At 36.3% G+C, this 72,089-nt stretch overlaps 4 protein-coding genes, 2 long non-coding RNA genes and 1 pseudogene across 7 annotated transcripts; 3 read left to right on the forward strand and 4 right to left on the reverse strand.

Moving 5' to 3' along the window:
* Window positions 1-6,458: 6,458 nt before the first annotated feature.
* On the reverse strand, window positions 6,459-13,530 carry LOC121234123 (putative disease resistance protein At4g19050). 2 transcript variants are annotated; one of them, XM_041129944.1, is made up of 2 exons: window positions 13,369-13,530; window positions 6,459-10,485 (listed from the first exon to the last, which is right to left on the reverse strand). In XM_041129944.1, exon 2 carries the CDS (start codon window positions 10,481-10,483, stop codon window positions 6,737-6,739), a length of 3,747 nt encoding a protein of 1,248 aa, XP_040985878.1. In that variant the 5' UTR covers window positions 10,484-10,485; window positions 13,369-13,530; the 3' UTR covers window positions 6,459-6,736. The 2 variants fall into 2 exon arrangements, with proteins under 2 accessions (XP_040985878.1, XP_040985877.1); XM_041129943.1 differs by having other exon boundaries at window positions 6,459-10,494.
* A 1,890-nt stretch (window positions 13,531-15,420) lies between these two features.
* On the reverse strand, window positions 15,421-15,945 carry LOC121235082 (annotated as a pseudogene).
* Window positions 15,946-28,315: 12,370 nt separating this feature from the next.
* On the forward strand, window positions 28,316-28,726 carry LOC121236232. The gene is made up of 2 exons (XR_005934674.1): window positions 28,316-28,404; window positions 28,563-28,726. It is a non-coding gene; the product is annotated as an uncharacterized LOC121236232 (long non-coding RNA).
* Window positions 28,727-28,992: 266 nt separating this feature from the next.
* LOC121236231 lies at window positions 28,993-31,136 on the reverse strand. The gene is made up of 3 exons (XR_005934673.1): window positions 30,743-31,136; window positions 30,288-30,329; window positions 28,993-29,639 (listed from the first exon to the last, which is right to left on the reverse strand). It is a non-coding gene; the product is annotated as an uncharacterized LOC121236231 (long non-coding RNA).
* A 6,112-nt stretch (window positions 31,137-37,248) lies between these two features.
* LOC121235311 (disease resistance RPP13-like protein 4) lies at window positions 37,249-39,905 on the reverse strand. The gene has a single exon (XM_041131648.1). The coding sequence runs from the start codon at window positions 39,773-39,775 to the stop codon at window positions 37,451-37,453; it is 2,325 nt and encodes a 774-aa protein (XP_040987582.1). The 5' UTR covers window positions 39,776-39,905; the 3' UTR covers window positions 37,249-37,450.
* A 4,200-nt stretch (window positions 39,906-44,105) lies between these two features.
* Window positions 44,106-45,554, forward strand: LOC121235426. Its single transcript, XM_041131770.1, has 2 exons — window positions 44,106-44,229; window positions 45,064-45,554. The coding sequence occupies exons 1-2, from the start codon at window positions 44,106-44,108 to the stop codon at window positions 45,552-45,554; spliced, it is 615 nt and encodes a 204-aa protein (XP_040987704.1).
* A 294-nt stretch (window positions 45,555-45,848) lies between these two features.
* On the forward strand, window positions 45,849-46,862 carry LOC121235427. Its single transcript, XM_041131771.1, has 2 exons — window positions 45,849-46,142; window positions 46,263-46,862. The coding sequence occupies exons 1-2, from the start codon at window positions 45,849-45,851 to the stop codon at window positions 46,860-46,862; spliced, it is 894 nt and encodes a 297-aa protein (XP_040987705.1).
* The last annotated feature ends 25,227 nt before the right edge of the window (window positions 46,863-72,089 follow it).

A 72,089-nucleotide genomic window follows, 5' to 3' on the forward strand; every position in this document is an offset into this window, starting at 1 on the left:
ATTATCATTTTACCCCTAACTTAAGGATTTCACATCCTAATTCCAAAACTTGTCAAAATTTACATTCCTCATGTAAATGTTATCCTAAATCCAAATATCTAATTAGAAAAAATTAAATGCAGGAACTTCAACTCATGGTTTGCACATTGTTGTTGCTAGTTTCAGTGTGCAAAAAATCATCTCAACGAGGTATGTTAATCGGTTTGATTCCATCTTTGATTTCTTGGAGGTTATGGCAATGGCGATGTACATCAAAAATGCAGGGAAGGTATAATACGTTGGATACAATTTGAGGTCGATTAAATTTTGGTTGTAGACTTTTTCTACTAAATTGTTGAAGGTTAGCTCTCTTTCTCACATGGATTGATGTGTGCTTGCGGAATTGGAAATTCCTGTGCGGGATACTATAGTAAAGACGTCGAAGTTAGTTGTATGGGCTAAACCAAGGGATGGTTGGGTGAAATTAAATGTGGATGGATCTTGTAGGGGTAATCCAGGTAGTTGTGGAGGGGGTGGGGTTGTAAGGGATGATAGAGGAAAATTTTTGGCAGCTTTTTCTGCTAAGTTCGAATTTGGGACTAATAATGAAGCAAAACTTAGGGTGCTCATTTGTGGGTTATCGCTTTGTAGGGAGTTGGGGTTGCAGAATATTATGATTGAATGTGATTCAGCTTTGGTGATTCATTGGATTAGAAAGAAGTCCTGCACAGTTTGATATTTATGGGATTATTGGAATGAATTTGTGCTGGTGATTTTTGGGTTTAATTACACAGTGGCTCATCAATTTAGGGAGGGAAATAAAGTGGCAGATTTTTTAACCTTTTTAGTAAGACAGGGAGAGAAGGGGGTTAAACTATATATATAGGAACTTTGATGACTTGCCCTTTCATGTTAAAGGTTTGCTTCGTGTGGACTTTCTTGGTTTGCCTAGCTTTAGGCCATGACTTTGGTAAAGCTCTAGTTTTTTTAGCTTATTTGTTTATTTGGTTAAGTTATTGTATAGCTTCAGGTCTATTAAGCTCTTGATACATGGGATAGTTTTTTTCTGATTATTTGTAAATCTCAAGTGTCCTATTTGTAATCACGGTTTCCCTCCGCCATAAACTAGGGTAATCAATAAAATTGGAGTACGTTCTCTTCTTAAAAAAAATAGAAAATATTAAAATACATCACAACTAGGTGAATCATGCCTAGGCCAAATCTCTTGATTTTTGTTGCAATTCTATCAAACTTCATTTCTCATGCTCAAACCGAAATATTGCAACATACAAAATCATATCCTATGTTCAAATAGTATACTAGAAAATCCAAAAATCACAAATCTCTTCAATACAAAACTTCAAGTTTTTAATCTTAAGCAATTTCCTTCGTTTTCAAGGTTTTTTCGCTTTTCAAAACAACTCAAATAGTTCAATAACATACTTCCAATACATTCATAACACAATCCTAAGAACTATCATGCTTTGAATCATCAAGCCAAAACCACAAAAATACAAAAATCTAACTTAAAGCATTCAACCTTCAAGCTTTCACCAAAACTGAAATCTATGTGGTTTGGTTTTGTTCAAACCATTAGATCTGAAATAATTCTTGAAATAAATCACAAATCAACAACATCATATGGTAGAATATCAAGTCATTTAATAGATGTCAGCATCAAACTTAAGATCACATGGCAAAATTTGAATCGAAACATAGATCTACCCAAAAGCCTCAAACATAAGACCTATCTGAACTCTTTCATGCATAAAAATTCATATCCTTAAAACCAAAAGCATAAATCTACAAAATAACATCCTAACATGTAAATCAAAGTCCTAGGAACATCATAGGTGAATCTTAAAGCCATTGGAGCATGCTTTCTCAACAAAAAATTCAAGCTTATTCAAAACAAAATCTGTTTTCAACCTCCCAGTTTTTAACTTGTTAGATCTTTGAAAAACTCTCATTAAAAACTTATAACATGCAATAAATCTTTATCAAACTTATCTATTAGCATATTAAATATAAACATAAAAAATAGACTAAAATCTTACCAATAACTTGGTCAAAATTATCAAAATATCACACAAAGTTCAAACTATTGTCCAAAATGACCTCTTCATACTTAAACCAATTGTCGACCCATCAGATGACCATGAAACTAGAATCAAAGAGGAACAACTTATGTGAAAGGTAATTTGTGAGAAAACACTTATAATAGCTTCAAAAAAGTAGAGCAAGGTAAGCCAGAAAAATTGTCCGAGAGCTCCACTGATTTTCTTTCCAAGAAAAGGTTTCAAAACTGGCCAAATGCAAGAGGAATGGACAAGGATGACACTTAAGCATCTGGAGGGGTGATCGGAGATGAGTGAAAGACACTTTGGATGATGGGGTGTCAACCAAAACTATGGGTAATATCATGTGCTATATGCCTATGGTTTTCTACCAGTAGTTGTCATGTTAGAGGGAGGGGTGAGGTGGCTCTTGGCCTCCCATCAACCATTATTTGGAGCTGACTTGGTTATGCAAAGGACTACCATGGCAGCGCGAAACTTCCTCCACAAGCCTTGTCTTGGTGGTTCAATTTCATGGGCCTTAACCAAATGGACTTCCATTTAGGACTTCAATGGGGTTTGGATTGCTATCAAGCTCAAACTCAATTTTTCTTGTCCCAATAAAATTATCAAGGTTTGTAAGAATAATTAAGGATATAATAACATGAATTTGAGTGGTTAATAGCATGTAGAAGTGGTTTAATCAAGTGATTAAATACTAAGCTAAAATCGAGTTAAATTAGGGTTTGGAAACAAACTTTGGGGTTTGGGAAAACCATTTGGTTTTTCAGTTTTCACCAAGTTTTTGGGGTCACAATTGGATTCCAAGTACTTAAGATTTCTCTTGGGTTGAAACTTTCTTTGGTTTGGTACAAATTGGATGGTTAGATGGAAAAGGGTTTTGCTTAGATAGTATGATCACAAAACTTGATTTCCTTCACATTTTCCTCATGGTTCCTCTTGGTGCCAAGTGTCCAATACTATTCACCAAGTGTGGCTAAAATCTTGTCAAGTATCCAAATAAAGCTTCTCTAACCTAATTTGGATATTTTATACTGTGGTTTTAAAAACACTGATCTAGGTGCTAACACTGAGGCTACTATTCGCTTCGAAAAAGTAAAAAATAAATTTTACACTATAAAATCCTAAATAATCATACTAACCTCAAAGTGCAAATCATTTATTAAAATTCAACTTCGAAGTGCATCGAAATAATTAAAACATGTTTTCGAACAAGCATTATTACATAAATCGAAAATTGTTTTATTGCGCCATAAAATCATAAACATGAATATCTGAGGCCAATGGCGTAGACCGTTTATCATTCTAACACTTTTAGATACCTCAAGTAAATAAAAATCATGTTTCTAACACCATAGTGAGTGGTAACACTAACCATGCCGACAAATTAAAACATGTGCGATTGATCGATTCGTAAAAACTTTCAAGATTTCACAAGACTCTTAAAGCCTAAAGAAATTCCTCCATTGAATTTCTGGCAGGTTGTTACAGGTTGGGCACATTTTGGCAGTCCACCTTCTATTCGTTTTGGTTTTTAATCTTTTAAATATTAATACAATATTATATATATTTATATATATATATATAACAAGTTAAATTTAAAATAAAGGCTTATTTTCGTTTGACAAATGAAAGAGACTTTAAATCCTAGCACAATGAATGATTAGTAGTAGCATGGAGTAGATTGAATTAGAAATAGAATAAAAGAAGACAGGTAATGGAATGAGAAATTGAATAGATAAAGCGGGAGGGATTTGGGGACTTGTAAGAAGGGCAAGTGAGATGAGATGAAATGATTTTAAATGAACTGAATAAAATATTATTAGAATATTATTTTGAGATTTAAAAAATTTGAATTGTTTATTATGTTTTGTGTGAAAATTTAAAAAAATTGTAATAATGAGATCGTTTCTCTATCCAAACAAGCCCTGAAGGAGTGATACGGGGATAGGGAGGACGTACAGTAAATGAGAGCAGCGACCATGGCTTGTAGGTCAAGAAACTCGTACTTGGGGCTCTCATGAACGCCATATTGCTATATATTGCTCGCTCTTTCTTTCGAATTTGATCTTTATTTTCTACTTCCACTTTAGTGTTATTGTATTGAATCTGGATACGATGATGCACGTCTTTTACCTTTTTATTCCAGCAAAAAGAAAGAATAAATGCCCATTTTGTGATTAATGCAAGTGTGCTATATTATTATTAATGCAATGGGTATTACAATTCCTTCACATTTATAAAAATTTCGTCCTTGAGATTTAAATAACAAGGGCAATAACCTGATGTTAACATCGGTGTTACTTGGTTGATCGACTAAGTATAGATAATTCTTCCGTAGTTCATTTTCTAATTCCTTGGATGCTTCTTAATTAAATTGCTTGGTTTCTCCACAATACCTTGACTCTCAATAAATTTGGGGGTAAGACTATTCGGTAGGCTAATATCCCAACCTTTTTCCAATATTTTCAATGGTCTTTTTAAACTTTGGCTTAGTCATTGGTGCTATCTTGATATGTTTCTTTGGGGGGTAGGGACGTGTGAGTTTGCATGGAGGGTCAGTCCTCTAATAAATGATACTTGGGATGTTTATTTGTTGGATAATGGAGGAAGGGAACTTTGAGTATGTTTTCGATTTAAGGGGAAAGCTAGACAATAGTATGTTATATTTCAGTTTGGGTATTGAAGGAAGGTGAACCTCATTGTTCTCTTTGTAGTAATCGAGTCATTTTAGAGATTTGTTGTAGAATGCTCTTAGATGTATCTAAGTGTGACAGTGTGTTATACCGTGTGATGCTAAGAAGATAATAATGACTTTGAGATTATGAGTTTCAGTTTAATCCATGGAGGGAACTCGAAATATATCTTAATGAACAAAAGTGGACCTTTGTGAATGCTTTGGTTTTGAAGATATTATTAACCTTTGATGATGATCACTTTCAGCTAAGAATGTGTTTTGAATAGGGTTTGAGTCATGATTTCCTAAAGAACAATTTTGAATGTGAGATTAGAGGCCCTCGGTTCAATATATACATGAGAACCGATTTCTATGTGAAATTGGATTCTAAGTTGATTGTGTGATGTGTGATGGTTTTACAAAACTAAAAATGTGTTGGAATTCGAAGAAAGGTGTGGTCGGAAGAGTATAGGTTTTTAGTTTGAACCATAGCTTGACTGGGGATCTAATGAAACTAGATTCAAGTTCATATTTTTAAGTTGTTCAAAATGAGATTCTTGTGCTAGAAATTGGTGTATCTCGGCCAAAGAGGTGATTTCAAGGGCTAAGAATACAATCTTGAGCATTTGAATTAGGGTTGTGACAAGCATTCATTAAAGATGTGGACTAAGTTTGAACTCGAAGTATTTGACCAAGTGTCCTAGAGTGCCCAAAATTATGGGGCATGCTTTGCAAGGAATGCTTCCAAGAGAATGGAGACTTAAAACAGGGAATTATCCAGGAACAGTTAAGGGAGTGTGTCTCAGCCTAGAAACATAGTTTTGGAGCTTTAGTTGTGGACCAAGACAAGTTAAATATTGGATCTTTAAAATTAATGGAAATGAAAGCAAAAGAGCTTTAGTTTGAGGAGTGTTGTGAATATTGAAGTAAGACTATTCATTCAGGCTGGATTTTTTTCCGAACCGGTTCGGAACCCAGATAATCGGATTCCAGTTACGAGTTCCGACCCAATACCTGTATAAAAAAAACCCAAATACACCCATCTGGGTACCCTGGACTTTTTTTTAAAAACAACCCCCAAGGTAAAAAATGATGCCATTTTTTAAACTGAGGGTTAAAACTCTTCAGCAGCCTAACACTTCATAATCTCTCTCTCTCTCTCTCTCTCTCTCTCTCTCTCTCGTGTCTAAACCCTAGCTCCCAGCCTCCTGCCGCTCATTCTCTCTTGCATTGAAAACCCTAGCTCCTCTCGTCAGCTTTCTTTTTTTTCGCCTCACTCTCTCTCTCGTCTAAACCCTTCCCTAGCTCCCATCGAAACCACCCTCCTTCTATCCATCTTCTTGTTCTGTTCCTCCTCCTCCTCACCTTTCTAGCTTTCTTCTTGTTCTTGTTCTCTTCCTATCGACTCTCACATGTTTGGTCGTCCGTCTCTTTATGATATCCTCGATGGGTGGCCTTCAAGAACCACCATGGCCATAGCAAGACGTGGCTTTGAGTTGTTCTTTGAAATAACTATGATTAATATGGAGGTATATATCTTCCTTTGTTTTTGTTTTTTTGTTCTAGATCCGCTCTTAGATCTGATCTCATAATTTGCATTTTTTTTTTCCTATTTACTTGTAGATCTTAGAATCCTTGATGTGTTTTGATATCTGGATCTACGATATTTGTGATATTTGCATATTCCGGTGTCTCCATAACCCATCAAATCACTAATGAAGGAGTTGAACAAATCAGCCACATACAACGTTATAATTCTAATCATAGTACGAAGTACAAGTACAAGTCTTCGACAGATAACACATGCAAACAAATCAAGAAGGCATAAGAAAATGAACTCGGACAGTTCAAAAACAGACACAGAGGAAAGCAAGAACACAATATAACATACACGTTTCTTTCAAAAATGGACGTGATAACGCTCATTAGAGACATTCGCGAATCGCAGCAGCAGCCTGCTCTTCTAACTTTCAGCACTTCGCCCGCTTCAGCCACTAACACATCAAACATCAATTTCCCCCATATTTTCTACAGATCCACCAACCTCTAGAATTTCTTCTAACCTCTCCAGTTTTGGACATTCCTTGACTTTAATTTTTTCCACAGATGGAAATATCTCCTTAATATACCTTGACATTGGCAACTCGATAGTAGTCAACTCCGGCAATCCCACCAGATGCAGTTTCTCTAAATTCCGCAGTTGATGCCCTTCTAAGTTTCTGTCAAACAGTGTTTCCAATCCATCACAGAATTTGATTTGTAGGATCTTAAGCTTGTCCGGAAGCTGGGAAGAGCGGAAAACATATTTAAGCTTTGGGCAACAATCTAGATATATTTCCACAAGATTTGTAAAGCCTTCAGTGCAGAGACTCTCCAATCTCGGGAGGTAAGATGCCCAAAGAATCTCTAGATTTCCCCTCATTCCGGCTTCTGCTGCTTCATCACAAAATATAGTCTTCACTTCTGTGCACCTCTCCAGCCAACAACCTTTCATTGCCTTCACAGTGCACACACCTAAATCTGACAAGCATTTGATGAATTTATTTCCAATCAAAGAAACATATTCAGCTTTCATGAGTGCATCCTCCACACCAGCAGGAAAACTATGAAATCCAAGCATTTCGAGATATTGGCCACCATCCTTGGGAGGAAAAGAAATAGTCTTGAAGTAAATTTTTCTGAAGAAGGGGTCAACTCTCTGCCAATAGATATCTCCAGATCTGTCTTGCTCTTTAAAAGAGAGAACTTTTATGGGAAATCCTTCAATGCATGTCGCACAATACTCAGGCTGTCTCTTCAACTCTTTAAAAATTAGGTCACCCCTAAACAACCTGCAAGTCCTGTTTTCACTGTGCTCAAAGATACCACATTCATCCGAGTTTAGATCCTCTGGTAAGGACTTTATTATGTCTTTCCATTCAATTTCTTGAATACCCTTGGGCAGATCAAGGTGCTTTAAAAGAGGCAATTTGGAGATCTCATAAGGAAATTCTTGGATTCCAGTCCCCCACAAATCAAGAACCCCCAAAAGATTCAATGATTCCAGATGCTGCAGCTGCTTTAAACTAGGATTATCTCTTAACTTCAGCTCCCGGAGGTTTACAAGATTGTCAACTGATGGCAGAGAACTAATGCCTGTCTTTGAAAGATCCAGAACCTTCAGCTTTGTAAAATTTCCACAATTTGGCTCTGGTTCTGAGAGAGAACAACCTCGAAGCAAAAGCTGAGTGAGGTTGGAGAGGTTCGCAAGGTTGGAAATGGGAGGAACCACAAGTTGTGTTCCTGATAGGTTCAGAACTTGAAGGTGATTCATATGCTTCAAGAATTCCGCTTCCGTCTCTTTCAAAGACTCCACTGAAGGTTCTTCAGAAGATTGGGATGAACAATCTTCTATTACTCTTAAACCAATGCAATCTGAAAGATCGAGCACCTCAAGTCTTTTAAGTCCTTCCATTTTTGGCAATTTTCTTAATGAGCAGCGACTCAGAAAGAGCTGACGGAGGGATCCCATTTTTTCGAAGGCATTATCTGGGATTTCAACCAACTTATTGGCATTAGAAAGATCAAGCAATTCAAGATTTGGAAGGTTCCCAAAATTGGAAGGTAAACCCGCGATTCCAGTATTTGATAAATTAAGGATTTTGAGGCTGTCCATGTTCTCTGAAAAGTTCTCTTTGAGTTCTTTAAACTCCTCAGAATTTGAAAGGTCAATACATCGGAGAGCGGATAAGGATGTAAGGATGGGAAGTCTAGTCAACTGAGAGTTGCACAAAATGAGTTGAGTGAGATATTTAAGGTCGCGAAGGATTGGCAATCGTTTAATCTGGGTATGGGAGAAGTCAATCAACTGAAGTTTCTGCAGTGGTGAGAAAATTTTGTCCTTAATTGTTTGCAAAGAGGAAGCACCAGAAAGATCCAGCACCTCAAGATTTTCAAGTGCTTTTAGTTTTGGCAGTTCTTTAAGAGAAGAGCACTCCCTAAGGATGAGCCAACGCAGTTTAGACAGGTTAGAAAGAGAGGGTAGTGATTCGATGGGAACTGCTCGCAAGCTAAGACTTTGAAGATTAGTCATTTGCTCGAAAACAACACATGGAATTTCTTTCAAGAAGCTAGCACCAGATATCTCCAGAACTGTCAATGATTTTAGGTTTTGGATCTGATCAATTTCCTGCAACTGATCACAACCTCGGAGTACCAGCATCTGAAGCTTGTCCATTTCAGGCAGTGACAAAGGCAATGACTTGAACCTGGGATTCAAAATGGCAAGATGGTGGAGTCCCTTCATTGGCTGGAAGAATGTACGGGGGTCTTGCCTACAGAGCCAACTTCCATCAATGAGAAGAGTAGAAACCTTATTCTGTCTTCCAGAACTGGATGGTGTCTTTATCATCTCTTTTGCGGGAGTAATTATCCCAAAACCTTGCCCAATGCCATTCCCAAGCACTCTAGCCAATCCCAGAAGTGATGTCTGTTCATATCCAACACAGCGACAATCACATACCATAAGTGCCAATTTTTCAATGATAACAAGACCATCTTCTTGCATTTTCAGCAAGCCCAGATCTACAAGCTTCATCATAACACGATGCCCCTCTGTATATGCCTCCTCAACATGATTAACAGAAACAAAATACCCTTCTAATATCCAGCTCAAGATCAATTCACTGTGATGAATTGAACCATGTTTGTTAAAGAATTCCCAACTATGCCAATAGCAGTTGACCAAAGCCATATTTTTTGCATCTTTTCCAGGGGGCAAGGACATATCACTACCATGCAACATGTCAATCCCATATCGCACTAGTCGCCTTATGCATTGATCTACTTCCGTGTATGCTTCTACTTCCGTGAGTGCTTCTTGTAGAGGACTTTTCTTCAAATCCCCCAAACCATGTGCTCCGGACTGCTTTAAGGCTGCTGCTACCAGTTTGATTATGGCAGCTGGTAGACCCCCGCAGTTTTGGGCAATATTCTCAATCCTTGCTTTAAAATCTTCCGAGTTGGAAACTGATGCAAATAATTTCCCTGACTCACCCTCAGACAATTTAATCTCGAATACTTCCACCCCTTCATCCATCTCTCCCTCTCCCTCCAATGAGGTTTTGATCTCTTCCCTTATCTCTGTCTCCTCCTTTTGCTCGGATGAAACCTCATTCTCAGTATCTTTTGCCATCCCCTTGCTGCTCAATCTGTCTGTTCTAGTGATTATAACTTTTAATGAACTTTCTGGTTCCCTAGGCAGCAGGGCTTTTAACTTTGACAAAACTATCACTTCATCCTTCTTGCTGCGAACATCATCCAGAATAGTGAGAAGAAATACCTTGGAATTGAGCTTTGCAGAACGCATTTCATTAAGCTTTGTGTTCTGCATTTCATTAAGCTTTGCGTACTGCATTGCACGCTTTTCAGAACTCATTTGAGTAAGCTTTGCTTGTATCTGCATTTTCACATTCTCCTTCTCTGGTCTTGTCTCATCAGTTCTGGCATCATCTTCATACTCCTCAGTACTGGAACGCACAGACAGCTGACAGGCAATATTTCCATAAAAGGAACTGTCGTCATATTTATTCATAGATATCCAAAGAGTACCATAACACAACTCCTTGTTGATATCATCTCTGATCTGCCTAGCCATCTCTGTTTTCCCTACCCCTGGACCACCAACAAGAACAATGGTTGTCACTTCTTTGTCAAGCAGGTCTAGTATTTTTTGCTTTTGTTGCTGTCCGTCCATAGTCCTTGAGGCCATATCTGACGCAACTATAATGAAAATATATATCATAATAATTCCCAGGAAACAGAGAGGACAAGAAAGACAATCCATTTTCTGACATTATATGTAAAACTAAAAGGTGGGGCAGGGGTAGAGAGAGAGCTGATTTCTTATGGAATAAAAGATTAACAAAAAGGATTGGCCCAAGTAGTGAAGGTCTTGGTCTTAGGATATCACTCCCTTCAAAGTCCAAGGTTCAACAACTGATGGGTACAAACAATCCTTTGGAGGCCACACCCCTTGGTGAAAAGCCAGCAATTTAACCAGTTCTGTGTAGGGAAACTTATGAGGGTGCGGTGCACGGTACCAGGGCTTACTCTGTAGGGGTAGGTCTGAAGGGCCCTGCCTTGGAGAGGTTCCCAAAAAATAAAATAAAATAAAATAAAATAAAAAAATAAAACACCTATGCCAAAGGCAAATATTGATATCATGAGCCACTAAATTTTCTGTAAGAATGCTTCATCATTTTATCATCAAAACCAACATAATAGCATTAACTCAACCATTATTTCTTCATTTGATGACCTTTATGTTAGCTACATAATTTTCCAGATAAAAGAAAAGCAATTAATATGTTTGCTTTCAAATTTATACAAGACATGCGTTTATATACATGCAGGCGTCCAAGTGTAGCAAAAGCAAGGCAATCATGCAAAATCTTACAGGTTTATTAGACATATGATCAAGTATTCTGGATAATATGATTTACCTGAGATGGCTAGGCAGAGATATCAAGTGCACAGGCCCTAGGTTTATTAGACATGATTTACTTATCAAAAAAAAAAAATAGACATATGATCAAGAATCCTTATCATTTTGTTTTGTTTTTATTTTTTCAAGGTACGTGATCATTCTATTCTACCAGGTAGAAAGCATTCCAATATCTCTAATTCCCTTGTTCTATAACCACAGGTATACTGCTTTATTGACAAGAATATAAGTGATGAAGAAAAATAAAATTGCTCCATACTCAAATAAGCTAAAAAAATCATAGTAGACCATATCTGAACAAATGATGAGAAACCTAGAAAATGAGAAGGTTCAAAGTCATATGGTCAAACCATTGGGCTGACTACTGGCCAACCACAAGTAGACATAACGCCATAAGTAATAGAATATCAATATATACCCTTTTTCAATGTATATATACCTCCACTTTAGGCCTATATTACAAATTTAAGTTGAGAAAGAAAAATAATATGAATGGAATTAATTTTGGATGTTCTAATTAATAAATGCAGTGTTTTGCTTTCTATTTCTGGAGCTGCAGGCCTTCCATGTTTTAGGCCTGGACTTCAATACCAATGTCCTCTACCTTAAAATGCATTGGATTCAATACCTTTAAGATGTAGTCTTCTAGCTAAATGGGTACTTGTTTCATTTTGGAAAAGTCGTAATTATTCTGTCTAACTGATTGAAAATCTATTTTAATTATTTGGGTAAAATAACTCCTAGGGGTTGGCTCAAGTGGTAAAGGCCTTGGGCTTTGGGGTATGCTCCCCCTAGGTCTAAGGCTCAAATCCCCTTGGGGAACTTTCCCCTTGAATTACCCGAAGTGCACTTGCAGGAAACTCCTTGCCGAGGGCGTGTGCCACTCCAGGATTAGTTGAGACGCTGTTCTTGGACACCCGGTGCCAATCAAAAAAAATTATTTGGTTAAACTACATGCAATGGTTAGATAGTTTTGCCTGTTAGTTATTGGCATGTGAGTTATTGACCCTTCATGTCTAGTAACCATATTTTGCTTCTAAAGTTAGAAATTTGGGGAAGGAAATTGTATAGGGAATATTCAGTACATAACATATATATATATTTTTTTTTATAAGCTATTCGGTACATAATATTGAGGAACTAGGGGAAAACTTCTGTGGTGATTTGAATATCTTCATTTGAGGCTGAGCATCTGTAACTTTTTTTGGATTCTTCAAATGGTGAAAAAGTTAAATTTATTTTTTTTACGTAAAAAAAATAACAATTCAAATATATCAATGAAAAAATAAGAGCTTGTGAACTTTAGTCGAGGCCATGACCCTTAACAATTTATTCAAGCACTGAGTTGATAACTCAATCAATTTGACCAGTTAATCCATGAGTTGTTACACGCTGGTTTATAAGTGCGTTTCTAGCTTTTTATGTGGACATGTAATTGAACATCACCTCTTTTTTATTTTTCCAACATCCACTAATTAAATTACAATAACAAACTTGATCTTCTCTATTTATCGGATCTCCAACTGAGATTATAGGCCTAACATGTGCGGTCGGCTCCCTCACATAATTAAGTTTCCTATTTCTCTTCAAGAGTTCAAAACCACCAAGGCTTTTGATAACTTGATAACAAGAAATACCCAAGAAAAGGGCTTTTGGACAATAAAAGAAATATAGACTTACTTATATAAAAAATAAATAAATAATTTAAAAAAAAAAAGAGTAATATAGACTTTCCATATCTTTCTAACAGATAAAAGTTCATTTCCAACAGAGCCAACAAAAAAGAGGAACAGAAAATCCCAGCAAGACTGGATCAGAAAAAAATGAAAAACCATTTTTATTCTTAAAACACGATCTGAAATCCAAAAGCTATCTTCATTTCCTACAAAACTGGTCCTCTGAGAGAGAGAGAGAGAGAGAGAGTTAGCATCTACAACCAAACACAGTTCTTAGTTAGTAAATCTCAATTAATTCTACATTATCTGATTCCAAGAACCAACACACAATGATTTAAGAAAACCAATCCAAACATCCCATAGAATACAGAATCAAAGCCCACAAAAAATAACTACGCTGATACGGCGGGGTATACAATTCAATCAAGCAGAGGAACAACGACGAGCAAGAGGTAGAAAGAGGATAAATCGTACCTTTCGGCTCAATCTTAAAGCGAAGCGGCTGCGAACATTCAAGAATGAAGCAGGGTTTTGCAACTGGCAAGCACTCTCACCAGTCACATGCAAATAGACTAGTCATTCTCAAGTCTTGGTCAACTCTATGCCTTTATCTTTTGTGTGCAGTCTCGTGCGTACAGCCGCTTTTTTGGAGGAGGCTTTGCGCGTGATTACTCGGAAAGAATATTTTATGGCCGAAACAAAAATACGAGCGGTCCCACTCTGCCGCTTAGGTCTGATTTGTATTTGTAAGTTATTTTAATTCATTTTAACTCATCTTAATTTATCTTATTATTATTTATTATAATTTATTAACTTTAACTCATAAATTTCATTACTATTCACAATTCATCTCACTACTATTCGTAATTCATCTCAACTCATCTTCAAATCTAAACGATATCTTAGTCTTAGGTTATATTTATATGTTAAATTGATTTGAGTTAAAATAATAAAATATTATTTTTTAATATTATTATTATTTTAAAATTTAAAATTATTAAATTATTTATTATATTTTATATTAAAATTTAAAAAAATTATAACGATGAGTTGAGATAAATTTAGCTAAATTGATATAGATGTATTTTAAACAAATTAGTTAAATTTTAGCTAAATTTTGATTTTGCCTAACTCACTACTAATGCTTTGATACATCTTTTTATCACCGTCCCATTACACCACTTCCGTTTAAAATCGTTAAAAATAAGAAAATGATAGTATGACTATCAATATGCCTATCAAATGTATTAACTTATATTTTTTATTTTTTTATTTGTTTAACAGTTAAAAAAGTTATTATTAGTAATTTTTTTCTTAATAATTAATGATGTTTAAAAACTTATTAAGCAAAAATAAAAAATAAAAATTTATTTGTACTGATGCACTATTTGGTGGATATATTTGGTAGTCGTCTTAGTATTATCCTTAAAAATATTAAAACCTTAAAACTCTTAAAAAAATCTTAATTGTGAATTATTTTTAAGATAATTTCTTAAAAAAATCTTAATTGTGAATTATTTTTAAGATAATTTCTACGAATTTTGTTGATTAGGTTCTGTTTTTATTTGATGGGGGAAAAAGGAGGAAAATTATGGAGTTAATTGTTGTTTCGGCGTGGCCCAACTCAATCGTATGTGTTTCATTGGTGGAAAAAAATGGGATGGACACGTAAGTCGTACATGTCGAATTTTTCTTTGCGGTTTTGTTTGGCCTCCAAGTTAGCACGTGAAAAAGTAGGCAAGTGATAGGATCCCGCTCCAGTTCTCTCTTTTTTTTAATTTTTTATTTAATAATTAAGAAAATATTATTTAATAATATTATAATTTTTTTAAATATTTAAAAGTGTTAAAAAATGATATTAAAAAAAAAACTTGAGTTTTTTTCATATCATTTTTAGCACATTTAAATATTTAAAAAAATTCACAATATTATTAAACAATACTATTTTAATCACTAAGTGAAAAAGAAAACTAAAAAAAATAGAATAGGAGCTCCAGCAAAATTCCTAGCATTACCCTAGTAAGTATGTAATTCTGTTTTGGGAAAATTACTTTGTTTTAAAAAAACTTTAGTGATTCATGTCATCTTTAATAAAGAGCAAGCCATACAAATTTGTAGTATTCTTTTGAGAAGAAGAGGGACAGGAGATAAAATAACCTGGGGATACATAAACAGTTCTTCTATATGTAACCGGCGTGGGTAACGATTGGGAAATCGGCTGATATATTATTATACACGTCAGTCGATATATTATTAAAAAAAAAATTGATATCCCACGACCGACTGGTTCTCTCTTTCCACAATTAGACCCACGAAGAAGAAGAAGACGACCAACTAGTTCTCTCTTCCCACAATCAAACCCACGAAGAAAGAAGAAGTTGCTGTCCCACGACCAGCTGGTTCTCTCTTCCCACAATCAGAAGAAGAAGAAGAAGAAAAGGAAGTTGTTGTCCCTCTCTCTTCCCAAATCTGGTTCCATTCTCTCGTGCTCTTCAAGCTTCTCTTCCCATTCCTCATTTTTCTTCCTCAACTTACAACACTTTTAAGGATAACTATCAAAAAAGGTAAAAATTCAACAAGGTCATCACTCAAGTCTTAAACTGCCTAACTGAATAGAAGACAACAAACTACTAGAATAATCTAATCAAACAAGTTGAATCCCATGTCCTCGTCCTCGCTTTCTTCCTTTGGCTCTTCCTTCTTCTTTCCTTCAACTGCAAAGGCGACGGCATGAGCGGCACCAGCAGTAGGAGCAGACAAAGCTACTGGAGCAGCACCGCCACCAGCAGCACCAGCATTCAGAACGAGGTCCTCAATGTTCCTCTTCTTTGCAAGCTTTGCAAAAAGGCTAGGCTAGTAAGACTCAACAGAGACGCCTGTTGCTTTTACCAAAGTCGTAATCTTCTCTGCGGTGATTGCGATCCCATCGTCGTGGAGAATCAAATAGACGTAAGTACAAGCAAGCTCACTGGAAGACATTGTAGCACCACTGAGATTCAATCACAACCTTTAGTCTATACAGAGGCGATTGTCTCCTTTTTCTTCTTCCTCCACTCTTTCCAACTACCCCTTAAATACCTGATGCTGCTGCTGAAATCCAAACACCACTGAAGTTGTTGCCCCGGCATGGTCAACGCCCTCTCCGGCATGGGTGGTGGTGGCCGAGTCGACCCCACCGTAGCTAACAACGCCAATACCGATCAAATACGAGCCTTCTAATTCGTTCCTCCTCCACGGACTCGAAGGCTTGTTCCTCGACCACGACACCATTCCTCCTTTGTTTGTGTCGGTGATTCCGCCTAAGAGTTGCTCGAACTTTGCTTCAGGTTTGATCTTGGATCTACGGAGTTGGGAAGACGAAGGGGGCTCTGTGATTTGGGGGGATACGAAGGAATTTCACTTGTTTTTTATTTTGGGCAGGGGGAATGAAAACGGTGCGTTTCCTTTTTTTTCCACGTGGGACGCGGTTACGCCGCGGTTCCTTCGCACGGTTGTGTCTAGCATTTTTCATACATAAAAGATAGGAAATTTTATATAAGAAGTGCATATCACTTAGGACAAAAAAAAAGGATAAAATAAAACAAGGGGAATCATCTAGAAAAGATGCACAGAAACATATTTGGAGGAGGAATATTCCTGGTGCAGTGACGCACTTCCTAATTTGGAAAGCATTAAGTTATATTCTTCCTATTAGACTAATATTATTTCGAAGGAAGATTTTAGATGATGCCATTTATCCAATCTGTTACAGGGAAGAGGAAACCGTCATCCATGTACTATAGTCCTGTCCTACGGCAAGTGATGTGTGGGCAGAGAAGTAAAGTTCGGTCCAAAAGCGGTCCAGCAGAGAAGAGGATTTCAATCATCTGTGGGAAAAGATGCATCATAGCTTCCAACAAGAAAAATTGGAGGAATTAGCCATCATCCTCAAAGGGATCCGGACTAGAAGAAATCAGGCTATATTTGAGGATATGTTTGACAGCCCCAGTAAAGTAACACAAGTTGCTTTAGGACATTTGGATGTTGAGGCAATTTGAAATGATCTTTGAATAGTAGTGCTTTCGGGTCACAGTGAGATGTATTTGAATGTATAAAATAGGTTGAGATATCATATGAAGTAGGTTGAGATGTGTTTAACTTTTTATGAAAAATTAAAAAAGTAATGGATTTCATCAATGATTAGTTTGAGATGAGTTGAGGTGATCTTAACATCTAAACATAACCTCAGGCCCTCAACCAACTTAAAAAGAGTATCAAGCAACACAATCTTTAAAAGCATGGCAACATAAAGGAGAAAGTTTGTGCAGAAGAGGAACCAAATGGAATCCACCAATGGAAGGCTTCACAAGGATTAATTTTGATGCTGCGCTGGACATTAAAAGTCAGAAAATGGGGATAGGGGCAATTGAAAGAGATAGTAAAGGAAAAATCTTGGAATCTCTTTGCACTTCAAAGATCTTTTTAGGGCAACCAATTCTTGCTTAATGTTGTGCATTATGGAGGGCAATGGAGCTGGGTAGAGAACTTGATCAGAACAATGTCATCTTTGAAGGAGACGCTCAAACCTTGATCAAAGCCTTAAAGGAAGGCAGCTATTGGAAGATATTAAGCAATTTTTTTAGCAAAGACCATGAAGGGGATAAAAATAGCAGGCCCAAATATATCAGACCCAACCCATCAAAGGGTCATCATCAGGAGGCAAGTGGGAAGATGAAGAGATGGGACAAGACAAAAGAGAAAAGCGCGATGTCGAGAAAAAGATAGAACTAATGAGAAAAAAGAGAATGCTGAGGAAGGGAAGCCAAACACGCAAGATGCTAAAGTTGTCATTCCTCAATAAAAGGGGATTCATAGAAAAATGGAGATAATCCTGAACCGGATGAAGAGATAATCCAAGGAGAACTCTAGAGATATTATCTTCTCCAAGTAAATGGGTCTTCGGCCTCTATTGTACAGAGAGAAATGAAAGACCATGAGAGAGTGTAAAATACTCATATTATAGTAGATTTTCCCTCCAAAAGACCAGTGTAGTTCTTGTGCCGAATCACGTAAATCTGTGTGTCTACACCTTTATTTATATTTTCAGTATTCTTTTTCTATTTCTTGTTATGGATGTACGTATGGGCATTGTATCGACACCCCGAACTACCACCATGGGCTTCATACCACTTTGTCCAAATCACCTCCGTGGCCTAAGGATGACTTTTTCCTTCGTTCTGACCTGTTGTACGATTTTTTACTTTAATAGTTGACACATTCTGTAAGATAGATTTATTTTCTATACTGGAAGTGGGAGAATGAGGATTCTCTGGCTTTTGAAATTATCTCCAAATAAGCAGATAAGATTCCACTCACTTTTTTGTCTGTCATTACTTTTAGGTTATTGCTTTGGATAACATTGTTACAAAAAAAAAAATGAGCGAGAGAACCTTTCCTTGCCCGTACAGGTAGTGCACTGTGACACATGCACTCAACGTTTCACGCCACAATGAAATTCTGGGCCCATGCAGTTAAGTGTTTTGTACACTTAAGTGTAGTGTGCATGTCGGACATGCACCGCTGTGCACGAGGCAAGGGCTGAACTCGTTACACAGCATGACACTGTGTACGTAAGTGCATTGTGCACGTATAACTTACACGCACTCTACATGGCATGCACAATGCCATGCATAGTGCCACGATGGGCGCACTCCCACTATTCACCCTGGACACTCGTGAAGGCGAGTGCTACCTGCCTCCCATCATGAGCGACTCCATCTATCTTTGGCCCCTCCTCTGGGCGACCTAACAGAGCCGACAAAGGTCGTCCCCTAGGTCACATCGTACTGCTTCCTCGGGTCAATAAAAATCTTTCACCCACCAGTAGTGTGCCCTTCGAGGGTGTTGGCGGCCACCACTTGGATCACAGGCGCTTTATGTTGCCATTGAAGTGGCCCCCTCCACGGAGGCAGTGCACACAATACGCATTGCCTGCAAAGGGTACGCTCAAGGTCGATAACCACTTCACCGGCTACCCACAACCTACTAAGGCTGCCAACAACTATAATTTGACACACCAACATTTTCTGTCACCATCATGATGGTCCCCGCCAATAGAAAGTGTCAATGGGACTTTACCTACAGATCATGCGACTCAGACATGCCAAAACAAGGGCACGGAAGCTCCTAGCTGGAAACTCAATGATGGACATCTGAGCCAACAGCGAACAAGCCTTTGCCCACCCTGACCAAATGCGCAAGCAAAATAAAAAGCCCGATGGGACCTTTCCTATTAGTCTCATGGTAGCGGAAAATAGTCCAACTCTTCAGATACAAGTTCCTCGACCACCTTCCTTGCCCACTGTCAAAGCTACTCAACCATGACTTGCTCGACCACCACATTTCCTCAACTACTAAGAGTCAACTTGGTGCACGGTGCACTTGGACACAACTTCTAGCTACAAAGAGTCGCCAACCACAACTTGCTCGACCAACCAAGTTCCTCGGCCACATACAGAAAGTGGCTTGACCAACCGAGTCCCTCAGCCATGTATAGAAACTGGCTCGACCAACTGAGTTGCTTGTCTTGGAGATTCTCCACCACAACCACTACAGAGTATTGCATGTGCTCAGCCACACATTGCACATCCCATGCAATGTTCCATATTTTTACTTGCTCACAATGATGATCAATGGTCATGTGCTCCTCGGCCTACAACAAGTGCTGAGCTGATCACGAACAACCAGGAGTCTCGATTCATGCAAATAAAGCACAGAGGATATGCAAAAAACAAAAAACAAGGGCAAAACAAATTTCCACCAGGCGAAAATCCTTCAACAGCAAACAATCATAGTTGGAAAAAATTGAAAACAGCGACTAAATTTCTATGGTTTGTCTGTCTCAAACATGCTATTTAAATTTCAATTAAATTTCTATGGTTTGTCTGTCTCAAACATGCTATTTAAATTTCATTTTTACTAAAAAATTTGGTTTCTAGAGGTTCCGCAAGAATCCCAGTGTCTGCACACCCCGAGAACATACTTTGTTGGAAATCACACCCATGGTGCGAAATACTGACTGCAAAGCCCCTCCCAGACACCGTTCGAGCATTTTAAATTTGTTTCCATCAGAATAGACCACATGGTACCGTGGGCACTCCAGATCTTTATCCTTGCCAAAGCATGGCCTCCCGTGGGCTTCACTAGTGCACCTCATGCCTTTGCCACACTTTAGTGAAATGGCTCAAGTTTACAAACCTCAAACTTATAATTTGGATTATCTACATTGACCTGGTTGGTTTTCATGGAAAACCCCTAGCACGATCAAGCCCTATCTCCCACCATAGAAGCAAGGTCGAGCATCTCCTTTAGTAAAGTCGAGTCCCTTGACTTACCGCGAACAACAGGCGGTGACAGTCCCTTGACTACCTAATCCTAGCGCAAACCAAAGATGAATCCCTTGACTCACTATGAACAATGGGTAATGACAGTCTCTTGATTTCCTAGCCCTCACGCAAACAAAATTTGAGTCCATCGACTCATTGCGAAATACGGGCGGTGACAGTCCTATGACTCCCCCCATTGCATAAATAAAAGTTGAGTTCCTTGACTCACAGTGAACTACGGGCAATGAAAATTCCTTGCTGTTGGGCCTCGCACACAAAGTCAAGCCCCTTGACTTATTGCGAACTATGGGTGGTGACGTTCCCTTGACTATCCAACCCTCACGCACAAAGTTGAGTCAATTGACTGGCTGCAAATAATGGTGGTAACAATCTCTTGACTGCCCGAGCCTCATGCAAACAAATGTTGACTCCCTTAACTCGCCACGAACTACGGGTGGTGACAAGTCCTTGAAAGCCCAGCCCTCGCTCACAAAGTCGAGTCCTTTGACTCACCGCGAACTATGGGCGGTGACAGTCCCTTAACTACCCAACCCTTGCGCACAAAGATGAGTCTATTGACTCGCCAAGAACAATGGATTATGACAATCCCTTGACTGACCAGCCCTCGCACACGAAGTCAAATTCTTTGACTTGTGACGAACTATGGATGATAATAGTCGCTTGACTACTTCGACCCTCTCCCTATAGAGCCATGTGCCTTTGCGCTCGCACCTGGAAAACAACACTAGCACAATATCTTCTCCAACAAATGCATATTGTTTACACTAGTGCCACAACTGCTGCCTGCGAGTTACCTCCAGGAACGAGTCTTCAATCTCCACAACCGATTAGCCTACCTTTTCTTTGGGAACAAGTCAACTTGCTCGGCAACTGCCTGAGATGGACCTAGGTTGTTGATGGGCTCCCTAACCACTTAGTGCGAGTACTACAAGAAAATTCTAATGTCAACACCAAAATGGATACATCAAACAACAATTCACTTCAATGGGAAAAAATCTACTGATGCCATAAAAAATAAAATGATCGGAGGAATACAAACTCTTCGCTGATAAGAAACAGTCTCATGCAACCTATAAGGCAAACGTTCATAAAAACAAACTCTAAGACAAGCCTTCTGCTGACTTGAAGATTCTCAACAGGATCATGGTTCAAGGGGACCCGTTGTGGATTCCTCTTAGATATGAGAAACTTCCATGCATTTGCTTCATTTTTGGCTGAATCACTCATGGGATTCAGGGTTGCCAAGGAAATATGGCATCTGATGGTTCAGATCAATATGGGTGATGGTTGTGTGTAGAGCTAAGTCCTAGAAGGAGAAGTTATAATCGAAATATGCATAGGTGTGGCGCCCCTAGCTCTTGCTTGGGATTGGATGATGATTGAAACGCTGGGACATGCAACACACGGCTACATACCCCTCGCACATGACAGATAAGATGCAATACACCTATGTATACTAGAAGTATGCAATAAATCGTTGGGGAATAAGTCATTTAAATGTTGAATCCAAAATAAACTAATATCTCAGCTTCTTCATTCATGACTTTAAATCACACTTCTTAGCAATGGACCATCAAACACCTTGTTTACACTTTAACATAACAAGTATTGTCTAAAAATGCATTAACAAAGAAATCATTAAAGCATCTTTCTAATCTCAACTATCTCAAAGTAAGTCATGACTAGATCTGTTCTTTCCTCCGGGTTGAGCCATCCTTTGCCTTAATCATTATCCTAATTCGCTACTCCCGGTCCTGCTAAAGGTTCTACCATTCTGGGTGGGGGATGATAGTAAAAACTACCATGGTGAGATTTTGAGAAATCTCAGCAAGTAAACAAACAACATACAACAGATAACATAAACATATAATGGTAAACCATGAAATGCGTGCATAGACATGTACTTGACATATGACTTGACTTATGCACTTGACCATTTTTAAAAGACTTGTAATAGAGACTTTAACATTTTCAGAAAACTTCTTTGACTTTCTTTTTCATGTTGATCTTAATCAGAACTTGTTATATCAGAACATATACAAGATTTTTATCGAGTGATCTTTATCATATCACGAGATTTTCATCAATTGATCCATAACATATGAGCTCTTATTCTTGTTCAGAGGGTGGACACAACAAGGTTTCCCTTTACACTTCGTGTTCATGTTAGTTACTACACCATCAACGGTCCGTACACCGTGATGAATACATCATAAACAGAGATTTCATAATAACTCGACGTTACTTTGTCGATTACATGCATTATGCACCCACTAACGTTAGGCGCTTCCTAACTCTGGCATTATTTAAAAAGAATCCAGATATCAATGAAGATGGTTTTTTCAAAAAAAACAAATGAATTGTCAGGCTGATATGGAGCACCTCTTGCATGATAAGAAATGGTCACTGAAATCATCTGACCGATGCTAAAGTTTATAAATATATTCTTGAACTCTCGTATACTCTTATTGAACAAATAGTGAGCTCCATCATTATTAAAAAAAAAAAGGTTACTTTTTCATAATTTTGTTTATGATAGGATATTGAAAAAAAAACAAACTGTACTAAATTTACATCCTCTAAACATATATCGAGCATTATGAATATCAAGGTGCTTTTGATATCTTATTTGTTAAGGCGTCAACAATAGGCTCACAGAATATTGATTGATGTGAAGAATATCCATGATAAAGTGATGGATATTAATGCGAAGAATATTGATTGAGTTATTATTGATGGATTCATTATGTTTGAATCAGAAAGACGATTTTCTAATTTATGCTCAATATCATAGAAGTACAATTGCAGATAAGAAGGGTGTCAATTTTAGAAGACTAGATCATTGATATAGTGATAGATATATCCCTGAGATCAGAAAGTATAAATCCATCTATTCCTTCTGCAAAATCTCTATCGAATTTAACTCTAAAAGATGTAAAAGCAAACTTGTTATTATAAGTCCTAACATAGGTTTTAAAATGCATAGACGCATATGTGGTGGAAGTAAACAAATCAAAAAGTTGTTCAGGGACGTCATTTGTGACTAAAGAAACTGTCCCATCAGCACAGCAAAAATCATTTGTTTCATAATAAAATTGTTTCGCATTACAATATCTACAACAAGGCATATATGACAAATAATATGCTTCCGATGGCATGGTTTGCAATGATTGTCTAAGTTCAGCAGAGCGGCGACGTCGCACACCTATTGAGTTCAAAAATAAACAAAAGGCAGCAGATGTAAGCTCATCAAATCAGTTGAATGGTCTGATTGGCAACACTACTGGAAGAGTATCAAGAATTGATAATGGAATTAGAAGAACTAACTAAGTTTATACTTATTTCTTACACCTGCAAGGTGTTGGTATACTTGTTTCAAAACTTGATTCCTATCGAACAACACATGGACCCTATTTGAATAACATACTCCCAAATTTCAATGAAAGAGAACATAAGACTACTTGAATATGAAGGAAAAATAATTTTACAAATACCTATTGAATCACAAGTTGATCAATTAGAGACGCCTGTTTTTTCTATGCATGTATCTACTGATTTATGTGTCAGTAAATCCATAAAATTATTCAGCCGATCAGCAAGATCCGTTACATTGTTTAATGATGAATTTGCTTCTAAATCCACCACACAAACATCAACACCAGGAGGAACACATGCTTCTTGTGACGAAGCCAGCTCACTAATGTCAACATCGGCGTGGAAAATTTGTTGTTTCTTTGACTTTCTGTACAAGACTAAAGTCTTGAGCGAAACTCATATATTGGACATCATCATTTGAAGGGTCATCAATTGACACAACCATTTGATTACCATAAAATGGAACTGAATCTTTCAACTGAATGGCATTGCCTTTAGATGCCTTTTTTTTAGCATATATTTCTCTTTGTTTTTTACGAAGTTCTTCATTTTTCTCTTCTGGCAAATCTTTATATGAGATTTTTTTGCAGGTTATTTTCCATCATTTTCAAAAAAATATTTTTGGAACTTAGGTTTTATAGAACTCAAAAAGGTTGTTTCTAAACAAATGTTGCATAACTCATTAATACAATCTTATCACTACCATTATCATAACAAGGGAAACGGTTGTTCTAAATATTGAATACTTTGTCACGCAAGCAAAATCCTGAATGAATAAATGACCACTTTTTAATTTGATGAAATTTGCACCTAACGATACATTTTAAATGTTATAAACAATTTCATTGATTCCTACATTCAATAATACATAATATCTAACTATTTACATTCTAAAGCAACAAGGGATTGAACATAACAAAATAGCATAACAAATGAAAAATGCCATGAAAAAGGAAGCTATAAAAACAATAGATCAATATCACATCCTAAGATTCCCAAATAAAATATCTGCCAAAATTAATCTGGTCTCCAAAGCAAGTCCTCACCAAAAATTACAAATGAAAAGCAACAAAACAAAATATAATAATATAAAACAAAGATATTTACATGTTTGAAAATGAACAGCGAAAAATATTTTATATGTTTAGATTTCTGAATGATATAGAGGATAATTCATATTTAGACACAAAAGTAATTATAAGTGATGATCACATTGTACATATATAATTTGAAAAATGCTTACTCCACATATGAAACCCACCAAAAGCAGCCACTGATTCTTTTTCTTTATTTTTTTATATTTTTTTTACTAGTTAAGGAATTGCTTTTAAATGATGTCATATTTTTTTTTAACAAAAAATATTTAAAGATATAAAAAAAAAAAAAGAGGAAAAAAACACATTTACTCTCGATGGCCACCGAAGCTGTGGACGTGGCAGCATAATTTTAAAATTCTCTAGACATACGCATGATTTGACATGCTATTAGATAAATAGAAAAATTAATAAAAATAAAAATAATTGTGTATTACATGCGTATGATTGTCTTTTAATGTTTGGCAGAGAAGAGTAGTACTATGGGTCATCCTCTGTAGGGGTGCACACTTTGCACACCCTATGTGGTTGCACCATTTGTTTTTGTTTGTTTGTTTGTTTTTTTTTTTTTTTTTAAGAATCTTGAAAATCAAAACATGCATTTCATCTTACTGTTTTCTTCTCCCCTAATTCATTTGAATTTGCCCCGCGTGAAAATTTCCTCCCTCGCTTGCGTCGCGTCGTTGCTCTGCCCACCGCCCCGGCGACGCCGCCTCTCTGAGCGACCCTCCCTTTGCCCAAACCAAGATTGCGCAGTTTGCAAAGGTAAGCGGAGACCGATTTATTCTCTGCTCTTTCCTCTTCCTCTCTTACTTCTTGTTTGTATCTCTCTCTTTAGACGCATCTATGCATTTACATTTTATAGGGTTTAGGGCATCTAATTGAAAGAAACCCAAATGGGTATCCAAATTAGGTCAAAGGCTATGTTTCCTTTCTTATTTTGATTTATTTTGAGGTTTCGATTAGATACTGTGACTGCTTTTTTTTGGGACTGTTAATTTGTTGATGAGATTTGTTTCTTGTATTTATGGTTTGGTATAATGGGTCAACTGAAGATTGTGTCTTTGATTTAGAAAGGATTTGTTAACTTAATCCTTAATCTTCTTGCATACATATATGTGGGTACTTGGATTCCACTGTTGTGGAGTCCTATGGGAATGGCTACATTCTTAGTTTTCATAGAGCAATTTAAGCTACTAGTTTATAATGGAAAATAGGGGTGCTAGGAGCATGGAAGGCATATATGTGATTGAAAAATCTCAAACCCACCCTTTTGAAGAATCCTAAAACTCCTCAGGATTAATTTTGGCGATGGCTCTCAAGTAATAATTCATATTATCGCAGAAATTATTGAAATAAAAAAAGAAAACGATAACACTTGCTATGAGTGTAAGGAAGAAAATGGATTTTTTTTTTATAATTTTTTTTTTAATCTCTGTGATGCAATTGGGGCTTCTTGACAGAAAAGAAGATATTTAGATAATCCTTTGTGGCCCCAGTGGTAACTACCTTATCTCTCTCTCTCTCTCTGACTTCCCTCCCCCTCCCTCCCACAAATCTCCATGCCATTATGGTCTTGTTTTTTACTTAAAGTAAGTAGAAATGTGGTGCCCCTCCATTTATGATCTATTAATTACAATTCTTTCCTAACAGTTGCACATTAATCTCGATTTAGATAATTAATCTATATCAGACTGTAGAATCCTTGCTTTGATGAAGAATGCAAAGACAGAGTAATAACTAATCTCCATGTTTTTCATTCTCCCATGGAGTAGTACAAGATCAATCCAATGACATTCTACATTTTTCATTTTCTTACTTTTCCCACGCAAATTCTCTTTCATGTTTATAGGATGTCTTAACTAAGCTTGCTATTGGCTTGTAGCGCATGCAATATATTTATCAATCTCATTTCTGTCACTCAGTGGCGCTTATTTGTCTGATGTGTTTCATAAGCAAGTTTCTTGTGTAAGATAATGTGCTCCTCTGTGCTCATAGGGATATGTAATAGATGTCTTTTTGTAGACCATAGAAGTAATACAGGAAAATATTTTACGTACTAACTTGCTTTGTCGGGAAATATGTTTATTCCTCTTTGCCTAATCACCTCAAGTAAAGTTTTCTGAACTTACCATTAATATTACATTGTCACTTTTTAAGAGTTGCATAATAAAATATTGGCAGTTGTCTGGAAGGCTATGGCCAAAGTTATGCAATGGCTTCACTAGTCATTGGAGAAAGCATACGACATGAGCATACAAGTGAAAGCAACGAATAGATGATTGAAAGCAATTTGGAAGCTTTCTGTGACCACCAAGTCTTCTTTTACTAAAAGCTGCATGCAGCAGTGTTATATTAATAAAAAAAAATTTGACCAATTTTGGAGTTTTTTCACCAGCTAAGATTTTTTCTCATCCCGCCCCACTTTTTTTATTTTTTTGCCTTTGAGTTATTGGTAGGAATTTTAATCAATATTGGAGTTATCCTTCTTCTCATCCTAAATTCAAGACACATAAGTGGAAACCAGTTAGGGTACTTCACTTTACCCTCCTTGAAGAAACCAAGTTTCCGAGTAGAATGATATTAGCAATCTATATGATTGTTTGTTTGTAATTAATTAATTGTTCTTAGTAAATCATATTGAGAAATTTTTGTTTTCCTCCTGTGGAATGTTGCTTAGACCTACCAAATTCTGCATGGTCTCACTGGACAACTTTGAGTTAAATAACTTTGAACTAATGAGTTCTAAATTGTCTGAACCATGTGCAATTAGTTTTAAGTCGAACACATGATTTAAGTTGTCTGAACTTTGGAGAGTTAATCCTTGCTTGTGAATTATCAAGTTCCAACTTTCCTTGGACTTGGCCTGGAATGGGCTTCTGAACTCAGGCAGGGCCAAACAACAATTTTATAGTCTTCTTTGTTTGCCTTAAAATCTATGAATTGGGGTGACAGGGTTGAAAAATGTGGTGCCAGTTGCTTTTTTATTTTGGGTTTCCTGCTGCTATTTTGAATCAAGTCTGGAAGCTTTCCTCCTCATAGTTTTCAGTATGTTGATTAGCTCAGTGGAGGCAAAACTTAAAAACAACCAATATAGTTTACATTGCACGTAAATCCAAAAAGAAAAATAGTAATTATGCAATGCATGCATGCATATACCAGCTCCATATATATACCAGGACGTGATATATATATATACACATGACAATGGCTCTGATTGAGTCACTTACTCTATGTCTATCCATGGTTCTGTTTCTAGTGATATGCTATCTGCATGACAATGTTTCACTTGATTGTGAGATGCATCGGTAGACTATGTTATCACGATTATTGAGATAGGCTACCTTTTTTCTGATTGCTATAGAGTTTCTTTAGTATATCACTGATTCTTGTACATCAATTCCGCCATGAGATAGGCTACTTATATTATTGCGACATTCCTGTTTTTAACTTAATTATTTTTATTTTTTGATAAGTTTGTGTATACTTCCTTTATGCACGGTTCCCTTTGGAATATGCTATATAGTAGACTTCGAGTTGCTTCCACAATGCTAAAGTTGTTTTTCCCTCTCTTCAACTTTATTGCAACATTCAAAAGGTGGTTGACAGATGAGGAAGAACAAAATACAGCAGACTACCAACCAAGCAGTAAATTGGTTAAGTGGACTCTGAGAAAACAAAAAAGAAATGCAAAGAAAAAGATGCACAATTGTGCACTAAAAAATGAAAAGAAAAAGATGCACAATTGTGCACTAATTTAGACACATTCGTAGAAGGAATTAAGTTTTGAATGGCTTTGTGTCACTTCTTTCAGATGGAGGATTTTGACAAGATTGGAAGGGATGACAAGACCAGATTTTCATTTGCTATGTATTAATTAGTTCTTGTACAACTTTAATTTATACCAGTTGGAGACTAAGCATGCACTGATCTCTGTATATGTTTATTTCATGTGAATGAGATGAGGGAATTTGGCAAGATTGCAAAATGGTTTTAATGGTTGTCTTTTGTAGTGTTTTTATGGTTTGTTGTTGTTCAGACTCCAAAGCGCAAACAATTAGAGGAAGATCTGATGTAAATGGTGTTCGGCTGGCAGAGGGTTAATTGAGTAACATAAATCTTATATATGCATATATTTTGAGTGAATGAAATTTGAAAGTTCAGCTTGAGCCTTCATGTGGTCACCATTTAGGCATCGTTCTTGTATCATAGTTTCTATGTAATTTTGCAACATAGATCCAATATACAATAAACATATGTTACCAATATGAATATACATATTTCATTGAAAAGTAAGGAAACCAGTCTAGAGCTAAGCTGATTTCATTACACAACTTTTCATTTAAAGGTCATTACAAAGGTCACAACCAATTGGAGCTCCTCTTTCTCCAAGCCAATCCAGTACTTCAATATATGCAGAAGATGTTGATGTTCAGGGAGGTAACGTCTGGTCTCCTCCTAATTGATCATCTCCTCCAAACAAACTTTTTAAACTAACAGACCCCACAAACTAATCGAGTACTTCTATATTAAACTAACAGACCCCACAAACCAAACTTGTACTGCCTTCCATGTCCAACACAGGCCAAGGTTGCCCAGCTAGAGACACCAATCCGCTGCCACCTTGGAAAGCCAACAACCACCATGAAAGCAACCGTGCTACAGCCTTGGAGCACTTCGTTAGCATCGCTGCCTCTGCTACGCCATCGTGGGATAGACCCACTACCAAAGCTCCTTCACGTGGCATCCTGAATCTCATTGTCTTTTTCAGCTCTGGTTCTGCAGAAAAGTATCGACGAGTGGTCTTCTTATCAGTCTGAGCAAGCGGACGGGTTAATGATTGCCCAAGTTGCCACAAACCCCTGCCTCTCATCTTCTTAGCAAAAAATACCTAATGAATAAAATTGGAGGAAGTTTTAAAGACAGATTAAATCATCAAAATCGTCACTAATAAAATGCCAATAGCTTCAAAACAGAAACCAAACAATCACTTATATTTCTCAAGGTCTCAGTAACCCAAGATCAGACTACTCTGTTTTCAAAGGATGTGCAAAAATTAGTGCAATATTTTGATTAATGGTAATTATTATCATAATTATTATTATTATGTTTGATGTTTGGTGGAAACTAAATCCAAAGCCTCTATATACCGCATTTTGCAGGGACTAGTTGGTAACATTACGTTGAGAACATGACCATAATCAGCAAGACGATATAGAAGTGATATAAGCTTTGAAAGTCATATATGCAAATTGTCATATTATCATCCTCTGCCATCTGGAATACAGTGGCCTCATATTATCATGGGCAACCAAATAGCATGCTGTGATATCCAATTATACATACCACCAACAATTGAGTCTACCGATTTCAATAAATCAACTAGCTCCTTAACTGATCGATCTCATTAGTCAATTAAATTTAATAGTGTTATAAATAAAATGGAAAGTAATGAATTATTTTCAGAGTATTAACAAAAATGTCACCATCTCAAGCATTCATTAGTTCTTATATAGTTAAAACATAAGAGTAGGCACACCCTGGTACCTGCTAAAAATTGAGTTTGCCACCCATCACAGTACTGAACATAAGAGGGAAGAAAAATATCAATAATTTAAGAATGAGATGGTGACCAATTAGATATGCGTTGAGCTATTTCTAAAACAATATGAATTGTCATATATGCAAACCAGAAACTGTCATTTAGTTTCATCGAATGCTTAGGAAGCTATTCATAAAAAAGAAATAAAAGCCAAGGAAGTTCATTTGGTAAAGTAATCATTCCGTCAAACACAATATGGGCAAAAAAACAAATCACTAGAATCACTCAGAAATTAACACAAAACCAAGATTAAAAAAAAAAAAATTACACACAATCAGACTAAGCAAATTCAGGAGTAAAAGAATAAGTTCACCATATGTAAAAATCTTATCACTAGTCCCGTGACAAAAAGAATAAAGCCAAAAAAAAAAAGGTGTATTTTTCTTCCTCACCTGCGAAGTCTTGCTAGTATGGGCTTCCTTGTCGACCAAACTAGACCTTCACGGATTCAATACTACACTGGATTCCTCGCTTCAACCACGAGCAACAGACAGAGGGAGACCAAAAGAAAAAATAAAAATAAAGAATCTTGGGTTTCAAATACTCATTTTTTCACTTCGAGTTTTAGAGAGAGAGAGATGAAGAGGTAGTGAGCTCCGACCATGGCGATGGGAAGGTAATTGTTTTTTTTATTATTTATTATTTTGTATTATTTATTAAATCGATAAGTCTGGGATGGAGGGGGAGGGGTTAGGGCAGAGATGGAGGGCGACTGAGATGTAGGGGGAGGGGTGTGTGGTGAGATGGAGGGGGACTGAGATGGGGCTTCGGGGTGAGGGGACTTAGGGAGAATTTGGCAAATTTGTTTAGGCCACGTCATGTGTGTGATCCGGCTGATGCAAATAGGGGTTGCCCCCCAGACTTTTTCTTTGCGCAAACACAATTTTTTTTTTTAAACTTCTTTTTACTTGGCAATCAAAGAAGCGTTTTTTTTTTTTTTTTCTAATAATAACAATGTTGTGATGTTTTTTCTTTTTTTGAAAATATTTAAGAATATGAAAAAAAACGAATGGAATTTTTTTCTTTTCTTGTTATATTTGGATAAAAGGTTGTTAATAAAATTTACAAACTATAAAATATCCAAAACTGATCTTTTAAGTGTATTTTTGTAAATTGTGAAAGAATTAGTCGATGCAATAAAAGGGAATCTTCCACAAGATTTGAACATAAATCTTCAAACATGATAATAATGTCAAAACCATTTTCGAGATCTTAGATAGTTTGATGTTTAAACAAAAAAACCTTTTTACAAAAATTTCAATAGTTTTTTAAGGTTGCGTTTGGATGTTGAACTGAGTTGAGTTGAGTTGAGTTGATTTGATAAAATATTGTTAGAATATTAATTTTTAATATTATTATTATTTTAGAATTTGAAAAAAATCAATTATTTATTATATTTTGTATTGGGATTTGAAAAAGTTATAATAATGAGTTGAGATGAGTTGAAATGAGTTGTGGTTCCAAACAAAGCCTTAATGTGTTTGTAATTTTTTAAATTGTGAAAGAATTACTTGATATTATAAAAGGGAATTTTCCACAAGAATCTACAATAAAATTTCAAACCTGATAATAATGCGAAAATCATTTTCAAGATTTTTTATGGTTTAATATTTAAGCAGTACAATTTTTTTTTTTTTTTTTTTACAAAATATCAACAGATTTCTTATTTATTAGCAATTTTCATAAACATCAAACCATCAAAAAGCTTGAAAACGGTATCAATCTTATGATCACATCTGAAACAAACATTTATTATATTGTCTCCCCAAAAAACAACGAACTTAATTCGGAAGGATAAGGGAAAAAAAAAACTCTTTATTACTGTTTATGCGTGATAGACTCTTATTATAACATATATATATATATATATATATATGAGTTCTGCGAAAAAATGTCCGAATAATTTTTTCGAATAATGTATTTTATTTTTTTATATATTTTTTTAATCATTAAATTAAAAAAAAAACTCATTCAAGATATTTTTTAATTTTAAATTCTAGATTCAAAGCATTATTTCTATATATATAATAGATATTGGTCCCCACCATTTATCTGTCCACCATCAATTATTATCGATGCGACTTCAGTGCTCGAGTCTCCCAAAAAAAAAAAAAAAAAACACAACGATGTAAAAATATATTTCATGTCGCAGGTGTAAAGACGTTATTTATTTTTGTCCCGGCGTGCAGCTATCAAAATTTTAAATAAAAATAGTATTTATAATAAGTTAAGTTACGGATAGGGTTATATAGAGTTCGTTTTAATTGAATTTAAAGTATATTTAGATGTTAAAATGAGTTTATTATTTTTTATAAAAAATTGAAAAAGATTATGAATCTCACGATAAATATATTTTAAGTTGAAAAAAATTGTAGGTCTCATATAGAAAGAAAGTTTTGAATTGGGATGAGTTTAATAATTTGAGAGTTAGGTATTTAGATGTTAGACTCAACTTAAAGTTAAACTGAATTCAGCTCAACTGAGTTTGGAGAACAAACGCAATTTTAAGATGAGATAAGTTGAGATAAAAATTAAAAGTTAAATAAAATATTGTTAAAATATTATTTCAGAATTTAAAAAATAAAATTGTTTATTAAATATTTTATGAAAATTTGATAAAGGGGTAATAATTAGATAAGAAAATATGATAGAGATGAGATGATTTAAAGTATTTTTTTTTTAATCCAAGACTCCTATGAAACCCACTGTAATTTCCTGGTCCAAGTTTAAGATCGGATTTCAAAGGGAATATTGGATTAATTGCTTATGCATTCCATCAACATTTTAATTTTTCAGAGTTGGAGAGAACATTTATAAAATGGATTGTACAACATTTCAATAACAAAAATACTTGATGTTTTGTATTTAATTTCATCCACATTGGTCTCCCAATGACACAAACCATATAAATCAAAGAATTGTCAGGCTATGCAAGATACGAAACGGTCACCGAAATCAACTGACCGATGATAAAGTTTATAAAAATATTCTTGAAGATAAATCAAGGGCAGAGAGAGAAGGAAAATGATAATATAACTAAATATACCATATTCATTTTATAATTCTAATTTTATGTAAGATCAGAAATTTAATTGTATATTTTGTTTTGATTTTAAGAAATTAACTTAATGATTTTTAGGGGAATAATTTATTATATAGCTTCTTGAGAGTATTTATCTTTTAGAAAATATATATATATATATATGGGACTTTAATGGATTTTTAGAGTATTTAACTTAATCTTCTGTGATTTTTAAGAAGAAATTCTACTTATCGTCCTTACACTACATAGAGAGTTCTTAAATACTAATCCTTTGAGATGAACAAAAATTCGACTGAACGTGAATTTCTTTTTAAAGAGGTGAAAAATGTCTATTTCTCTAAAATGAACAAAAATAAACCAGGGTTTATTTTTTTTTCTCTCTCATCTCCTTGTCTTTCTCCCCAAAAAAGTTTGCTCTCCTCATGTTATTATCTACACTTTTGGATTAATTTTATTAAACACTTTTTTCTTTGTTGGATATTATTTGGTTTAGGAAAATGCTAATGTAGTCTTTGGCTTTGACCGCTAGTACATTTTAATTTTATTTTTTAAAAATGAGAAAGTTAAAACTAGTGAATTTGTAAATTTTTCTTGCTAAAATAAAGCAAAGGAAACTAGATCAAGACAGGCCTAAGCACATAGGGTGTTGCATCAAAATTTCTTATTAGGAATCCTGTCATTTTACTTTCAAATTGGAGTTGAGTATCATACCCAAGAATCTCGATTCCTATACACACATTCCTGCTAATTTAGATGTTAAGATTATAGATATACAAAGGTATGTTAGACTCGACGAACCAAATGCTCAATTAGCATATATGTAGATTCATTAATATGATATAGCTCTCCTCCTCCCCCCGGTGTATGAAGTTATAAGCTGGCCTTTTAAGCTTCAAGTTTGTGGGCTTTTGTTGTCAAATTATGGGCTTTTTCCTAGCTTCAATGCATTTTACTTAAAATCCATGATATAAAAAGAATAGAAATTTTATGGGAAAGTCTTAACCACACATCCACTTAAGCTACGTTTAGATATTGAATAGAATTAAGATGAATTGAATTCTTTATGAATAAAAGTGAGTTTTGTAGAGTTCATCTAAGAGATATATTTGAATGTTGAAAATATTTTTATGGGAAGTTTAAAAGAGTATGGGTCCCACTAATAATTGAGATGTTGTTATAATTATTGAATAATTAATTTATTAAATATTTTAGTAATAAATAACAAAAATCAAACATAAATTCCCTTAATGCATGTTAAAAATAAATTTCCCACTACTTTTTGCATGCAAAATTTTTTTTTACTCGAAATTTATGAAAAGAAATTTAAAATAATTATCAATAAAAAGATAACAGTATCATGCCCACATTTTATTCCATTATTTATGTACATATTATTTAATAAGTACTACATAAATAATTGTACGGGAGAAAAATAAGAAAAACTCACCCACTTGAAGTAGATAGTTATTTAACTTATCGTTTTAGTCATAAATAAAAACTGCAAAATCCTCCTATGCAAAAATAAAAAAAAAAAAAAAAAATACATTCCCACATTTTTAGTGCCCACATTTTATCTTGAATGCCTGTCTATCTCCATTCCCATTGTTTTGTAGCCATAATGGGATTCCTCTGTTGGCAACAATCTCTATCATTCGATGCAATCTCGATCATTATGTGGTTGCTAGTCGTCCAAAAATGATGAAGACGGTATCGTAGGAGAGAGAGAGGTTTGACATATACGTTTTGTGAGCTAAGCTTCAGTTAAAGAGATTTTTTTGAAATTTATGCAAGTCTACTATGGATAATGAGATTGGGGAAGAAGATGGCTTTTCAAGGGAAAGAGAATGAGAGAGGTAGAACATGCAATAATCAAAATTTGTAAAATCATCCGTGGTACTTTTTGTCAATTGTGGGTCTCGTGCGTAAGGTCGGTCTTACCTGAGTGATGTTCAGTCATCCCTTGGTTGTATGTTTGGATGTTCAAGTAGGCTTAAAATTGAATTGAACTCAAATGCTTCCAACATCCAAACACATGCTTAATCAACATGTGATTTGTTAATTTTATCATTCTATCTTAATGCTTAAATCTGGGTGCTTAAATATAATGACAAAAATGACAAATCACATATTAGTTAAATAGATGTGTGTAGTATAAGGCGGAATTCCGCATTTCTCTTAAAAGAAGGGGCAACCAATTCGGTATAAAAGGCTCAATAAAATCAATATAGTTTAGGACTTAGAATCATGTTCTAGTTCATGGTTCTTTGAAGACACATCCATTAGGGCATAGGAGTGTAAACAGTCCATCTTTTCTCACCAGCCACGCAATAAAACCGAGGACTCCAGCAGCTTAAGAAATAAGAAGTATTCTTCGACTAAGGCCTCGTAATTTATTTTCACAATTATTTCCATCTTATCTCATCTTATTTAATTATTATAATTTTTTTAAATTCACATACAAAATAAAATAAACAATATAAATTTTTTAAATTCTAAAATAAAAATGATATTAAAAAATATAGATTTTAATGATATTTTATTCAAAAAACGTGTTTCCCTGAGCTTGAAGATATTCCACAACATGAATTCTTTCTGTGGTTTCCACCTTGGACTAAAGTTCGTAAAAGCCATATCAAGCCACAAATCAACCCCAACTCGTGTACTGGTAAAGGCAACCACAAGACCGTAGTTGAATATCGACAGAAGACAGAAGTTTCATGTGAAAGAGGAATAATTAGGGATGTAAATTTAAATCGGGAAACTGAAAAATCGGTCCAAACCGGACTGGACCGGTTTTGAACCGGTCTGGTCCGGAACCGGTTCTTGAATTATGCAAACTGGCCGGAACTGGTCCGGTTCCGATTCTATAATTTTCGGAACCGGACCGGGCAGGTTGGGGGAAAAAATTATAAAAATTAATTTTTTATATATAAGTTTTATTATAATATATAATTATATGTGAATTTTTTATATATAATTATATATCATATATGGAATAATTTCATATTATAATTTATAAATTATAACATAAAATGTTAATTTTAAATATGAACATTTGTAATTTGTTTGATCATATGTTATTAATATAATTATATATAAGATAATGTTATTATAATTTATAAAATAAAAGTTTAATTTTGAAGATGAAAATTTAATTGATCATATGCTTTAAATATAAAATATATATATTAAATTATATTATATATAGTCTAATATATTATATAGCTATACTACTATATAAGTTTATGACTAATACTAATATATAACTATACTAATAGCATAATATTGATACTATTATATAGTCTAATATATTATATAGCTATACTAATATATAAGTTTATAATTAATACTAATTTTTTTACTAAAACAGATTTGTTTACTAAAACAGATTTTTTTAGTATTGCAGATTTTGTAATAGGAACAGATTTTTTAAAACAGTTTTTTTTATTAACAGATTTTTATTTTTAATGACAAACTTACATTTTTAAAAACCGGAAAACCGGACCGGACCGGACCGGAAACTAGTAAAACCGGATATACTGGTTTAGGAGGGTAACCGGTGCGTAATCGGTTTTGAAAAATACAAAACCGGTACATACCGGTTCGGTCCTAAGTTTTGTCAAAAACCGGACCAGATTGGACCGATTACACCCGTAGGTATAATCCTGTTGTTAGTATTCATTTTGGATCATTTCATCAATAAGAATACCTGTCAAAGAAAATTAACTGAAACCCTGTTTTTTTTTTTTTTTTTTGTTATTATTATTCTTGGCAATGATTATATAAGGTTGCTCTGCACTTAAGTTAGTTGTTATGTTGAAAAACCATGAATGGCTTTGAGGGAACAAGAACATGGAAGGATCTAACATGAAGATATTCTCACATATTGCTCATGGAGGTACACACATTTAAGCAACATAAGAAATCAGATGCTCAAAACAAGTAGGAACAAACATACAACAATGTTCTAACATTGTCCACTGAGTAGAAAACAATAACCATTTCACAATATATAATTTTTACTTTTTTTGGTCATTTCAGCTGCTGCTATAATAATTCAATTTGATGTAGGCTTCTTCCATACTCCATCCTCATCGCAAGGGCAGAAAGTGATCCTTGGGCATCCGACTTTCTCCAAGTAAGCCAAATTTGGAAATCTTTGCTGCAATTCTATCCAATCTAACTTCAAGCCAATCAAGTACTTCAAACACAAAGTCTCAACAGTCCACTTCTCATTCTTCAGAGTTTCGAGCCCTCCTCCTCTAATAAAGAGTTTCTTTAGGCTCTTCATGTTGCTGGGTACCAACCAACTAGGTATCTCTGTCCCTGGGTAACACTGAAGATCCAGTTTCTCCAATTTCTCAGGAAGCTGCGCCTCCGGACTTTCGTAACTACTCTTCTTCGACAACTTCCTTCGTAGCATGCTGGGGGGTTTTTTATAGCTGGGTACTGTTGTCTTTTGTGCAACAGTGCCTTGCTTTGATCCCCATGCTAATGTCAGCTTTCGAAGCGCCCCATTGGTTCCAAGTCTGTTGAGAGCAAATAGGTCTTTTCGAGTAGGGAATTCGGGGGTTTTTGAAGGAGGGACTTCGCGGCTACTTGCGCTGATTGTCAGTTTCCTCAAATGCTTTAAATCTTTCAAATCATCTAAGGTACCGAAGCTTCCGCTTTGCGGATTCCCAATAACGTACCCCTTAAGGACTTGGAGTTTTGAGAGGGAAGATAGCCCCTTTGGCATCCGATCCAGCATATAACAATCTGAAACATCCAGGTATTTCAGTTCCTTGAGTCTGGATATCTCCTGCGGAAGTTCCTCCAGATTATGACATGACTTCACATCTAAGATCATCAATTTGCTGAGCTTTCCTATTGAACTTGGAAGCTCGTTAATTCTGGAGATCCCTTGAAGGCTAAGAAGCCTCAATTCTTTCATACTCTTCAACCCTTTTAAGAATTCAATGCTCTCCACCTCTATGTGATAGGTAGCGGATTTCTGCCATCTTCCCAGATAAAGGACTTTAACGTTTTTCATCTTCGATAACCATTCCACCACACTTAATTCTTTCTTCTTTGCTAAAAGCTGCAATTTGAGATCAGGAAATGGCTCATTTACATTGAATATCGTAATAAGTTCTTCCTGATTTAAATTCTTCCATTCCTCATCAAATTTTTTATCTTCCTCTTTCTGTTCCCTCGTTAAGCCCGTGTCGAGAGGCACAGAAGACTTTGTAACACAAGCCCTTTTTTGGCCGGAGTCCGAGAGATTCCCTGTCAGAATTCCATTATCATTAAAAGCAAAGAACTTATTCTTGGACAGCTTAATCACAGCAGAGCGCACAAGAGGATGCATTCTATAGCTTTTAGCTTCCCCTCTCAGCTCTTTCTTAGCAGGCTTGATTAATCCCTTCTCTCTGAATCTCTTCAGAATTTGATCAACATGATTCTCAGCTGTCTTTCCTTCATCAATTAGGCCCTCTCCGACCCACCAATATGTCAAAAGCCTCCTCTTCACCACGGCATTTTCCGGGAGCATTGCGAAGCACGACAAAAAGAATATCACTTTTTCACGATCATTTCCATGATTAAGGTCATCATAAATTTCCTTAATTTCATGGTAAAAGGAGCTCTCCAGAAAGCTTTTACTTTTGTGTGGGTTGAGATTTCCTTGGAAGGCACTGCAGGCATCGGAGTTCTTGATCGTCCCTGAATTGTTGTACGATCCGGGACCCGTTAGGGAGAGTTTGAGCAGTGATGGAATCTGGTTCTTTATCTTCATGATTTCCTTGGAGATTTCTCGAAGTTTGGCTTCAGTTAGTGTAAGTGAAGAGGAATCAGCAGGGGCTGGTGCCTGAGGTCCAAGGATGGTGTCGACACGTCGCAGATGAGGCTGTATTCGTTTTCCCAGCTCACCTTCTTCAAGTTTCTTGAGTTCAATCAAGGCAGCTTTCACTTGAGTAAGGGTTTTCGTTATTCTCTCCAGTTGAGATTGATTGCTGCTGTCGTTGCTGCTTCTGCTGCTATTGAAGCTGTCCTTTGCATCCGAGTTGTTCTCCTTATTATCGGCACTGCACCCGAAGGTAAGCAGAGTCCAGATACTAGCGCATGGATCCTGATCTGAAACGTTGTGGCCATTCTTATTTTCGTCGATCTCATTCTTTTGATTGCTGTAGCCGCCGTTGATGCTGGGGATGTTGCCGCCCTTGTTGCCATTGTTCGGGTTGCCGTCACTGACATTATTGCGGTCGGTGTTGTTAGGTGTGAGTCCGGTGGCAGAGTGCTCGACTGTTGGAAGACGCTCAAGCAAGGAGTCTATGTCACCTATGATTCTCTGAATGTTAAACTTCTCTGCAGAAATTTTCTGTGTACCATCAGAGGAAGCCATGATCGGAACTGAAATGGAAGCAGATGAGAGAGGGAAGAGAATGGACTGAAATTGGAGGAAATTCCAAGTTGTCGGCAAAATTCAAGCTTAATGACCTCGTTGTTTCGCTTTCGATCATACAGTGGGTCAAGTCAATGTCCAGCCCCACCAGCACAAGCATCCAGGTGTAAACCATAAACAACGTCCTACAAAAACATATAAGAAAAACAAAAATTCTATTATTCTTCCTTAAACACCAAATGTGATACCCCATATGATATGGATAAGGGTAGGTGGTGTATGGGATCCCACATTGTTTGGGAAGGAGAAGTTCTTACTCTTTATAAGGTTCTAGTGGAACTCCAATTGTATCATTGACTAGTCCTTTTGGAGTATAGGCCATGTGGTTTGGGCCTTCCATTGGGGCGTTACAAATGGTATCAGAGACTATCCCAACCAGAAATGTGGGACTTGAGCCGTGCCACCTACAATGGACAGGCCCGACGAGGACGTCGGGAATTTAAGGGGGGTAGATTGTGATACCCCATATGATATGGATAAGGGTAGGTGGTGTATGGGATCCCACATTGCTCGGGAAGGAGAAGTTCTTACTCTTTATAAGGTTCTAGTGGAACTCCAATTGTATCATTGACTAGTCCTTTTGAAGTATAGGCCATGTGGTTTGGGCCTTCCATTGGAGCGTTACACCAAACATTATATTTTTATTTTTTTCTTTCTAAATATGTATTATATGAATAATAGATTAAAAAAATTCAATTAATTTTAAAAAAATAAAACTAATAAATTTTTAAAAAAATAAAAAATAAAAAAATGTAGTGTATGGTATGTGAAGATGATGAATAGAAAAGCTCTAAATAAAAGCTCTAATTTATTTTTTATATGCTTGTGCCTGCTTAATCTCTTACCAACTTGGAGCGTCCCAATTGATTATCTAAATTCTATTTAAAATAACTAATTAAAATCATTTGATCTATTTTAGTTGGAGTAATACTATATGCTATACTATTATTCGTCATTAAATCATCTATTTTTTTAAAAAATAAAATTCAAAAATTGACGAATAATACTGCCTCATGGCTCTTTTAATGAGTGAGACATGAATAAAATCATAGCCTTATATAAAGAATTAACTTTTACAATGGAGTATATATCAACTGATCTATTTTTTCTCCATATTATCTTAATATGTTGGTATCTATTTCCCTAAGCATGTTTTGTACAACTAAGAGGGTTAACTCACTTGTTGCGTGTTAGAGTAGGAAGTAAAACGATGAAAACGCCCATATGCATGTTTCGGCAGCCACATGTAGGTTGAGATTTCATGCATGCATGTGTATGTCTATTGATTTTGCTGGAATTCTGATGCATCAGTATTGGATTTGAACAAGGAAGTAAGATCATGAGTTATTACACCATATACATTTTGTTCCACCACAAATAGATAAGGCCAAGATGCTTAAAACCAGCATGCATGTGCCTTGTGATACTTGTAACATGAATTGGATGTTTAGTCGGCCATGCATGTGAAGAATAAAATTTCGGGATTAAAACTCAATTACCAAAAGAAATAAGGGTATAACTTCACAATAACACCTTGGTTACCTGAAAACCACGCAGACCTCGCACCGAGAGAAGCAATACTACGAGCATTAGTGGAAAAAGTTGCAAGCCCAGCCCATATATCCTTGATTATGATTAAATTCTTTTAAAATGTTTAGATGGTAATTTATTGGCCTTATAATTTTTATTTTTATTTTTTTGGATAAAAGGATGAAATTTTATTGTTCAACGAGTCTTACAACATCTCTAGAGATACAATTGACTGAATACATGTTGAAATTTCTTCCAATCCTATAAAATCTTCTTGTAAAGATAATGCTTCCGTAGAGTTGAGTAAAAATCCGACAATCCAACTCTGAATCCGACTTCGCACCGGCTCTGCTCCAATTCCGTGTCGGAGTTGGAGGTTTTTTCCTCTTGAAAGTTGGAGTCGGAGTCATTGATGAACCGACTCCGGCTCCGCTCCGATCCGACTCCGACCCTCCAACTCCGCCTCCGCCTCCGACGTGCCCTCCGACTCAGCCTCCGCCTCCGATTTTACACATATTTTATAAAAAGATGTGTTTTTCTATATATTAATTATTTAAATTTTATACAACTATATCTTATATAGTTAGTTAAACTCAATAATATACTAGTTAAATAATATATTTATACTATAATATATAGACTAAATTGACTAATAATAGTTTAGTATACGACTATATGTAAATATCATACTATTACAAATTTACAATATTACTACCATGTAACACTAAATTACTAATGTATAAATATAATAGCATGTAATACTAATGTATATATAATATACTATAAACACTAAGATGCATAATAACATCAACATGTAATATTGTAATACTATTGGTAAACACTAATCTATAAATTTATAATAACATATAATACTAATGTATAATAACTAAAGTATTATTCATATAAATTACTAATAGTATTAATTACTATATATAAATTAGTAAACCACTTTAAGCCTATATATAAATTACTATATAAATCACTATAGTATTAATTACTAATACTATATTACTATATGATACCATTAACTATAGTGAAATACTAGTATTAGACATTAGTGTACTAATACAATCAGTGATAGGGGGGAATAGTAGGTCACATAATTCTTCTCTCGCTTTTTCTCTCTAGAAGGAGCTGAGGTGAAGTGGGGTCCACCAGGATTCTAACGGAATCAGTGGTGGTTGGGAGTGGAGGTACGGTTTAAGGAGTGCTTCCGCAGCACGCTGAGGACAGTGATGGTGCTTGTTGAGAAGGTTTTTGGTGGGAAAGAAGGATTCACGACGGGGGAAGAGAGTCCTATGGTGGTGGGTACGAGTTTTCAAGGGTGATTGTGGTTTATTGGTGGTGGTGAGATGAATGAGCTCGAGTATCGGTGGGAGAATCTGAAACTGTCTGAGGAGGAGGCAACGAACATCGATGTTGATGTAGTTGAATCTGTGGTTTCGAAATATAAAGAAGAGGTGAGTTTAGTAGGGAAAGTTTGGGCAGAGAGGAAAATTAGTAAGGGTGTGATTGAGTCTGTTATGGCAAAAATCTGGAGGATTAGTAGAAGGGCAAAGTTCCACGAGGTGGGGTTCAATATTTTTGTGGTGGAATTTGCCAATCTCGAGGACAAGCAGAGAATATTGGAGGGGAGACCTTGGCTTTTTGATAACCAGTTGTTTGTGCTGGTGAACTTCGATGGGCTCACACCTCCGCAACAGATGCATTTCAAAACAGATAGAGTCTGGGTCCAGTTCTACGGCTTGCCCCTAAAATGTATCAACAAGGAGACAGGGGAGTTCCTAGGTGGAACATTAGGCAAAGTGGTGGAGGTAGACACAGAGGAAGACCGAAATAGGTGGGGCTTATTCCTCAGAGTTCTAATTGAAGTCGATGTTCACAAACCTCTAGCAAGAGGGAGGACCATCAACTTGAAAGGGAAGACTATATGGGTTCCTATAAGGTACAAAAAGCTCCCTTACTTTTGTTTTAAGTGTGGTTGCATTGCCCATGGTGCTCTGGGTTGTAAGGGGGAGCTGAATGGGGAACGCCAGTATGGTGCTTGGCTGAGAGTGGGGAGTAGACAAAAAAATAAAGAAGGATTGGCGAGATCTGAGAGGTTTAAGAAAACAGTGATGGAAGATATGAGTCATGGAAACGTGGGAGACAGTGCTAAGGGGAGGGAAGGTAGGGCAGAGAAGGAGAGGGAGGGCGAGACATACCAATGTTTGGAGGAAGAGGTGGAAGTGGCTCCTGCCACTCAGGAGGTAATGGAGCAAAGGGTTGAGGAGGAGGGCTGTTCTAAGGAGTTAGGGGAGACGGTGCTTTCTCAGGGAAAAAGAATAGAGAGGGAAGAGGGGTTGCTGTCAAAGGGTATGATTGAGGTAGAAGGGAGCAAAGGGGTGAACCCAAACAGTAGCTCGGGGAAGGTATTCTTTGAGGGAGAGAGTACATAGAGGGGTGAGGGGTTGTCTACAAAGGGATTTATTGAGATGGAGGGGAGTATAGGGGTGAATCCAAACAGTAGCATAAGGAAGGTCAGAGGTGCATGGAAAAGGAGGGCTAGGGACCAAGGAAAAAAGAGTGGTTTGGTCATTGACATGTCACCTTCGAAGAGGTTGTTGAGATTGGGGCTGGACACAGAAGAGAAGGGAAGAGTAGGTAAAAAAGCTAAAGGGATGGTAGGGATTATGGCTGGGAATGTTGAAGGGTATTCAATAGTAGAGGTGGAGGCTGTGCAGCAGCCCCACATATCATTATGAAAACCTTGAGTTGGAACTGCCGAGGGCTTGGGAACCGTTGGACAGTTCAAGACCTTTGCCATTTGGTAGAGGACAAGTTGCCCAATGTCGTGTTCCTAATGGAGACCAAAACTGAGGAAGGTTAGTGGGGAAAGATTTAGGAGGAGGCTGAAGTTTGATGGCTGTTTGGTCATTGAACCCTTAGGAAAGAAGGGTGGACTAATGTTGCTATGGAAACAACCTCTAGTAGTTGAGGTTCTGAACTATTCTAGATAGCATATTAATGCATGGATAAAAGAAACGCATGGAAATGACAAGTGGCTACTAACAGGTTTTTATGGTCAGCTAGAGACCAATTTAAAGGAGGAGACTTGGAGACTTCTAAGCTCTTTAAAACCACAAGAAGACAAGGGGTGGTGTGTGGTGGGTGACTTCAACGAGATATTGGCCCATGATGAAAAGAGAGGGGGCAAACAGAAAATTGAAAGATAGATGGCCAGGTTTAGGGAAGTTCTGGAAAAAGGGGGTTTGTTTGACTTGGGTTGGAGGGGGGATAAGTATACATGGAGTAATAAGCATGAGGACGAGTCTTTTACCAAAAAAAGATTGGATAGGGCCGTAGCTAACACCAAATGGAAGGAAAACCATGCAGATGGGTGGGTGGAAGTACTGGTGGCTAGGTGTTCTGATCATAGGCCTATTCTACTGTGCATGAACCAGAAATATGATAAGGTTTGGCGCCATAAAAGATTGTTCAGATTTGAAGCTTGTTGGTCATTGGATGAGAGTTGTGAAGAGGTGATCAACACAATTTGGCAGGAAAGGTCGAGGGGGAGGGAGCCCCCTTTGGCGTTAATTTTTAAACGGAATGAGACTAGAGAAGCTCTAGTAAGATGGAGTAAACCAAGAGCTTTTGATCACAAAAAAACTCTGGTTGAGAAATCTGATTTGTTAAAGGAGTTAAAAAAAATGAAGGTAGTCATAATTCTGCAGCCATAAAGGCTTTACAAAGGGAGATTGGAGGTTTGCTTGAGAAAGAAGATGTGAAGTGGAAGCAAAGGGCTAAGGTTAATTGGTACCAATTAGGGGATAAGAATACCAAGTTTTTTCATAGTTGTGCAAATGAGAGGAGGAAGAACAACATAATTCAAATGATTGTAGATGAACAGAATAGAGAGTACACGAGTCAAGAAGGCTTGGAAGGGGTCTTTAAAATTTTTTTTGATAAACTCTTTGCCTCTTCAGATCTGAGGAGTTGTGACATTGAGGAATGCTTGAATAGCCTAAAGCCTTGTGTGACTAATAGCATGAATGACCAGCTATTCAAAGCCTTTACCAGAGAAGAAATCAAAGTAGCTGTTAAAAACATGGCGCCTCTCAAGTCCCCAGGACCCGACGAGTTTGGAGCATTTTTTTCCAAAAACATTGGAACTCTATTGGTGAGGAAGTCAGTAGCAATGTGCTGAGATGGCTCAATGGTAACTCTTTATCTTCGATTACAAACTTTACTTATATAGCTCTCATTCCCAAGATTCCAGTCCCCAAAATGGCAAGTGATTTTAGACTCATCAGCCTTTGTAATGTAGTCTATAAAAGTATGGCCAAGGTGTTGGCAAATAGACTGAAGGGGGTTCTTAATGAAATTATATCCCCTAATCAAAGTGCATTCATCCCTGGGAGGTTAATATCAGACAATATTTTGGTTGCTTATGAGGTGTTGCATTCTATGAAAGTGAGGAAAAAAGGCAAAGTGGGAGAGTATGGCCATTAAGCTTGACATGTCAAAAGCTTATGATAGGATAGAGTGGTCTTATTTGAGAGCAGTCATGGTTAAAATGGGATTATGTGGGAAATGGATAGAGTTGATATTGAAGTGTGTGTCTACTGTTTCCTATTCTGTCCTTGATAATGGGAAACCTAGTTGCTTAATCAAACCTTCGAGAGGATTAAGGCAAGGAGACCCTCGGTCTCCTTATCTGTTTATCCTATGTGTTGAGGGGCTTAGTTCTTTGATCAACAATTCAGATCTTAGAGGTGCGACAAGGGGTGTGACTGTTTCAAGAGGGGGGTCTCGAATAAACCACTTACTTTTTGCCGATGACTGTATACTTTTTGGTAGAGCCAAGATAGAGGAATAGGACAGGATTCATGCTTTGCTTAGTTTCTATGAGAAGGCTTCTGGTCAGTTCCTCAACAAGGACAAAACTGCTGTCTTTTTTAGTTCAAACACTAAGGAAGTTGACAAGAGATTGATATTGGAGGAAGGTGGGGCAGTGCTGAGAGGGAATTATGAGAATTATTTGGGGCTTCCTGTTGTTGTAGGGCGTTCAAAATATAATGCTTTTAGAGGCATTAAGGAGAAAGTTTGGAGAAAAATCAACAACTGGAAGAATTCTTTTTTGTCTGCTGTAGGGAAAGAGGTACTCATCAAAGCTGTTCTTCAAGCTGTGCCTACTTACACTATGAGTGTTTTTCAGCTCCCTAAACAACTCTGTAAAGAACTTAATGTCATGCTGGGCAGGTTTTGGTGGGGTAATCAAAAAAGTGGTAATGGAGTGCATTGGTGTAGCTGGGAAAGGATGGGGAAACAGAAGGGAAAAGGAGGGCTGGGGTACAGGGGTTTAGAGAGCTTCAATTTGGCTCTATTAGCCAAACAAGGGTGGAGAATCCTCCAAAATGAGACTCCCATAGCTGCCAAGATCCTGAAAGAGAAATACTTAAAAAACAAGTCATTGCTTGAAGCTAGTCTGGAGCATAGACCTTCATTTATGTAGAGGAGTGTATGGAATGCTTTGAGTTTACTCAGGGAGGGTCTGAAATGGAAGGTGGGGAATGGAGAAAAAATAAAAATTTGAGGGAATAGATGGCTTCCAACCCCTTCATCCTTTTCTGTCCAATCCCCGATTTCTGTTTTGAATAAAGATGCTAGAGTTTGTGAACTGATGCAAGGCAGAGGGGAGTGGAATGTTCCTTTGATTCAAAATATTTTTAACAAGGAAGAGGCTGGCCAGATTTGCAGCATCCCTATTAGCAGCATGGAGGTGGAGGACAAATTAGTATGGGGTCCCTAAAAAAAAGGCCTTTTCTCTGTTAGGAGTGCGTATCATTTGGAGATGGGAAGAAAGCAGGCCATTAGAGGTGAATACTCTAGGCACGAGGAGAGGGTCAAAGGCTGGGACAGCATATGGAAGTTAGATGTTCCAAGGAAAGTTAAGCTTTTCCTTTGGAAAGCCACAAATGACTTCATGGCTACCAAAAAAAATCTCTTTTTGAAGAAAATAACAGACAATCCCCTATGCCCCATCTGCAAACTAGATGAGGAGACTATTATGCATGTGGTTTGGAAATGTCTTGCAGCTAGGGATGTATGGTTAGAATCATTAAGTGTCATGCAGAAAATGATGAGTGAAGAACACGATTTGCTGGCCTTGTGGGAAAAACTTACTGTTAAGCTTAGTGAATCAGAATTAGAGGAGGTTGCTGTGGTGATGAGGGGTATGTGGGTGAGAAGGAATGAGAGCATTTTTGAAGATAAATTCAAGTCCCCAAGTCAAGTGATCAACATTGCAAATAATGACTTGAAAGAGTACAAGCAGGCTATTCAGATGAATAGGATTGTATTGAGGGGTAATGAGGAGGGTGGCAGTAGATCTCTAAGGTGGGAAAAGCCAAGAACAGGTTTTGTTAAAGTCAATTGGGATGCAGCAGTAGAAAAGAAGCAAAGGAAGGTGGGAATATGGGTTGCAATTCGTGATGAAGATGGGGAACTTCTAGTTGAGGTTGAAGGTCAGAAGTTCAATGTAGATCAACCCACTGTGGCTAAAGCTCAAGCTCTGTGGAAGGCTATGGAAATATGCAGAGATCTTAGATTGGAAAAGGTTATTTTCGAGGGAGATGCACAAGTGATTGTCAAAGCTGTCAACAATGCAAGTGAAGATTTTTCTGTTTATGGTAGTTTAATTGAAGGTATAAAATAACTATTAAAAGGGAGGACAAACTGGATAGTACAATATACACACAGGTCTAACAATGTAGCAGCACATACTTTAGCAAAGGAAAGCTTACTTTTACAGATTGAATTAGTTTGGATAGAAGATATACCTAATAGTATTCAAGGAATTGTAGAGAGGGAGTGTTATTGTATTGAGTGATATTCTGATATCAATGAAGATGTTTCTTTCAAAAAAAAATACAATCAGTGATATAGTTAGTATAATATTTATACTAATACTATAATATAGTTATACTAAATTAAAATAACTATAGCAAATACTAATATATAATTATGCTAATCACTATAACTAATACTAATATTAATGTAGACTATAGTTATAACTTATAGTATTATAACTTTACTAAATCACTATAACTTATACTAATATAGTTATACTAAAATTTAAATCACTATAACTAATACTAATATAGTTATATTACTATAGGGTACTATTAACTATAGTGATATACTAGTATTAGTATACTAATACTATTAGTGATATAGTTATACTAAATTAAAATCACTATAGCAAAAGTTTAATCAAAAGTTAGTATGTTACTTGTTTTATTTAGTTGTATTTTTTGTTATAATCAAAAGTTTAATTAGTTTAGATTGTAATGTTGAGAAAATTGAAATTTTAAAGCCCACAATTTTTTTTTTAAAAGTGGGTCAAATATGAAGTTAAAAAAAATAAAAAATAAAAAATAAAAAATCCGACTCCGCTCCTTGGAGCGGAGTCGGAGCGGATTCTGTACGTATCGGAGTCAGTGGTTGGGCCCTCTGACTCCGAAACAGTCGGTGCTCAGCCCTAACTTGCGGAGCAAAAAGATTAGTTAGTAGTTAAGATTGTAAAGGGAAGTGATAGGAAAAAATAATAAATAAATAATAAAAACAAATTATTTTAATATAATAGAGAAAAAATAGAGAATGAGATTTAGGAAATTTTAAAAAAATAAATAAAACTTAAAAATAAATTTTAAAATAAATAATTTTTAACTAAAATTTTAAAAAAATATTTACTCATCCGAATAGGGATGCTCTAGACTTTGTTTGAATAATGAGTTGATTTCAACTCATCTCATATCATATTATCTAATTATTATAATTTTTAAACAAAATATTTAAAAAATTTAATTTTTTAAAATTTAAAAATAAAAATAATATTAAAAAATTAATAAAATATTTTATTTAATTTTTAACTTTTACCTTATATCATCTCATTTCAACTTAATTTACTGTAAAAAACTTTAATACTTAACTACGATGTGATATCTCATATCGAAATCATTGATCAACTTGTACACAAAACAGCTACGATGGTGGTCCATGTGGTTATTGAAATCCAAAAGAGGAGACCTTGACCTCGAAGACTTCGAAGTCATGTATTGCTTAGCTGTTTTGCCTAAAAAGTCGTGATGCCAAGAGAATATAATATTTATGCTGCCAAAAGTTGTTGTAGCACTGTAGCATACACACAGCAGAGACTTGTCGGATGTTGACACTTCGGACGTGATTCGTCGCTATTTAATTATGCAATTGTGTTCTGTTCTCTCCGTGATAAAAAAATTATTTTATTTCGTTTTATTTTATTATTATAAATTTTTTTAAATTTTTATATAAAATATAATAAATAATTTTTTTAATTTTAAAATAATAATAATAATATTAAAAAATAATATTTTATTTAATTATCAAATTTCACTTCAACTCATCTCTTTTTTACTAACTATTTAAAGAATAACTAAATTTTTAACTAGTTGTCGTCCTGTTTAGTTGGTTGGGAAAACAAAAATCATCCATAAACCTATACAAAACGTGTCCTAGTGGTTCAAGCTGTGTATCCAGCCTCGCTCATTTCACATTTATACAAGATAAAACTATTGACCTTCAAATATCAAATTCACCAAAGTTATCCGAAATATCATAATACATAATCATCATAAACTTGTTTATGGAATCATCCCATATGATTAAAGATACAAAGAGTCACTACTGTTTAAGGCCACTACCCACCTCAAGAGAGAAAATACTAAAGGTGTCAAATCGTGTTAACGGGTCACGTTCGTGTCGTGTCAAGACATGTATATTATACTACATAAGTCAATCCTAACCCGACCTGTTAAGCTTATCGTGTCAAAATCTCAAACTCTAACACGACCCATTAACATAACGGGTCGTGTCGTGTCAACTCATTTTGACCCGTTTATATCAATGGGTTGAATAGACGCAAAATTAACTCGTTTAATCTAGTTAAGTTTAACATAATTTTATATAAATGTTAAAATTACAATATTTATAAAAAATATAAAACTAATTACAAATCCAAAATTACAATCCAAACAATAAAAATATCGAAATTAAAATCCCAACAATTTTATTTTTTAGGTATAAGGGTATAATTGTAACTTAAATTTTTTTAATGGGTCATAATGGGTTATAACGGGTCAAAACGGGTTGACCCGTTATCAACCCGTTAAGCTATTGTGTCTTAACGGGTCAATCCGTTTTGATCCGAACCCGTTAAAGCTAAACCCTAACCCGTTTTTATCGTGTCGTGTTCGTGTTGGGTTAATGGGTCGTGTCACATATTGTCACTCCTAAAAAATACTCTCCTCTCTCTTCCGTGTCATTCCCAATTTGTGATACACTGGGAGGTGCATTCTGCAATACCCATAACAGTATTGCAAGAGGAATTACCACATGAGTGTTATACCTCGTATAACTTTATTAGATAAGATTAGTAATTGCATATGATAGTTTTGCCCCAACTTTTTCAAAACATAGAGATGAAGGTACCTGCCCAAGTTTTGCATGAGGAAAGCGGGGCATTCCGCCCAGATCTGACATCGAACAGGCAGACACCAGCCCACCTTGAGAAAACGGGAGGTAGTGCGAGGTGGGGCACTACCCCCGTCGGGGTTTGACTGGCCCGCCTAAGTTTATATATATGTATATATATACATATTTAAAAAAGAATTAATTTAGGTCACGTTTTGTTTAAGTTAGAAAAATTCTATTTACAGTACGGGATTGCATATGCAAACCTCACTTAAATGAACCGTTTCATTTAAGTGAAAGGCTGAAAGCCGCTCTCTTGCTACACGGGGGCTAAACGAATGAGGCCAATGACTTCATCTTTCTTCTAGAGCTAGGACTGAAAATATAATTTATTTATGTTAAAATATAACCCTCCCCCAAGCCACACATCTTTGACTTCATCTCTCTCTTTCCTCTCATTCTTTCTTCTCGTCCTCTCCATCATCGCCACTCGGTTTCTCAGACTCTTTCTCTCTCACTGTCACCCCCAAGTCTCTCTCTCTCTCTCTCTCTCCGTGTGATACCACTGTGATAGAGGCAAATGACCTGTAGGCCAATCTGCTTGCCCAGCATTCAAGCGATTCATCTAGCCATGCAGGATGAGGCCGGAGATAGCGAACCAAACTCAGCCTCTTGCCCACATGGGTGTCGAAGGCAAGGTGGCCAGCTGCTAGTCTGCTGGGGGCATGAAGCAGGCCTAGATGATAGGTGATTTTGAAAAAATAATTATCAAAAGGAACACATATTAAATAAATAAATAAATAAATAAATAATATGAAGGTGAAATCGATTAAATAAACAATTAAAATATAAATTTCATTGATTTTTATGTTTCATTTCACTTGATTCCCTTTCTCCACTTTATCAGTGTTCTGAGTGATTTCTGACCATTCACAAGGTTTTGCAAGAGTTTTCTTTATCCTATTGTTTCGACATAAGATTTGTTGAGTGTTTGTGTTTCCACCGAACTACAAGGTTTTGTGAGAGTTTTCCTTTATTTCCTTGATCTGATGTAAGAGTTGCTAGATGATCTCCATCTAGCTGTAGAGTTTTCAAAAGAATCTTTCGATTCATGATTTGGCCGAAGAGTCTTTATTGGGATTTTTTGCACACTACATGATCCCCCTTCACCTAGGACAATTGGAGGTCGAACTGCCTGCACTCCTCTACACGTGATGCTTTCACCTCTAATGGTTCGAGGGCAAGCTTCTTGCGCTCCTCTTCGGAGAAAGACAATGCCTGAGCAGACTCCTAAGAATGCTGCTCAGCGTCTGCATGCGACCATTGACAGGAAGCTAGCACACCACTTAGCTGAGATATCAAAGCACGAGCAGACTTCGTTCGGATTCTGCCAGTTGTAGGGCGAAGTTATCAAGCGCCTGGAGAGACTGAGAGTGAAGCAATACACCACGAAACTCGCATAGCTCATCAAGGAGGGATGCAAGATCGGTTTCTAAGCTACGGATGTGCCCATCAGCCTGTTCTAGATAGCACTCCTCCTCAGTCTTCTCGACCATTTCCTTCTTGGCAAAATACCCAAACTTTCGCCGCTCTAGAACCTCAGCTTCCAACTTGGCCCGATCGACCACAATCCAGGCCGCCAGGTCATCAACACCCTACATAAGCAAAATGGCTTAGTAAAATGGTTTCACATAGGAGCAATCATTACTAGGCAAGCATATTAAGCAAAAATAAACCCAATACTGGAGAGAGGATATTTCTTAGCCGTCTCGACATCTCCACGATTGACCTAGAAGGGGGAGGGCACACCGAGGTCCAACCCCTCAACCCTGCTTGTCCTATTCTTCACAGGGGTTCCACCTAACACGGGGGTCCTGAAAAGTAGGGAAGGGGTGGTCAGACCCCCAACTTGGCCATGAACACCCCTTGGCCCTCAACCTACCCCCCAGTTTCTTGGTCGCTAAGTCCCTATCACCCACTTCTCTTTGGCCAACCCCACCTTCCAATCCTCCCTTTTTTAGGGCAGATCCACCCACTTCATAAGGAGTGGGAGAATCCTCTTCGCCGTCGAAAGTGGAAGGGGAGGGAGAAGGGATCTAGACCCTCTTTTGATTGGTAACAGGGGTTTTGCCGCCATAAATGGTCGCGGGGAGAGAGCTCAAAGTAGAGCCTTGCTCCCTGCGATCGTCTTCGTCACTACCCTCAATATTGGTTTGGGTGCCAGCAACTAAGGATATGGTGGATTCGGGTGCCCTAGCCCTACCCATGCCTATAGAAAAGGTGTTGTGCATATTCGTAGAAAAGTTGCCTACATTGGACATGGAAGCCGAAGAGAGGAGAGAAGGAAACTTGAAGTGTGGTGTGCTCACGGGTTCAATACCCTGGGCGGGCAAGTCAAAATCAAAGGGTGTTGCCAAATTGGCAAGGGCTTGGCTCATGAGTCTAGTAAGGTCGTCGAGACCTGGCGATACAGGTGGGGAGATCCTGACCGAAGAAGCTTCGAGCGTCTTCTCCCCAAGGGAAGCATCAGAAGCACCCTTACCAACAGCAAAGTTGGAATCAAAATGTACTCCTCAATCCACCTCTACTTCCGCCCCCACGGCGGAGCCAACAACCTCTCCCCTGGCAAAGCCTCTAGTGCTTAGGCAAAGAGCCACCAGATTGAGGAGCATGCCTCTTCCCCCCGGGTTGGGGAGCACCTCTCTTCACTGGAGTCACCATGGCCTTAAGTTTACGTCCCCTGACATGGGCACGACTGGGCACCACCAAGAACCTGTCAATATTGGCGGCAGGAGCAGATCCTCCATCACCAAACTATTCTTATCATTCTCCTTTGCCCAATTAAAGACTATGTCAACGTGAGAGTATTCCTTATCAGTTAAGACCAACAATAAGCTTTTGTACTCTTCCCCAATTAGCACGGACTGGGTAATCCTGAAGGTTCATCGTTGGTAGGAAATTCCCATTCCCTACTAGAGACAAAGAAGAATTTGTTTTGCCATTGCTTGGCATTGGAGTAGCGAGGCTCGAAGGCTAGCAAGTGCTGCGACCGAACATGAAAGCTATAGATGTTGCCCGGCAGTGACTTCACCCCATAGAAGGAAAGAAACTCTTATGCTATCAAATATGGGTAAGCATCCTTTAGGGGCTCCAAAACTATGCAAAAGACCATGCATGAACACATGAGAACACACCAAGCGTGCGGGTGAAGCTGGGAGGGGTCCAACCCCAATAAGTCCAGAACATCACGAACAAGACGTATGAAAGGGAATTGCAGCCCGTGTGCCAGGGCACTCATTAAGTTTGGTTCACCCTGCCTCAGGAACAGAGAGTCTCACCGAGTTTGGGATTCGATAAGTGGACATCAACTTCGTTAAGTCCCGCTCGGTTCGGGTGGAATGCCAAGAAAAACCCTCAAAAGAAGTAGGGATTCAGCTAAGGGAAGACTCATCGGCAGTGGAGAAGGGGCTCTTGCCGATGTTTGGCTGGAGGACCAGATGGGAGTACGGGAGGAGCCATGACTAGCCATTGTGACATAAACTTGCTCTTGATAATGCTAACTAAGGGCTTGAGAAAGGAGAGAAGGAGATGGAAGGAAGAAGAGGTACGAAAAGAGGGAGTATTGACAAAAGGAAGTGAATCAAAAAAGAGAAGGATCATAAAACGTAATCATGAGGAGTTTGGGAATCCAAAAGGTTGGCTGCGCTGGTAGTTACCACTTCTTTCAAATAAAGAACATTGAAAGCACTTGAAAGGTTATGATTGATGTGGGCCACATTTTAAGGAATGGGCATAAACTTAAACCCACACAGTATCTATCATGGACCCTCAATGGGGTAGGAAACGTTGAAATTTGGTTAACCGCCTATCTATTGTAAGCCAACGGGGTAAGGTTATCACATGGGCGTAGAAGGTGTGAACTAGTTAATTTCCTTTGTGCTGACACAAAGAAAATTAGCGGGGTAACTGAATGGGATATTTGAGTCCTCTTGCTGCCACGCCCACGGCTGAAAGGTAGGCCCAACCTTCCACTTTGACCTACAAGACTTACGGTCCAAGGGCCCACAAGAACATGATATCAATAAAAGAACAACACTACTCACAAGAAGATAATGCTCCTGGATGAGGGTAGTTATCCTGGGATTGATAACTCCTATAGACTAGAGTTGTTATCCCCTTCTCCCCTTCATTAAGGGATAATTAGAGATAAATGTACATGACTGATGGTTCTCGAATCCCCTGACATGTCCCTATGCCTCTATAAATGGTTCATGAAGGTAACAAATGCTTCCCTTGACTTCTTGAGATATTTTACATTGAGACTACTTCTCTAACTTAAGCATCGAAGTTTATCTGGGCACCCAGTGCCGCCAAGTTATTCATTGCAGGTTATTCGAGTGGTTGGTGGTGTGAAACACATTTTTTACAAGTAAGGTTGGGATTAATGGCCTAGTAACTCTATTTGAGTGGCATTTTGTATTTATATTTATTTTAAAAATTACATAAACATTAGGCATTGCATTATAAGTTTACTCAATACATTATGTTGCATGTAGTTTTATTTTTATTGATTGGATTAATATCAATTAAAACATATAATCACAAATACTTATAACGTTTAAATAAAAGTTTCGATTTTAGAAATGTTAGGTTTCTCTCAATCCAGGTTTTTATTTGGAGAAATGATAAATTACCACTAAATAATAATTTTTATACAACTATATAATAAAATAATATTATTTTAAATTTTATTTTGATTTGATGTATTTAAATTTAATAAAAAATATTGTTATATTTAAAATTGTCTACAAGTTGTAAATGAGTTGTTAGCCTATCACTACTCTTTTATTTATAGAAGGGTAGCTAGGGTAAGAGTTGGAACCTAGGTTTTTAAACCTGTATCTATTACTCGAGAATTATTCAATAGGTAAATAGAATTGAATAGGGGTGCAACCAGTTTGGTTCGGTCTATTTTTTAGAACCGAATCAGTATACACTAATTTTGTATTTTTAAGAACCGATACCGTACTGGATACCCTCGTAAACCAATGCTTCCAATGTGTCAATGTGCCGGTATTATGATTTTAAACTTGTGCCAAGTGTTATGAAAAAAACCGCTCTTGTAAAAATACTGCTACAAAAAAACTGCTATAAAAGAACTGTTGTATAAATAAAATTTGATGTAAAAAAGATATGCTATAAAAGAACTGCTATAAAAAACAGAAATGAAAATATGTTGTAAAAAAAAATTGCTTTAAATAAAACTGTTATAAAAAAAGAAAATAGAAATCTAGAGTAAAATAAAATCTACTGTAAAATAAAATCAACTATACTTTCATAGTGTTAGAATCTGCTATAATGTGATTTTCTCTATAAAATCTACTGCAATAAAATCTATAGTTATAGAAAAATCATCTGGCATAGAAAGAAAATCATCTTCCATAAAAAAAATCTGGAAATTCCAGATTACAAGTCTGGAAGTCTATTTTACAAATTTGAAATTTACAAGTCCATATTAGAAGCTACCACACAAGTCTAGGAATGCTTTTGCACAAAAAAGCTCCGTGAATGCATCAAAATGACCTTCAAAAGCATATATGTGATTATGTGAACAATAATAACGATTCAAAGTCTTTAATTGAAGACCAAGCTTTAAGGATAAAAAATCCAAGAATGCATTAAAGAGATCAATGGTGACTAGTGAGAACTAAAAACAAGATAAGATGGATATATCAAATGATCTATGTGGTCATTTATCAAATGAGTTATGCATATTTACATTATAAACAAGAATACAACATTCGGCCCCTATATAAAATGGATTTATCAAATGATTTATGCATGTTTATTCCAGCAATGCAACCAAAACAAGTATAAAAATGTGGGGGAGAACTGCATGCATAAACCCTAGAATATAGAAAAATGCAACCATATATTCCTAAATTTCCAAAGCCAAATCATCACAAATAACAATTAGTCACCATAGAAGTACAAAATCAGAAGAGAGAGAGAGGTGGGTGTTTAGAGCATAAAGAATCGTCAACGAGAGGGAGAGAAATGCGGGAGAGAGGAAGAGCAAATACCGGAGAGAGAGGGGCTTAGTGGCTGTGCCTGCGTGAAAGAGGGATTGTGTGCGACGGTGCGAGAGGGGAGGGCTGCATAAAAGAGGGGAATCAGAGGTGAGGGGAGGGCTGCATGAGCGTGAGAGACTGAGAGTGAGGCCTTGAGAGCAATGTTTTGAATACCGTACCGGACGCCGTACCGATCAAAGTACTGGAACGAAATATTTCGGTACCGGTACCATTTCGGGATAGCATTTCGGGATAATCGATATATAAATAAATTATATATATATAAATATATATAAAAATTATATTCCAAAATAATAGTCTATATATAAATAAATTATATATAAATACATATATATATAAATTATAAATAGTCTAGTCTGAATTGGGGGTTAAAAAATAAGTTTGTAGTTTGAAAAAAAAAAAATACAGGCCGAAATATCGGCCGGTACAGACCGAAATGTAGGCCGGTACAAACTGAAATTGAGGCCGGTACGGCTGATATTTGGGCCGGTACGAAACGGGTATAGCACCTGTACCGGCCGGATGGCCGATACAAAAAATATCTGTTGTACTGGCCGGTATGGTACAAAATCCAAAACACTGCTTGAGAGTCTGAAATGGTGAAAGGCAGAAAGGGGTAGGGTTTTTACCCTAACAACATTGAAACAACGTTTTTTATTACCCTAAAAATGACGCCATTTCAATTAATTGGTCTCTCTTTTATTGGGTGCTCACTAAAACCATGTCGTTTAGGTGTTAAAGTGTTTTGGGCTTTTTAATTCCACTGAGCTTTCTGGCCCGCTGGGCTTTTGTTTTTTTTTTTGTTTTTCGTTATACATATGCTTATATAATATATGCATATTTAATACACTATATAGACATTCATGTATATATACTGTGTACATACTAAAATATATACATACTAAATATGTACATACATCTAACATATTGTATACATATAGTATACTATAATATTGTAACACTCCGCTCATTCTTTCCGACTTAAGCAAATTCTGAGGATGGAAATTATGTAACAATTTGCCCTTTCTCTCTAGCGACTGTGAGTCTCGTTATGCGTGTCGAATCGTGATGACGTGTTTCAAGATATTATGTGATTTCTAAAGTACGCCCAGTGTTTTAAATGCACTGAAAATATTTATATGAGGTATTTTCAGTATTATCGAACTAAGCTTGATTTTAAATATGACAATTATAATATTTTTGAAGAACTCCAAAAATATTATAATTGTCGAAAATCATTTTAATATCATTTATTAAAATGATTTCAGTTATTTAAAATATTATGAGATTTAAATTATGTTGAAAACTCTAATTAATTAAATGATTTTATTCTTTTAAAGATATTAAATAAGGCTTCATCATTTTATTAATGACGAATGAATATTATTTTATAAACTAAAGTTTAGTTTAAATAATATTCTACCTTAATTCCTTTCAGTGCTTCTAATTAAGTTAATGTTTATGCATTTTAAATTAGTGTTTTAATTCTCCATCGTAAGATCGTTTTGAGGATCTCAAGATGAATGCCTGGATTAAATATTCAAGCCCTCTCTCTTTCTAGCTCACTTTTCCCTTCCCTCTCTCTCTCCTCCCTCTCCCCTAGCATACGCCGCACCCCCCCTCTCTCTCACCCGATTCTCTTCTCCTCCAGCCTTGTGCTGCTGCACGCTACTTAGGCTCACCACCACCGCCACTACCACCAGCGTCCTCTCACTCGGGCCAGCTCCCACCACAGAACCCAGCCTCTGCCTTGCAGCCATTCTCTCCCATGCACGCTTGTAGCGCCTCACCAACGGCTTCACTGTGCGTAGCCCCTAGCGCAACCGTACGCGGCTACCCAAGCCACTACACCTCCACCACCTTACACCGACGACCACCTCTCACAAACCTAGCCACCACGAACCTCCCTCTCCCTCTTCGTCGCACACACGCACAACCCATAAATGGGTTTCACACGGGTTTCTCCCTTTCCACCGTCGACGTCGCCACCCACGGCGTCCACCCACCATCTCGAGCCCCCTCTGGCGACCACTGGCCCACCCCGACCACCCATAACCCCAATCTACCCCTCATGCACGCCCTCTCTCTCACGGACTCTCTCTCCACCACACAGCTAGATCCGCCACCTCCAGCCGCCGTGGCGCGACCCCAACTCCACCACAAGCTCCACCGCACCCCCCTCAGCCCCTCCATGGCCAGCCACGACTAGTCAAGCCCTCCCTCCGATTTACCTTATTTGAGACCCACGACCTAAACTTCTCCACGAGCCACCGTGTCTTCGACATGTGCCACCTCGGCACCACCACAAGACCACCACTCCAGGACCATGACTCAACCCTCCTACGCTTAGATCCACACCCGTAGCCACCTCCAATGGCCAAAATAGCCATTGTACGTGGCTAATCGCCACTATACATGGCTAGATACGTCGTGTTACGCCCCTCACTGCCACCATGAGGCCACCATGAGACATTCCAAGACCACACTAAGCTATTCAAATGCCCAAACATCTACTGTATGTGGGTTAGCCGCCACGTACGACCCTTTCGATATCATTGAATGTGACGATCAACGAGCAATGCACGGGCTATCCCGTCGATGGTTGCCATCTAACACGTACATGAATGGACTGCATGATATGAAAGTAGTATGGAGTCCAGGCAATCATTAATTGTATGCATGTGAATGGATGACTATACGCAGTATCTATTGTATGTATTTTCCATGAAAAGAAATGTTGAGGCTTATGCCCCGTGCTTTACTTTAAACGACGTGAAGACAGTGTTTTAAAAGGTCCCTATGAGCTGATATTTTAAGGATGTCATGAACTGATGCTTTAAATGATGCCAGGAAAGATGATGTTTAAACCCATACTCTTAAATGACGTTTTTCCATGAATGAATTGAAAAGATAGAGCTGAAATGAATTGAAAGAAAGGACTGAATGTTTAATGTATGAAGATACGTAATGACCACATGAATGAAATGAATGGACTGAATGAAATGAACGTTTAATGCATGAAACTACGTAAGGGCCATATAAATGAATGAAAAGGGTATCGAATGAATTATTTTATAACGTAGAATCTTGCACCCTGGGTATGGAAGCAAAAAGTTTTAAAATGAACGGAAATTCCCGTCATCCTTTCTAAAATCATTTTGGGAAAAGTCCCATCTCAAAGACTGGTATTACAAATATATATATATATATATATAAATATCAACTATATATAGTATATTATACTATGATATTTATACTTGATATATATATTTATATATATTAATATATAAATATTAGTAGAGTGTATATAATCAAATATATAGAAATATATTTATGGAAATTAATATATATTATAATACTAAATAACTATGGACTATACCAATGCTAATAGTAATAGTAATACTAAATACTATATTATAGTGCTATTAATACTAACATATTAAGTTAACTATACTATTAATTATACATATATTATACTATAACTCTTACAATATTTTAATATATACTAGTACTATTTATTATACTATTATAGTGTTACTACTACATATAGTGTATATATATATATATATATTATAGTGATACAGTGATACTAATACTATATGTTATACATTATCGAATATAATAATACATTGATAAAATTATTTCATATATAATTATATATATTATATATAAATATATATATATAATATAAAAAATAGTTTATATAATATTAAAAATTAAAACATATGATAAAAAAAAGTTCAAAAATTTATTAATATGGGTGCGAATCTTGTTGCCCACCAAGTGGCAGGGGTCTTGTTGCTTGCCAAGGGGCGTAAGTCTTATTGGTCGTTGAGGGGCATTGGCCTTGTTGCCTGCTGAGGGGCGTTGGCCTATTACTCGCCTAGGGGAGTGGGTCTTGTTGCCGACCAAGTGGCGGGGGTGTTATTCCCCACCAAAGGGCATTGGCCTTATTGCTTGCCAAGGGGGTGGCAAGATGCACTACAGTTGTGTTGGCCATAGTGTTGCAATGGAGTTATGGTATCAATTTGTTGGGTGTAGCAGTTTAGAGCTTGTTGGGGGTTGTGCATTATGCTTCTAGTGTTCAATTTTTTTTCATGCTCGCTTTTGGATCCACCTCCTTCCTAATATCTTCTAGTAAGTCTAGGTGCTATTTGACTTTGCTTCCTACCTGCTCGCCCCAAGAGAGCTTGCAATGTGTCTTCAGCATTCACAAAATTGTCTGCTTGATCTATGAACTCCCTTAAGGTGGATGGAGTTCTCCTAGCTAACTCAGCCATGAACAGGCTTCGAGGCCAGATGCTCCCTAGGAGGGCGATCGAGGAGATCTTCTCATCTTGGTCATCCATAGTGAGTCTTACTTTGTTGAAGCGCGACAAATAGGCTTTCAAGCTTTCTCTCTCATTTTGTTTTATGGTTAGCATATAGGCGGCTAGTCTACACTGCCGTCTACTTGCCATAAATTGTGTAAGGAACTGCTTTGCCAGCTCCTCAAAACTACCAATGGATTTGGGACGTAGGGTCCCAAACTAGCCCTGTTCTATCCCTTTCAACATTAGTGGGAAAGCACGACAAGCTACTTCTTCGGGGAAGCTATGAAGGGTCATATGTGCCTTAAAACTCTCAAGGTGATCAAAGGGATCATTGGATCCATCGTACAAGTCAATTTGCGGGCATCTGTAGGGGTACCGTCATGACTTCCTCATTGTAAGGAAGATTTGTACGAGTAAGCAGCTGCTCCACAGAAGAGGAACCACCCATCCTCTTCACTATCTCCTTGTACTTGTCAACCAAATTGCACAACTCATTGTGCAACCTTTTCTTCTATCTCTTAGCTGTTTATGCCTTATGCACTATGGGCATCTCCTTCGACCTGCCTATTTTGGACAGGAGGGGGGCCGGGCCATCTTTCTGCCATTTCAGTTCTTTATTCTCTTTTTGCAGTTGCTTGACAACTGCCATCACCTGCTTAAGTTTTTCCTCAACTTTTGCCAATCTTGTTTATACGTCCACCTTGCTTGCTTTTGGATCACGATTTGCATGTGATTGCGTAATGGTTGGCATGTGAAAATCATGTTGAAGTCTGCAAAGATCCCACAGACGGCACCACTGTAAAAGATATGTTTCACACCACCAACCACACGGATAACCTGCAATAAAAAAAGTGGCAGCACTAGTTGCCATGGGGACACTCCGATGCTTAAGTCAGAATTATAGCATAAAGTAAGTGTATAAAGTAGCAAAGTAATCAAGTTGAGTGTTTGTTACCTCCTGTAGGCTATTTATAGAGGTTATGTCTTGTGAAGCATTTTCCTTTTAGGAGTATGGGTCTCTCTCCTCTTAGGAATCTGAGTCACCTCCATTTTAGGAGTCTTAGTCCTTTTCCTGTTAGAAGTCTGAGTTTACTTATCCTATCTCTTCTTGGCTTTATTTCTTAGCTTAATTTTCGGCCTTATCTCTTAACTTGATTATAGGCTGCCGATTTGACCCCTTAACTGTTCTTATTATTCTTGAAACACAATGTTATTTTTGCAAAGCTATACTATATGTACATGTCTTCAAAGGATGTATATATATATATATATATATATATATATATATATATATATTCATGCTTGCATGTATAAGCCTATTATTGGTAGCCCCTTTTATAAGAAATTTCACTACAATAGATTTTGACTTTTGTGACAGACAAACAGTCACAAAAAATAAGCAAACTGTCACAAATACTTCCAACCGTCACCTAAAAGGCATCACAAAAAGTAATTTGTGATGGTTTACTGCTCAACCCTCGCAAAAAGTTTTTTTTTTTTCGGTGACGATTCAAAGTCTTTCCATGAGATGTAACCTTTGAATGTGAATTTTTTTTTGTGATAGTTAAAATCCATCATAGAAAGTAATGTTCGTACGCAAAAGACTAACGTTCGAATGTTAACCCGGCCGATTAACATTCGAACATAAAAAATTAGACATTCATTGTGTTTGCTTCGCATGATTAATGTTTATGTTCGAACATTTACTCAAAGACGTTTGAATGTAGGACTCAGATGTTAAGGGCGAAGCATTCGAACGTAAAATGTTTAACGTTTGGATGTTGGGTTGTCGTTCGAACTTATCTACTCTAATCATTCGAACATTTAGATCGTTTGTGAGTGGAAACATTTGAACAAAGTGACTTACGTTGGAATGTTTTGTTGGAATTTGTAGTATTATGTCCGACGTTGGTTCGAATGTGAAGCCATGTTCGAACGTTTGTTCTTTACATTCGAACATATTGATCAGAAATACTAATTTCATAAAATTAAAAATGATAAAAATTGTATCATATTACACTCTAAATATAACAACTAATAATGTCTTATAGAGTTGCAAAATTAGCTAATAAAAGTTTCTAATAATGATAATGATATATTCATTTATTCCTTTTTCTTTCTCACCCACCGCGATCCTGCTGAAGTGACATAACACGTTCCATCTGGACCAGTATCTCCCTTTATACTTGCTCATGAATTTCATTGCATATTCTCTCCTCCTAGTCTCTTTGTCGCTCCTACAAACACGTCTTTAAATCATACTGTTACGATAAGAAAGACTCCAACTCCTATTGTCTTGACTTCATCTGCTCAATTTCTTGGCGTGCTAAATCTAGATCTTTGGCAAGATTATTAACTTCTAAAGTTGAGCTTGTGGAGGATAAACCGACACGCTTGAAAGAACGTCCCAAACCTCTTACCAAACTAGACTTGTTTTCGAGCATTTGCATGAATATGTCAATGTCACTAGGAGAGGATTCCTCAGAGACCGATTGGTCGCGGCTGTAGAGGAGACTGTTGCCGAGATTGCCCATCATGTAGATATTCTAAACGAAAAGGTCACGACATTGATTGAGGAGTTCCGCAGTACATGATTTGTGAACAACACGTTGATCGGAGTGTTATTTACAAAATTTTAGCATATTTTGTTCTTTATTTTTATTATATGTAATGAACAATATTATCTAATATATCTACTATTTTTGAATTTCAATTATCAATCTATTTTAATGTTAGCTTATCTAACTTTAATATAAAATCATTGCACTTCAATTCTCAGTTTTTTTTTTTTAATTTGAAATATCCAACTTTAATATTAAATCAATTAACGTTCGAACGTGAATCACTAAAGTTTGAACGCTAGTGCCAAAAATTTACACGTTTGCACTTAAGTAGCCTCAACATTCAAATGTACAGTGCCCGTTCGAACGTGAATATGTATACGTTCAAACGTAATACAATTTTTTGACTGTCTTTAACGACGGTTTCCACAAATTGTTAAAGAAAATATTTTTTGATGACAATTTGGAAGCTATCACAATTGTTTACCATCACAAAAACACATTTAAGTTATACTGTATTATCCTTATGATAAATGCATGGGATTGAACAAATGAATAGACGTTATCGATATATGTGTACGTATATAGCCTCTCTATATATAAAGGAGTGGAAGGAAATAAAAGATTTATTAATAAATGATTGAATGCATGTTATAAATGTTTAAAAAGGGCCGTGATAATACAACACCAAATTGAGTAATGTTACATGCAATTGTGAAGTATACAAGTATCGTACAGTTGTTTTAAAAAATAATAAAGTTTATTATTAAAAAATTATTATTTTTTTATGTGAGTCTCATATTTATTTATTTTTTTTAAAAATAATTATACGGTACTTGTGTACTCACGACTGGAACTATTATTTCTCTTTTTTCACCTAGGATGCGCATTTCTACCCAACATTAAGAATGGAAAAGAGGACTATCTCTAATTACACTTATTATATGGTACTTTTAAGTGACTCTATTTCAAGTGATTGATATATAAAACTATTTAAAATTTGTCACATAAATGAATAATAACATTGTTAATTGACTGTTTCGCGTCAACACTACCATATAAAAATAGCTCATTATAAAAATCTTTGGTTGAGATTTTTGTTAATTCCAAATTCAAAATTCAAACCGAGGAAAAATTAACTCGTTTCCATTTCGAGATTATCTCGCACCCATTTATATCTCTTCCCTTTCTTAAGATCAAGCTCCTTTGTTTTGACCAAATCGTTATAAAATCCCGATCATATATTAAAAAAAAAGACTAAAATACTCGCAAATTCATATTCTAATATTCAAAGTGTCTCCAGTTGTACACTGCCATGGTATAATATCTCAGCTCAAAAGGCTAGTGCATGCATATTGTTTAAAGATATATAACGTCATTTTATAATCTTGACTAATGCTATTTATGGAGAATACGGAGATGACGTATCTAATTATAGAAGCCTGATTATATCTGATTTAGTAATGTTAGGATTAATGACCTAGTACGTAACCGATCTATTTCATGAGTGACATTCTGTATCAATTTTTTATTTTAATAAAATAATTTTTATTTTGATAATTACATAAACATATAGACTAGCTAATTAATCGCAGTTAAAACTACTAGTTGGAGCACCGGTTTTACGAGGGAAAAAGCAGTATGTGTCTGGTGATAGACTTACTAGACTGATAACTAGGGCTGAGCAGTGACCAAGTCGGAGTCAAAATCTTCTAAATTAGACTCCAAGTCCGACTTTGTTGGAGGCCAAATCCGACCTCTAATCCGACTTTGATTCCAACTTGTTAGAGCAGAGTTGGAATGTTTGGCATTTTTTGGATTTTTTTTAACTTTATATTGAGCACATTTAAAAAAAAAAAAACTATAGGCTTTCAAATTTCAATTTTCTCAAAAAGTTATAATCTAAAATTAAATCATTCATTGTTATTTACTTCGATTTTATTAGAAACATAATCAAAACTAAAAAACTAAATCATTTACTACAAATTTTTTTTTTTTAAAAAAAATTATAACCAAAACTACAACTAATCACTACTGATTTACTGCAGCTTACAAACCAATACTTAAACATAAAAAGAAATTAAAAAATTAAAAAACTAAATCATTCACTCAAAAATTAATACAAGCGAAAACTAAATCATAAGTTACATAACCAACAACACAAATTAAAACCAATTACATGTTATCATTCCAACAATAAACAAAACCAAAAATTGGGGGCTTTTTCCCATTCCAAGTTGTGGTGAAACACAACCAGCCAGCTCCCAAATTAACCAACCAACACATCATCCATCATCCATTATAATATTATTTCTTCCCAATTACAATAATCAACGTTTTCTAAGTTCTCATTCCAATAACAATAAAACAACTTTTTTGTGCCAACCAAATTAAATATTCCCATTTCAAATTTCCAACAAGTTAACAACAAAAGAAGCAAACTTCAAGTGCCATTCCAAGTTGTGCTTGAATAAAAGAGGGCAAGATTATTAAGGAAATAAAATAGGTCCACATAAATTTATAAAAGTAATGAAATAAAATTGAACAAACAAGAGTCACACAGTTTCACAAATGCACCTCAAATCTCAATCATCTTCATGTAGTATATTTGCCACACAGATAGTTAATTCTACATTAAGATGTTAAAATATAAAAAATTAGTATAAAAAATGACAAAATCAAGATATATAACAAAAATTATTTAAATATATTACATGAATCTAACTTATAGCTATTTACATCATCAATTGTATCCAAATAACTTTGACTCAAGCATATAAGAGTGGACTTCAACAAGTTTTGTGCACACACAAGAGCCTCTACAGTTCTAGGAGCCAAAGAACTTCGAAATGAATCCAGGACATGGCCTTTTATGCTAAATGTTGACTCAGATGCTATGATGATGATCAGAATGAGTAAGATATCTCTTGTTATTAGAGCAAGAATCAGATATTTACTGGAATTGACCTTCCACCATGATTTAAAATGCCGAAACTCTCTGTAGGAACCTCAAAGTTCACCAAAAAATACTGTTCTAACTCTGATTTACAGTCTATCAAAGTTGTTGATTTCTACTCTTTATGGAAGTTTATCAAAAACACCAAGAGATCAATTGTACAGTTACTCCACATTGATGTACTACCCTCATTAGGAGTGTGAGACAGTTGACCGAGACCCACTTGCACACCCACCACCAAACATAACATACTGTTTATTCAAGAACTCCATACCACTCTTGAGGAGTTCAACAGATTCATCATTTCTCTAATTGCCCAATGTTTAATTGAACCAAATGCTTTAGTAACCAATTTGTACCATGGATAAAAAATGGCAGGAATAAATAGTAACCTGTTTATCTTTTGAAGATCTCCCAAATATTTATCAAACTTTATTTTCATTCTAAAAATCCATTGAACTCAAGTGTCGATTACTATTGTCACAAAAACTCTTAAAGTTTGCATGAATATTAAAAAGCTCATGAAAATACAAATTCGATGTAACGTATAGCAGACCAGAAATACACAATGTGACATTACAAAATACATAAAGAAACTTCGTAAAGTTTCTAATGGTCTACCAATCATCAAACCCAAGAGCTCCTAAACTCTTTTTCCCATGCCCATCCTTTGACAAATAAACTTGTGAGCAGGAATTCTCATCAAACAGAATGATGGGCACCAAGATGGATCTAGTCTTAAAGATTATTTGCAAGTTCCAGATGGGTTAATTACAAGGTCAAGAGCCAAGAAGATCAAGGAAGCAATGCAATGATTGGTGCAGTCCACTTGGGATGAAGATAGCAAGACTTCAACACTCAAGATGGGCTTAAGAGAAGGAGATCCAATTTTGATTCAATTGATATAAGCTATGGAAGACATGAACTAGAGTTATTATTTGGACTTTGTTTAATTTATTACAAGAGCTTATTTTATTAGTTATAGGAATAAGTCTAGAATAATGGGGCTCAAGGATGTCTGGCCCAAATATGTTTTATGTTTTATGAACTAGGGATTCAAGAGAAGTTTTTACGGGCAGTTTAGGGGTTGTTTTAATTTGCAGCTATGGTTTCTTTTGGGAAGGCCTTGTATTTCGCCCAAGGGTACTTAGGGAAAAGATTTTATGTTAACCTAGGGTTTTGGGGAATTGAGGTATGTAAGTTACTGAAGTTAAGTACAGTAGCTGCGATACTATTCATTTAGGGGTATTTTTGGAAGAAATGGCTTTATTTTGGTTAGGGTTTTAATTAGGTTTTTGTTTAAATACTCTTTGAAGCCTCATTTTAAGGAGTTTATAAAATTTGATGAATTTATTCATTGTGAGTTGAGTTTATCTCTTCTTGTTTTTGAATGAACTTTTGAACTTATCAAAGGTAACTCACAACCTTTGTGGCGTTCCTCCTTATAATTTAGGTTCTTGAGATAGGTTTTTCAATAGGTCTAGATTTTCATATAATCTAGGTTCTTGAAACGAATTCCTTAATGAGTCTAAATTTTCCATTGGCTTGATTTTGGCTTTCTTGGAGGAGTTTTCAAATTGATTGTAGGTTCAAAAGATTCCATTCCTACCAGTTCATATCATTTGGTATTCAGAGCTCGGTTTCCAATCAGGTTTGATTCTATCTTTTAATTATTGGATCTTTAAATTAAATTCTAGAGTTTCATTGTTCTAGGGTTGGAAAAAAAAAAAAAGTAGGCTGCTGAAATTCTTAACGTTTTTGGTTTGACTAAAATTTGCATCACCTAGGGTTTCAAAATTATAGGGTTTCTTCCATCTCTAAGTTTGTCAATTGCTTGGAGTGCCGTTCCATTGATTTTCTTTTACTTCATTGTCAATTCTTGTGTGTTTGAATTCAATTGCTTGATTTTCACAATTGAATGTTTCTGTTTGTGATTGAATTAAATAAAAGAAAAAAAAAAGAAAGGAAGGGAAAAGAAAAGAAAAGAAAAGAAAGGAAAAGAAAAGAAAGGAAAAGAAAATTCTAAAAAAAAAAGGAAAAAGAAAAGAAAATGTAGCATATTTAAATGTTGCTACATAGTTACAATAAAGAGAAAGAAATACATTTGTTGATTGAGCTTTAGCATCAAAGGGGTTGAATCCATCTTTCTAGTTGGTATCTTGTTTTATAATTACTCTTTCCCTTGTATAAATTCATTGAGTATCGTGTGATTTTATTCCTTCCTTCTTTCTTGTTCTCGTTTCTTGAACCTATTGCTGGTTAGAATAATATAAGGTTGTATTATCTTGATTTAGTTCAACTAGTTCTTAAAGAGCGTGAGCGGAAAAACTATTGAGGTAAAATGCAAGAGAGTATGACACTATTATTGGGAAAAAACCATTTAAGAGTGAAACATGAGTGGAATGCCATTATTCATGTGTAAACACGTAAGAGAGTGTGTGAGGTTTTCCATTAACATTCTTTTTGTGCAGCACATTACGATATCTCATATGAGTGACTTATCACCAAAGGGGATATCAGATAACTCATCATTTCTGTTCCATCCCATGCAACAATAATTTGAACTGTTGAATTTGGTGTTGGGGGAAGTGAGGGATACGATGGATTAACGAGATGCAGTGTATAGAAAATTGCAAGGTAGGAGAGATAAGAGGAGCCGTGAGCCTAGTATTGAATATAAGTGTGAGAATGAAGTGTATGGTGAGTCTTTTGTTGCCAGGCATGCTCTTAATACACAAATTAAGATGGATGATATAGAGCAGCAGAGCGAGAATATTTTTCATACTAGATGCCACATCAACAACAAAGTATGTAGCATGATCATTGATGGGAGGAGTTGTATTAATTTGGCTAGCACTACTTTAGTTGAGAAATTGAATTTACCTATCTTAAAACACTATAAACCATATAAGTTGCAGTGGTTGAGTGATTGCGGGAAGGTTAGGGTAAATAAGCAAGTGCTAGTTTCTTTTTTAATTGAAAAATGCTAGGATGTGGTGCTTTATGATGTAGTGCCTATGCACGCTGGCCATATTTTGTTTGGGAAGCCGTGGTAGTATGATAGGAAGGTGATTCATGATGGGTTAAGAAACATGTACAATTTTGAAGTGGATGGAAAACAATTAAACTTGCTCATTTAACTCCAACATAAGTCTATGGGGACCAATTGAAATTGAAAAGTGAGGTTGCTAAAAAAAAAAAAAAAAAAAAAAAAAAAAAAAAACAGAGTGAAAATGATAGTGATCAAAAAAGAAAGAGTGAAAGTGAGAGCGATCAAAAAAGAAAGAGTGAGAAAGAGATTGAGCTAAAAAACAAGAGTGAAAGTGAGATTGAGCTAACAAATAAGAGTGAATGTGAGATTGAGAAAAAAAGAAATAGTGAGGCTGAAAAGGAGAAAAAGAGAAAAATGAGAGAGAAAAAAGATGAGGTTGAGGTTGAGACCTCAAGAAAAAGAGAGAATGTGTTGAAAAATAATTGTGAGGTCGAGAGTTTAAAAAAAGATTAAGAAAAAGAGAGTGACAAAAAAAAAAAGAGAGGGAAAAGAAAAAAGAGAGTGAAAGAGAAAAAAAGAGTGGAAAAGAAAAACAAAGTGGAAAGAAAAGAGAGAGTGAAGAATGTGAGAGAAAAATAAACAGAAAATTGAGTTTTTATGCTAAGACAAATCTTAATACTAACGAACTTGACGTATCTTTGCCTAGTGTTGTTGTCTTTTTGTTTCAGGGATATGAGGTCTTATTTCTTTGTGGTGTATTTAGTGGATTGACACCTATTAGGGAGATAAAGCACTACATTTATTTTGTGCTAGGTGCGAGAATTTCTACCTTTAGTTTATTTATTTATTTTTTTCCACACATTAACTTCCTCGCATGTTTTTTTTTCTTTGTCTATATTTCTTTTCACCCTTTAGTCTTCCTCTCGTCCACTCCATGCACACACATGACTCAACCTTTCATCCGCACACACGTCTCTCTTATCTCTAGGGTTTCACCTCACATATATATTATACACACATTCTTCTTTTTTGACAAAAACCTAGTGTAGCCGTTCTTCTTTTTTTTTTTTTCCTCCTCTCCTCTTGGTTTCCTACTGCCGAAACTCAGCTGCTGCTCTCCTCAGCCAGACCCCCCTCCACTGCAAACCACCAACACCAAGAGATAGCCACTGCAGGACTCCTCCACGCACGAACAGTGCAACACCCTGTTTAGCCACCGTGTGAAACTGTCTACTCCAGGCACTGCATTTAACGACGCTAACCATCATGCTGGGGTCTCCCACGCACGTTGTAAGCGACCGAGCCACTCTTTGAACCTCCACTGCTCTGCCCTGCACCACTGTACTTGACACTTAGCCGCCCAACGTAGAAGCTTTGTTGCATGCATCAACACCCATGTTTCCGCATCTCAAAACAGAGCAAGTGGTTGCTTCTCCAAGCAGCGGCAATTTTTGCGCTTTGACCAACCCTTTCGGACGTCTTCTCTGCAGTGCAAAGGGAACCCATAGTCCAGCATCTCAGCCACGCCTAGCCGTGCCACCGTCGATAGCCACCCAGGCTGTTGCCGCGCGTAACTCTCTCGGTAACACCTCCATGCATGCCGTGTTTCACTCTGTATATCATGACTTTGTCCCTCTCTCACCGTGCATCTCTTTCTCTCTTTCTCGTCTAGTGCATAGCCACTGAGTGCACCACCTCCTATCGCACACTGCGCCGTCGTACATTACCTTCTCGGTGAGTCCCTGCCGCCGCTGCATTTTCTACTATTCATGTGTATGTTTATCGTTGTTTTATTCATAAGATGTATTTATATATATATATGTCCGTATATATATAAGTAAAGTTTTAACTTGGGTACTTACTAGTTTTAACCTAATACGTGTATATATATATATAATATATATATGGAAGGTAGTTTTAACCTAATGTTTCGGGCGAGAAGTTTTTTTTTGGGTTTATATTTAAATGGGATTTTGCTTTAAGTTTCAAGAAATATTATATTGTATTTTGATAATATTGTTAGTTAAAGGAAGTAAACCTATTTTTCTTAAGAGATGAGTTTTTCATGACTTATTTTATGAAAATTTTAGTAACCAATGTATTATTTTTATTTATAAAATATGTTGGCATTTTAGATATTTTGAATAATAATTTTTATTGAGTTCTATAATTATCGTAATACTTATTCGATAAATTTTCTTCTTTAGTACGAATTCAATTAAGTGGATATTGATGGTCTTAGAAAATGATGATATTTTAAGGTTATGAGGATTTTTAGGTATTGAAAGATTAAAATAGGTTATTTTAGAAGCTTA

The sequence above is a fragment of the Juglans microcarpa x Juglans regia genome, chromosome 6D (genome assembly GCF_004785595.1).
Source record: "Juglans microcarpa x Juglans regia isolate MS1-56 chromosome 6D, Jm3101_v1.0, whole genome shotgun sequence".
NCBI classification, from domain to species: domain Eukaryota; kingdom Viridiplantae; phylum Streptophyta; class Magnoliopsida; order Fagales; family Juglandaceae; genus Juglans; species Juglans microcarpa x Juglans regia.

Bases quoted from the DNA above. Each gene is read 5' to 3' on its own strand.
- LOC121234123 (XM_041129944.1), bottom strand. From the start codon at position 10,483: ATGGCCTCAAGGACTATGGACGGACAGCAACAAAAGCAAAAAATACTA.
- LOC121235427 (XM_041131771.1), top strand. From the start codon at position 45,849: ATGGCCATTAAGCTTGACATGTCAAAAGCTTATGATAGGATAGAGTGG. The intron at 46,143-46,262 runs GTTTCAAGAGGG...TTCTATGAGAAG, and splicing joins GTGCGACAAGGGGTGTGACT to GCTTCTGGTCAGTTCCTCAA.
- LOC121235311 (XM_041131648.1), bottom strand. From the start codon at position 39,775: ATGGCTTCCTCTGATGGTACACAGAAAATTTCTGCAGAGAAGTTTAAC.
- LOC121235426 (XM_041131770.1), top strand. From the start codon at position 44,106: ATGAAAACCTTGAGTTGGAACTGCCGAGGGCTTGGGAACCGTTGGACA. The intron at 44,230-45,063 runs GTTAGTGGGGAA...AAAAAAATGAAG, and splicing joins GGAGACCAAAACTGAGGAAG to GTAGTCATAATTCTGCAGCC.